General features: G+C 35.4%; 2 protein-coding genes across 8 annotated transcripts; one reads left to right on the forward strand and one right to left on the reverse strand.

Moving 5' to 3' along the window:
• Positions 1-8,592: 8,592 nt before the first annotated feature.
• On the forward strand, positions 8,593-51,848 carry LOC126831673 (sodium bicarbonate cotransporter 3). 4 transcript variants are annotated; one of them, XM_050562295.2, is made up of 21 exons: positions 8,593-8,698; positions 35,538-35,613; positions 36,043-36,120; positions 38,757-38,937; positions 40,753-40,913; positions 41,223-41,405; positions 41,795-41,895; positions 42,127-42,372; positions 42,692-42,838; positions 43,703-43,824; positions 44,098-44,272; positions 44,669-44,802; positions 45,242-45,797; positions 46,067-46,180; positions 46,592-46,756; positions 47,165-47,343; positions 47,617-47,689; positions 47,979-48,047; positions 48,568-48,744; positions 49,057-49,173; positions 49,501-51,848. In XM_050562295.2, the coding sequence occupies exons 2-21, from the start codon at positions 35,565-35,567 to the stop codon at positions 49,675-49,677; spliced, it is 3,204 nt and encodes a 1,067-aa protein (XP_050418252.1). In that variant the 5' UTR covers positions 8,593-8,698; positions 35,538-35,564; the 3' UTR covers positions 49,678-51,848. The 4 variants fall into 4 exon arrangements, with proteins under 4 accessions (XP_050418252.1, XP_050418251.1, XP_050418253.1 ...); XM_050562294.2 differs by lacking the exon at positions 8,593-8,698 and adding an exon at positions 17,354-17,492; XM_050562296.2 differs by lacking the exon at positions 8,593-8,698 and adding an exon at positions 23,115-23,237.
• Positions 51,849-54,204: 2,356 nt separating this feature from the next.
• LOC126832097 (chitinase-3-like protein 2) lies at positions 54,205-69,219 on the reverse strand. Of its 4 annotated transcripts, none has more exons than XM_050562780.2 (8): positions 68,848-69,219; positions 60,616-60,695; positions 59,594-60,036; positions 59,171-59,295; positions 58,627-58,750; positions 57,224-57,409; positions 56,779-56,895; positions 54,205-56,499 (listed from the first exon to the last, which is right to left on the reverse strand). In XM_050562780.2, exons 2-8 carry the CDS (start codon positions 60,674-60,676, stop codon positions 55,945-55,947), a joined length of 1,611 nt encoding a protein of 536 aa, XP_050418737.1. In that variant the 5' UTR covers positions 60,677-60,695; positions 68,848-69,219; the 3' UTR covers positions 54,205-55,944. The 4 variants fall into 4 exon arrangements, with proteins under 4 accessions (XP_050418737.1, XP_050418740.1, XP_050418738.1 ...); XM_050562783.2 differs by lacking the exon at positions 68,848-69,219 and adding an exon at positions 65,683-65,789; XM_050562781.2 differs by lacking the exon at positions 68,848-69,219 and adding an exon at positions 60,963-61,063.
• Positions 69,220-72,089: the final 2,870 nt, after the last annotated feature.

A 72,089-nucleotide genomic window follows, 5' to 3' on the forward strand; every position in this document is an offset into this window, starting at 1 on the left:
TAATTGATATGACTTTTAAAGGCTTTTTATATAGACATTTTCTTATCTTGATGATGTTTTAGAAGAAAAGAAAATATGGATTTCATAAAATAAATAAACTACCGTTTATTCGTGTAAGTCATCAAACCCATTTATACACCCACCCTAATTTCAATATGTTTAAAATACTGATCGATCTATTTGTTGTTCCGTTTGTTTTATAAATGAACTGAAAACTGAACTAGAAAAAAAAGAAACGAAACAGGACCTGTGTTTTAATCCGATTGCTCAAATCTATGTCAGGTATGCAATTCGATAGGTTAGCCACCTATCCACGTGTCTTGTGGTCTCGCTTATATAAAACTTACATTTAGCTTTTGCGGGCCCGTTGATGGGGGTTAGAGTAACCTCCCTGTAATTCAGTAGACAGATTAATTCAATCAAACAGATGATGTCCGTGGCAATGACGTATCTTATAGTCTGACTAATGGGTGGCCAGACTACTGTTAAACACACAATTCACAATTTTAGTTCTCTTTATTATGATTCTTTAAAAGTGCAGTTGTACTTGGGTTGCCCTTGGCCAATATCTGCGTATGACCTAAAAACACCCAATTGTAAGTTAGTTTAACATTGGCATGTCCCATTGACTCCACAATGTAACTTAGTGTTCCGGTCATATAATGTAATGACCAACCGTAAAGTTAACTAAATGCTATTGCTTTGTCTTGTAGTTATGAAGTCCAAGCTGCTGAATAGAAGGAATGGAATTGCGTTAACAAACAAAAACATCCATTATTCTGAGATTGGCATATGGTCATTTTCATTCAGTGGATATATATGAAGAATATTGCCCATATAGTGACGTTACCGCCAACCCCAATTCCAGTTGTCAGGGACTCCGAACGACTAGTACGCATTTCCCGCCAGCACACCGAACACCACACTTAATGAGGTTGCAAAAAGCCCGAAAGTTTTTCTCGGTTCACTCCATTTTTCGAATCAAAGACGTTCTAGATGCGAGACTGGGGATTTTTATCCGAATTTATTTTGTCAAGTATTTAATCCTACTTTCGGCTATGTGAGTCTTATGTTCTCATTACTCTCTAAGGATTTCATACCGTTATCTTTGTCTTCTGATTTCAAACGCCAGCCTGATATTGAACAATAACCGAATATATTATGGACATCGACGTCAAGATGGCATCTAAACTAGTTTGTATTTACTAAATCGTCTTGATTATTAGTTTCTAAAGAAAACATTTCAACCCTCTTTTTTTTGGTCTAATTTAAATAAAGAAAATGACTATTAAATTGTTATGAATGGTTGTGTGTTCAACACTTCACGAAAAAGTTAAATTTAGCTATCTCTGTGGTGGCACCTATGCGGGAAATATTTGTACGTCACTGCTAAACGCATGTGCACATGTACTCAGATAATAGGACCTTGATCGAGACTATCTAACTTTTGTGGGCCAGTTCTGGCCCGGACTAAGCACGGTTCGATTCTACCCCATTTACACTACTAAAAATTTAGCAATACGGATCTAGCATCGCACTAAGTACAGTTCAATTTTTGTAGTGTAAATGGAATATTAGCCTTCGACAAGCTGTGGCTTTAATTGGACACTTTTGTCATGAATCTCCAACATTCTTCAACGATTGTACTTAATAACCCCGTGTTAAAGCTACCCCTATCCTTCCCAATACTAGCGGTTCTAACTTGTGACAGACACAATCTTCACGTTCAACATCTTAATGAACGTACGAGTCACGTTAGAACTTTTGAGCCAATTTCACACATCGCCGTCATACTACGAGTTTATGTTGAGGGAACAACTTTCTAAGAAATTCTAATTTTTATAATTATTGAAGAATGAAACAGGGGGATACAAGTAAATCTACCTGAAAGTGAGAGATAAATGGGAGTTAACGTCCACTCAACACAAACTAGGTCATTTCGGAACTAACACGGGGTACAATTTTATTTCCAACATTAGCTTATAGGTGTAAGGGCTTTTAGCAGTGGGACAAAACCAGGTGACCAGGAGAAAACCTAACCAGACTTAACCACCTCTACCTGAACGCAGAGCTGTATATTATACTCATGACTAAAAGATGCCAGTAAATTGCATGGTGATACACGGTGAAAGTGTCCAATTGGTGTTTTAAAAAAAAATCCTATTATTCACAAATATTATACTTGTCTATGCAAAACAAGAAAGAAATCTAAAATCTTTAATTTCTTAGTATTACATTATACAAAAGAATAATAAGAATTTGAAATATCAATTCAGAGTCCTTTAATCTCCTATGAGTCTTGTCCGCTTGTACAAACCCTACTATGGCCAAGGCTCATATTGTAAAGTCTAATTAAATCTTTTATTCCATTTCGTTTCTTACAGTCCAATGTATATTCCGTAATAGTGCACTATTATAAACATATTGAATATAGAACGAAAAACTTTTGATTTCATCCCCATTGCGTCTTATATTATCTTTTCGCGATTATACTTGTGACACATTGATACCGTGACACGGCAATCCAATCTGCAGGACTGCGGTCTTTGAATTCTAAAGGTTCTTATAATGTATATGTAAAATTCGGAAAGCTTAACAAACTATGGTTATATGTAACTAGATATAAAACGGTACAAAATCTATCATTTAAGTACTTTTAAGTAGCGTTAATCACACCGAATATCTAAGACGTCTTCCCCAGATAAATTGCCCTTACGTGGTCTAAATTATACGAAAATCTACATAAAGTATTTTATACGTAATTAGCTTCTAGGAGGACTATTACCTTATTTGTAACCGTTAATCCTAGGCACCAGGTTACGTCAGTTTTCTTTAACATTGTGGTGATCTGTATTTTAGAGACAGTTTGAATCCTTTCAATCTGATTAAAACACAGATCCTATTTCGTTTCGTTTTTTATAGTTTAAAATTTCGTTTTACTTGTCTTCACACCACTAGGATCTGGAAGAGTTATTATATAAGCCGCTTTTTGGTTAATGTGAGGGATTAGCCAATGAAAGGGTCTGTTACGGCGAGTTCTTGGCGTGCGATGCACGGAACTGTGGGTAAACCACTAGACACGTCAACGCTGGTTGATTAATCAATGTCTTACGTCATAGGGTCAAAAGCCGCTCGTATGACTTCTGACGCGACCCCCCACTACAATCGGTCAGATCTTCATGTAGTGTAGACCATTGGCAGTATAAAAAAAACGAAACGAAATATAGATCTGTATTTTAATCAGATTGGAATCCTTTAACCCGTGACACAGCTGCTTTTATAAAGAAACCCACAGACCAGTTGAAACAACCTGCTGATTTATTCGATCTACAAGTGCCTAATTATAAAGATTGAGTGGACACTGGACAGCCTTGAAATCGTGGAGGTGTTCACAAAATTTGACAAATTCACCGAACTGGTTATTTGCATAGTACCTCATTACACAATGGTTGGAAAAGAAAGATCGCCTCTCTGTAGCTTAAAGTAGCTAAGTCTCTAACTCAATATCATCCAAAATCTTCCACCTTGAAAACACGAATTATTTGTCAATTTAAATCAACATTGATGTTGTGATCTTACCGGGAAAAGATGGGCTTCTAATAATTAAGACATAATAAAAATTTTACCGTTGGTACACATGGTGCATTTCAGCGCCTTTTTTAACAAGGGACTCGTAGAAAGAGGCTAGATATATTCCACAAGTCATGTCAAACGGTGATGTCATATTCTTATCTGGAGAGCATGCGCAATAAATACTATCGGTATAGAGTGGAATAACCAGACGCTAGAGATTGCCATTGGATTGAGACTTCTGGCGTATTTTGCCGAATATAACTGATTAGAAATTGCAGTAAAAACAGAAACGATTGAATGTAAATCAGTTTATATACATTCACATTACATTATTATATACGTTGCGACCCATTTGTATCAATTTCTAGATTTAGCACCTTTAATGTCTAATATTACTACAATATGTGGGGACATATGTTTATTTTGATGACATCTATATATCTGCATAATGTTTACGTCTTATGCAGTTCTTTATAGAAGGGTTACACTTACACATAACGCTTTTTATGCTGTTGGAAAAAACACTATAAATCCATTAATATGGAATCCATACAGGAGGTTTAAAAGGTTTGATAATTCTTAAACAGATATTACTGTTTATTTCTGTATAGTTCCGGAGATATTTCGATCTCCAAATTAGCATCTCACCTTGACCACTACTTGTCTCTTATTTCTAATGTTTATTCATTTATTAAAGATCTATTCATTATTCATCAACATTATTATCAGTATCGTTTGTTTACAATCAGTATAGTTTGTTTACAATCAGTAAATACGTGTCTTTAAATAATATCTGTTTATTGATATCTTGACCACAACAACAAATTATTTACATCTTTGTTCATTCATTCATATATTCCATTTGCGTAGATTTCTTTATGTAAAAAAAAATATTTTATACTATATTTGTTATAGTGTTTTGTTTATTATATTTTCGTGAAATGATGCGTATGAGTATTTATTTGTTTAAAATATGTATGTATATTATTCAATTGACATAATTTGTTTAAATTACATATATCAATTACATTGTTTACATATATCAAGTATATATATTTAACACCTACTCACATACGTACATGTATTTATGTATTTGCGTAGGTTAAGAGTGACCCATAAGCCCAATTCACTGACCATCCTAATGTTCCAAACCATTCACAGAGACTGAACCTCTCATTAAAGATTCTACTTTAGCCTTTTGTTACAGGTTCGTTATTTGTGAAATGGCTTATCGTCAACAGGGGCAGGGTACATTCAGATATAAGCCTCTTATTCAAACCCCCTTCATACTTGTATACTAAAAATATCGGTTTACCAGAGATTAAGTGAGCTGTTACATTCATCACCCATCGGCGCATCTTCATCCCTTTGATTGTTGTTACAAACTTTGCGGTGTCTTAATAACCATTAAGCTTACAGTGCCCTACATTTTTATGACTAAATTTTTCTTCTTTAACCGAAATAATTAATGATAGTATTCTCACAATTAAGTCTTTATATTACTGTATTTATTTGCTCTATAAATAAAACTGCAACTATTTTATATACCTAGTTACTCTTTAATATAAAAACACAAATTTATATGGATAACAATGACTGATTTTATTTCACACTCCGTTTCAACAAGTTCCTCTTGTCATTCTCAGTGATTGTTTTCCATATAAATTTGTGTTTTAATATTATATGTTCAATTACTAAATGCCGTATAAGGATTCTAGTTACTCTTTACCTATATAGTAAATATTAACGGTGGTTTTGTTTAATAATTGATTGTTTTTATTCATGGATTCTAAGATATAGACTAATCCTCTCCATAGAGATAGTTCTATTGTATAAAGAACTGTAGAGATTTTAAATGAAGTGGACAATATTTAACTTTTGAGATATTCCTTTTGTAAAAACAATCAGTTACAAACTTTAAAATAAATTTCACTTTTGAATTCTTCATGCGAGACAAAGTTTGGTTAGCATATTATTAACTTTTGGACGCTTTGGCCCTTTTGGGGGATCTTCGAACACAATCAAAAGGGGGTGCTATATGATTTGTTAACATGATAAGTTAAAATATAAGCTGGTTCTGAAGTCTTGTTTTGATTATTGGTTCGTCAAGTTTATACAATGAAATTTCTGCTTGGCAAGATTATTTCGAAGACGATTTGCTTACTAATTTTATAGAACTTTCAATCGATTATATCGCTACATTCGCTTTACAGTAGGACGTGACATTTTAAACGAAATCAGATTAGTATCAGAAGAATGGTGGAATATGATCCCGTGGGGGCACAAAAACACATCTTTATATCATAGAAATCCAGAGGGCGGGGGCGGGGGCTCCAAGACATTTTGGGCTGTGAGTAACATGCTATAAAGTCAATTTGTAGCATGTCTAAGCCATGGTATATTTTTGACACTGGTTGGGCAATATGAGGTAATGAAGATCAGAATCTGTCAATATCACTGGAAACTGCATTGAATCGCGTCATTTTGCCCATTTCAGAGGGAGGGGGAGGGGGGGGGCAAAACTGGAAGGGGTTAATAACTTTAAACAAAATCAAAGAGGTCTAACCATTAAACATTTAAACAATGCCCTTATAGCACATTGCATGCCGTATGCCCATCTTTATTAGCCCAGTCGATGCAGAAAAGTAGGGGGTTTATGATTTCAATTCCAACGTTGGCTTCGTAACGAATTCTGGTTCATGTTTAAGTTTGAGCCCAAAAAACTAAACGATCAACACACAAAATCCAATGAATTCGACCATTATATTTGAACCAGTTCACAAAGGTAATCGCCCTAGTTCGGTGCGTCCAATTGAAAACAATAACAATTTAATATACGAGGGTATAGGATATAGGACTGTGTATTCAAGGGATTATATGAATAATTCATTGCAGTCGATTTTTTTTTTTTGATGTTTTTTTGCCCGAAATCTTTACCGGTATATACATGTTTATGAATCAACGTACTTCAAATGTACTAAAAGTAAAATAACAAAACTTGATAGGAAACACCCTTAATATTGGTTATAGATTCGAAATCTGTAGCAAAAACCTTAAAAATATCATACGTCTAAAAAACTTAAACTAACAAAAAAGTAATAAAAACGTAATAGGTAAATCCACAATTTAATCTAACTAGGAAACACCCTTAATACTGGTTAAAGACGTCGAACTCTACAAATCTGACTTCTTAACGGTACAATCATGCAATATTTTGCAATGTCATAGGACTAACATTGACAAAGATCTATTAATTTTCACAGTGACGAATGCATAATTTCAAAGAGTTTGTTTTTCTTAATTCAAAATTAAAGGGAATGTTTGGTGTTACAGATCGACATAATCTGTTCCCCAATCCAAATTTGGATATTTACTGAATAAAAATATTGTTAATAGAAAAAGAAATTCCACACGAATCAAACAATGCATAGTGATAAAAACAAATCTGTTATTCGAAATTCAAAATTTATTAATTCAATTTTGAAATTTCAGTTCACACAAATTGGGTTAGTTTAGGAAACCGAATTTACTCCTAACGTCGTAATTATCAAATGTCGCCGTGTTCTTGGTCAAGACCGGTTAATTTCGGATCATCTTGATATTTGAAATATTTAACTGAATATATCTCGTTACGTGAAGGTCAATATTGACTTACTCTACAACGTAAAAAATATCAAACTACAAAACCTTATATTGAACATCATTAACTTTAAATTTGTTTATTTAACAGGGTATGAAATGTATTAAACAACTGATTATTTTTATAATGCGAGTAATGCATTCGAAAATAGGGTTTAGAAACATTGTTTTAGTCTAGTTAAACAATTTTAACTAGATAGCTATCTTGTAATTACAAGACAATCAGAATGTTTTTTTCATTTAATTGACCCTAATCGTCTTCCGTAGAGTGGGGATTTCTGATAGTTTTAGTAAAAAAACGCATTGTGGTTTGTAACTCGGGCTCTTGTTAGACACATGCGCGCATGTGAATTATTGAAATATGCAAGGTATGCTAGTCTCGCAACGATCTAGTTAGTGTTTTAACAGTACTACGAATGTTTATTAGCAATGTTAACTCCATAACTGGGAAGTGGTAACGCATGCCCTATTTCATTCAATACAAAAGGGTAAGGGGGGCTACCTAGATCAACTTTTGAGACAGCAGCATTTAGATAGTACCGACAGTAAACTTATTTAATTTCTTCTTTCAAGCCTGACGTGGATCAGTGAGTAAGACGCTGGCTCTCTACCCTGCAGGTATTGGATTTCCTCCCGGTGTTGGTCGAGAAAGTTCCTCGGGATTTTACAGTGTGGGTTCCCCTTGTCAGTGGTGCAGGAGTCTGGCAAGGAAAGTTGTCTAGTCGTTCAGACGGGACGAAAATCCGAGGTCCCGTGTACACATTGACGTCCACATAAAAGACATTTTGGCCGTTAGAATTCGATATAAGATTAGGTTGTCCGGTAACATTTCCATCATATGCCCCTCTTCAGTAGCCCAGTCGTTGCAGAAGAGTAGGACGTTAAACCCCATTTTATTTCATTTCAAGCCTGGTATCAGCTTCCATTTGTTATGATAATGCTTTTTAGGAGGGAGATTATAGCGCTTACAATATATATTGTGATCCTTTTTATTATTATTTACCTCTCTTCAAACAGCTTAACTTGGTTTTTAACGTTTCTGTGTGTAGAAGTTAATAATCAAATAAATAAATAAACATCAAACATATACAAGTATATGTATAGATTAGCAAACTTCTAGTTAAAAATTAACTGGTTGAGAAGGGGCTCTGACGAGGATTTGTCTGTATATGGCCACGCGATTTGGTGACAACAGCTAATTCTCCTTATTGACATTTCAGATGCCAGAAATCTTGAGCTTCGTGCTCCAACCTTTAAGTCTTCGCCTCTTAAGTTTACTTTTCATTTAGACAACTTGTTCAAAGCCCAAAAAACCCGAGTCCGAATCGTTAAGTCAATGAATTTTTGCGCTTTTTTCTGACTTTTACATTTGCAAAATGCTGTGAATGTTGTTGGTTGTTATAATACAGTGATTTACTTGTGACAAGGACAATATACCCTAAGATGACAAATGGATGCTTATCCTGATATAGACTTTTCTCTTCAGGTAGGTGCATTAGTTCGTAGAAAAGGCACTCTAGAATATTTATAAGTAAGACTAGCCTGCAAAAAGAAACAAATTTCTAGATATTATCTTACACACTAATGTAAATAGTGCCTCGTAAGCCGTTAAAGGCTGACTTGTGTATAATATAATATGACTAGTTTCTTCTTGTTTGTAATATATATCAGGCTGTCCGTTAAATAAATAAACATATATATCAGTACATTATATATAGCTGAAAACATAATAATATAATAATCGTAAATATACCAACGACATCAGTTTTTTTATGTTTCCAAGAAGTTAAGGGTAAAAATTAGAATTGCAACAAATAAATATCTTAGTGGATAATCTTTAGACGATCACGAAGATGACAAGTAAGCCGCCAATTAATTGAACCGCAAAGTGGTTCTACGTTACGCAGGGAGGGAGGTAGATTTTACGTTGCATTTCGTTACGCAAGATAGAAGAGAGAGAGGTAAATGTGCTTTTACGTCCACTCGACAAAAACTAAGTCATATCGGGACTAACATATAGTTACATTGTATTTCTGTAATTCGCTTGCGCGCAGGTGTCTTTAGCAGTGGGGGGAAAATGGACGACCCAGAAAAAAAAATCCGAGGTTGGACCAGACTCTATGATACAGCGCGCACGTGCTACCCCCCCCCCCCCCTCCGCTATGCTAGATGTAATTAATAATTAAATTCAATACAATATGACATTGTATGATCTAAAATTGCTTACAAAGGACAAAACTTCGAATTTACGAAATGTAAATCGCCCCGAGTCATTATTAGGAACCTATTTGGTTATTACCTAAAATTAGAAACAAAATTTAATGACTAAGCCCAAATTTGAGATAAGATAAAGAGATGGTCGTTCTCGCTATAATAGTTAAAAACTAGATAGTGTAAAGGTAATTTGCTGAAAATTTCAGTCAAATTGATCCACTATGAGCCGAGAAAGAAGCGGGTGAAATTTTTGCATAGTCTCGGTCATCATTACTGAAATCATTAATATAAACAGCATAGTCTCGATTATCCACTTTTTCTGATTTAATTATCAGTGGCCGTTAGCGGCATATAGGAATCTAATCCAGCCAACATCGAAGGCTAGCCTTGACATCGAGAGTTTATTATGGTCTGGATAAGTTAATTAATGTCTAATTGATAATTTAGATACCATTTCAGGCCTAAAGAAAGACTTGTAATAAGCAGATTTTGCTCTTGCATAATGCATGTTTAAGCAAAAATACATTCCATAATATGTCAATACGAAACCAAAATTGCCCAGCTTCACAGGGTATTATGATTTCACGTGATTAAAAGATTAGTACTAAAATGAATAAATTCTGTAATAGATCTTATGTTTCGTTCGTTTGTGGGACTTAACACAGACAAAATAGATCTAGCACTATATTTATCTTAAAGAGTCAATTTCATTAACCCGGTTGTTTATCGAAAACTTTAAAGCTCCATTTCATTCCATCTTAAAGACGTGCGACTTACGAGTATGTTGGAGAATGTCGTCGTTCGGTTAAAAAGGAAACTGAATATGATTTTATTCAAAATTATTGACGTTCATATTATTTGTGAAAGTTGTGGTGTCCAATTAATGATCAGACGGTAAAAAAAGTAGACGCCAAATCTGGTCTCTCATCTGTAAATTTTCTATAAGCATGCATTAATTAAAATACATGCACTTATATATTTTAAAGACGATTGTCTTTTCAACAGTAATATAAGTAAAACGTAACCATTTGAAAGTAAACATCACAATGTTTATTATTACTGAATCGAAAAACTTTGCCATTGGGTAGTTCCACTTTACGTTGTGCTTAAAATGGCCGAAGTCATTTATTTTGGGTAAATCATAATAGTTTAAATTTAATTCAATCTTATTTGTTGATTTTGTTTTACAATGTGGGTGTCTCTATCTCCATGTAATATTGAAATCCGCGGATTAAGCCAATGTTAAGATATAACTGGTTTTGGAAACTAGTAAACAAATTGACATCTTTGTAAATTAGTAAATAAAGGAAACCTTACTCGTACAGAGTTTGTTCTAATACTAAAAGAACGAAAACATCAGGTCAACCCACTTCAACACTTTTAGTTCCTTTAACATAAAGTATATTACTTTCAATACTACAAAATCAAAACACGTAAATACAAAGGAACAAACTAAATAGCACACCAACTGTACTAAGGAGTAGGGGTGCCCTAACGTAACTGCTGTTCCGATGGCAAAGTACAAGCGAGTGTTTCGAAAAAAAAGAATACATGCTATGCCTCGTAATTGACACTTATCACTACGATCGTAACACGTAAATTTGATAAATACACACAGTATAGAGGATAGAAAATACAGCCATGTATTTAGTTGTTTAATATACTCAGACGATCCAGTAGTTTATCAAGACGTCAAATCTTCAAATAAATTAAAAGAATCAGTTATCAATACAATTATCAGTTATCAATACAATTATCAGTTATCAACATGATTATCATTTATAAATATCTTCCACTGAAACTATAAAACTTTAGAATGACCAGATCCCTTTGATATGACTCGGAGATTTAACCAATTGATGATCCGAAAGATTGATTTGAAATGGGGTTAAACACCCTACTTTTCTGTACCGGCCGGGCAAACATCAATGGCCTCGACTATACGTTGTCCCTTGCCAGGCCTTCCCTCCTGTAACCATTGACAAGTGGATACCAAGTTGAAAAATTGAGGGAAATTTCCAGGCCAACACCGGGATCATACCCCGGACCTCATGGTCATCGCCTGAGAAACATCTCTTTAATTTCGATATTATTAACCCCTTTTTACGGGAGAAATATGACAAACAAAAAAGAAAATAAATAATGTTTACGAAAACCTCAAATTAGTCATCGTAGACCAAACAGTCAGAAAATAACGGTTATTGTGATATTGTTATATGAGTAAAAAATATATATAATCTATGTCATTATGTCTTTCATTATATCATTTTTAGAGAGAGTTTTCGTGATTTCTACTTTAACGGTGAGATAAATACAGTTTATTTACTATTAACTTATAAGATTAGGTAGGTAAAGCCATGAACGTCGGCCATCTTAATCGAATTTTGTGTATATTGAACGTGAGGTTTAGTAATAATGATATGTTTAGTTTAAGACGCAGTTGTGGTGAGAACTTTCTAGAAATTAGTACAAATATTACCGTCTTATTTCTACTCCCAATATTCGTAAAAAGATGATGAGTTCCAAAACCTTCTACGAAAATAAATGCGTTAAAAAATTAAAGATAGCTCAAGAGGCGAGATACCCTACCACCAGTAGTAACTTCGTGGTCAGCGCTCTAAAACTTCTTCGTAAGTTAATAACTCGTCGAAATGTGGCTACTGATATTGTAAAATCTGCAATGGAATGGGTAGGAATATAGTTATGCCCACTGCAACTTCGCCTACTCTTCTTCAAAACCAAACTGGCAAAGGGCTATGTTACCGGCAAGCAAGGACCATTTACCCAATACTACCCAGTACAACCCAATAATAATTTTATACCACCAAATACCGGAACATAAATATATTCACGGATGGACCTCGTTTCTTTGTGCCACCCAAGAGAATGGACACACTCTTTGTGAGCTTCGAAGGCGTTTTTTCTTAAAAATCTAAATGGTTATTCTTAGCTGCGCCGGGATTTAAACAAACTCGTGATCTTCTCCACTCAACACGAAGGTTAGACATTAGACCTCACTTAGTGGTACGTGGGATCGAACACACGACTTCTTCGTGGCCTATCCTCTATCCAGGAACCCCATCTTCTGAGATCCATTTTCAAACTACTGTCTCTTTTGGCTATAGATCTTGTTGTGCACTGTGCACGAGGTAGGATATGCTTATCCCTTATTTTTGAAGCGCACGTGTCTAACAAATGCATACCATTTTCCATTTGAAGGATAGGCATGAGATGTTTGCACAATGTGCTTTATCTGTTGGAAGACCAGTATTCTCCATAGAGCATACTACTAATATCTATATATTCCCGGCCAATGACCATTCAGTAGGCTCAATGACCAAGCACGCGCCAGCAATTTCGCTTAACAAAAGTTTCGTAAATATGATATCACTTACAGGCCAGTCCATACATATCGGTACATGTCAACGACACTTGGGGTAAGAGGTTCTAATCCAACCCTTTGAAATTACTCATAGGTCAGTCCATACATAACGGTACTTGTCAACGACACTGGGGGTAGGTGGTTATAGGCCAACCCTTTATTTAATCTGACCTTGGGGATAGTAGCTCATTGATCTTAGTGTTGTCGATGTTATATAAACTTTTTATAAATGTATTCTCGGCGGTGACACTTAAAAGTTAAATTCAACCCTTTGGTCAACGATCAATGGTGAACATTAAAACTAAATGTTCGAAGATAAGAAAGAATTATTTTAATAAGTCACATCTGGACAAAGAGAGAGAGAGAGAGAGAGAGAGAGAGTGAGAGATGGGGTTTAACGTCCACTCGACACAAACTAGGTCATTTCGCGACTAACATATGGTTTTAATTTTATTTCACTAATTCACTTGCGCCTAGTGGTCTTTAGCAGTGGGAGGAAACCGGAGGACCCGGAGAAAACCCACGAGGTTGGACAGGCGACCCTACTCCTTGTCACGTACAACCGGGGATTCGAAACCACGCCAGTCGACTCAATGACAGACTTTATGATACAGCGCGCGCACGCTAACCATTCAGCCATCCACCCCCCCTTGGACAAAAATAAGAAAGTAAAATCAACTAATAGATACATTTAAGAATAGTATCCCATTTGGAATTAGTATAACTTATTATTGGTAATTCTATGGAAAAGGTATCCGGTGATTTAAGCTAGCGTGTCATATCACATTTTAGTTCAAATCAAAATTATCCACCACCAGAATATGTCTGCATTCTATAAGTGGGCGACCTGCATGTATCTTTAAGAATTTCAGACTAGTTTACAGAATATCTTAATCTAAATATATATATACCCTTTATGTGGGCGGAAAGTCTCTGATCAGCCAACAGGGTCGGCAAAAACTAGCCAAGAGGTCAGGTCTGTTCGGATGTTGTTCGAGTTTTTCGGGATTTAACAGCCCTTTTTCTCATTGTCAATGATGCCGGAGAACCTGCTGTCTCGCTCGGCTTACCCTGAATGTTTAAATTATTCAATATTGAATTTAGTCAAGATATGGTATGACAAACGCGAGTCTCGTGTGCACTATGGACGTAAAATAACCCTTTAGAGTTGGAATTCATCATAGCACACTGTATGTCGTATGCCGGTTTTTGTTATATTAGCCCAGATGCTCCGTTAAATCCCATTTCATTTCCAACTTGCTGTATGTGTATTTATCAATTTAAATCAACAATGAGACGATCATTATCAGTTATTTCATCTGTGTACAAATAGATTTGTATTTGTTGATTTTATTTATTAGGGTGTATTATTTTATATCACACTCTCTGGGTCGACTGGTAAGCGAATGTACTCTAGAGTAACATGTTCCGGGTTCGAGCACCGATGTAACGCCTAGGCAACTAAAAAGAAAGCAAACGTGTTCAATCGTTTGAATGGGACGTAGAACCATTTTTCTCAACGTAAAGTTAGAATTCAAACAAAAGCAGAAATGAAATGAAATGAAATGGTGTTTAACGTCCTGCTGTTTTGCTCCGAAATGGGCTAATGAAGACGGGCATACGCCCGCCATACAGTGTGCTTTGAGGGACATTTTGCACGGACAACGGCACTACGGCCTACTCTTATATCGAATTCCAACTGTCAAGGGATCTATTAAGAGCACGCCAATGTGTACACAGGACCTTGTTTTTTTCGTATCATCCGAACGACTAGACTGCTGTCCTTGTCAGGCCCTCCGTCCTGTATCACTGCCAAGGGGGGAACCACGACGGAAAATCTGGATGAACTTTCTCGGCCAATGCAGGGATCGAACACCCGACCCCCATGCTAGCGAGCCAGCGTCTTACCACTTAGCCACCGTGACCCCGCAAACAAAAGCAAAATGTTAAAATTTTCCCATCACGCATTTAAACATACTTAATAAAAAAATAACTGCAGGGTTGTCCCAAATGCCTAGGTAAATTGTTGGCAAGTCATTAAACTCGTTTTTCATTCTGTGTCGTAAATATTACTCAGCATTTTGCAGAACTTACGCTGGTTTAAAACTGACAACGATGTGTAGACTTCTGCAAGTTTGAATCTTTAAGACAGGACGCGAATGGGGGTGAGGGAGAGAGTACCCTGAATATATAGCTCTCGTTATCACAATTTTACAAGGACTCTGTAGATAAACATGACATTGCCAGAAGGCCAAAACGTTTAATCTATGACCTCGTGATCTAAATAATGATTACAACTTAATTGCTATTGTCCGACCCCTGCCTTTAAGTTGTCTCTGCTCCATTACACACGAACATTTAGTTTGGAACGCCATTTAACTGTAAAAAAAACTTCTTAGAAGTTGACCTAAGATGGGATCCGTATGTGGGTGTAATTTCCAATAAAACCATAAAAAGCAATTCTGAAATTTCAAACCCCAGTGCCCCTGTTGGTGTATTTTATGTTCAAATTTTTACGTGTGTTGAGATGAACTGACAAGTTCATTAGACATGAACAGAACTTACAAATTCGGTAGACGTAAGAAGAATTTACAAGTTCCGTAGACATGAGAAGAACTTACAAGTTCTGTAGACATGAGAAGAAGTGTATTTCTATAGTCCTTCTAAACACCATAGAAAAACAAACTATTACCTTTATCCCAAATCAAACTAATTCAATGAACAAATTATTGCTTCTGAAACACAGTTTAGTGTCCACTTGACACAAACTAGGTCATTTCAGGACTAACACAGTTCTATATTTTTATTTCAATAATTTGCTTGCGCGTAGGGGTTTTAGTAGTAGGAGGAAACTGGAGGACCAGGAGAAAGTCCACGAGGGTCCGTAAAAGCGGAAGTAAGATCATTCAAATAAGCCCCCCCCCCCCCCTGAATCTAGGTGCAATAATGTAAATATATGTAATAATTGTTCTAATAAAAGTTTTGGGTCGTAAAGCTATGCATAATAACACGGCAAAATGTGTGGAAGCGGGTTTATTACTAAACACACGACATCGGCCAGATTCCAACTTCCAATCTCCAGGCTTGAGAATTAAGACATTGAAAGATACCTAAGAATTAACTAAATCTACAGTTGAGTTTTTCATCCTTTCAAAGAGGTTCCGTCATTTAAATATTCGGTATGTTTTCCACCCAATTAACTCATAATGGCAAACCGTTTAGAATCACACGAGCACAAAATAATGAGTTACTCATGTTGAAAGAATAGAAAGTAAGGTCGTAGACCTTACAATGTCCTCTGTTACCGGTCAAATCTGTTTTACTGACGTAATATGTGAGCTAATGTGATGTATAATTGACCAGTAATTTGCTTTTATAGTAGCAATGAATGGAATGGGATGAGGTTTAACGTCCTACTTCCGTACTTGCCAGGATAATGGAGACGGGTTTTATAGTAGCATGACCTATACAAGTCATACCAATTAAACGTTACACACAGAACATTTACATAGAAATTGTTATATCGATAATCAATCCGGGGTTAGATTTGGGGTTGTAAAATACGGAAATTAAAAATTTCCAATTATATACGCAAACCCATTCCCGAGAAATGTGCGTTTGTTTCAGAAATACGTCAAGTGTTCCTTTGTACAATGGAATTTGGACAGGGGGGTGATTATTGTCCAATAAATGTTCCTAACAATCCATTAAACACGATAAGGTAAAATGGTTGGAGGCAGAGCATACCAGCTACAATTATAGATTATGATAGTTTAAGGTATATTCTAACGATTATGTTTTAATTATTACTGAGTCTTACGGAAAAATTACACTTTTGCTCGAAAAAATCTTTTTAAACACAATTTGGGAAAGGGAAGCAGAGGATTCAGCAGCACCACCACCCCCTCCCCCTCGGCCAGTCGTTTAATACAACTATTAGGCCTTCTGAAGTTCGGATTTTGGTCATTCATCTGGTATAAATATTGAGATGCCATGATCAAAGAAGAACCCATCAGATCATGAAAATAAACGTAGAGAGATTTTACGATCGAAAATAAATTGAAATTAATTAAATCATCATCATCATCATCATCGTCATCATCATCATCTTTTTATCACCTTTTAAACGTCATATATTTTTTATATTTTTATATTTAGTTGACTATCACGGCGTGGTTGTTTCTCAAAATTTGACACTATGTAAGAAGGGAGTGAATATTAGCTATAGGCGTCAGTGATTATAAACTGATAGCTAATTCTAGTCTTAATTCTAAGTGATTTGCATATAGGATAAATGAAGTACAAATGATTGTACGTAAGCAACAAGGGTCGATAGCGAAATAAAACAAACTAGGTATTTAAACACTGGAGGCTGAACTCACCCGAGCGAAGCTGTTTCGTTTATCGAGATAGACTGAGGCGAAACATTACATCTTTAACAAAAGAACAACCCACTATCTACCAAATAGATCAGAGAAGGTCCTTATCAGTTACGAATTATAAATTTTCCGTCAGAGGTTAAAGGGGCATCGATCCTTAACATGGTATATAAAAAGATCACGCTTTAATTTAGTTTATTTAGGGTCTAGCCTCCAATATTAGATGTGGTCTTAGCAATATTGTCAGATAGGAGAGACTTCTACTTTTCCTTTCTTAAGTTTTGTGTGGAATTTAACAACTTAAGGTAAGTTTATGATATTAATTTAAATCGTTGATTTTAAATTTATTTTGTAATTCAATAACTAAATACCATTTTAAAACGTAGTTCACTAAATGTTTTTCATCTTAAAAAACAATCAAGTTTTAGGTGGGGGGGGGGTTTATTTGTAAAATAATAATGTTTTAATATTTGACATTTTATATCTTTGCCTCATGATTTAAATTGTATAGTTTAAGATAATAATTTAATTACAAAAAAGGGAAATCGTTATATTAAAATATTCCAGTTATGGAGTTCGATATTTCATCTGTTTTCAATAATTAGATGACAGTAGCATTTGTTTTTTCTTTCTTTTTGTCCCGTCTTCATTTGTCCAGTCAGAGTAGAACAGTAGGACGTTAAACCCCACATCATTTCATTTCGTTTTTCTTTTTGCGTAATCTTTTAATATAATCCAAACAAATGATAAGGTTGTCTACAAATGAAAGCTACACGATAAACCTTAATTGACTCGATATCTAAATGTCAAATCTTTGTTGTTGTAAAGATGTGATGGATACGACAAGTAAGAAACTTCCAATGATCAAAATTAGTCATTTCTGTAATAAAGCAGTAATTGTAAACATTTACTTAAATCTCACACCCTTACTTAAATAAAGAGAACGAGGTGTTAAACTTTGAAGGAAAAACTTTTGACATATCGGAGTCTATTACTTCCAGGACTTTAACATGGCTTTTAAATATTATTCAATTGTTTGTAGTCACGATTGTCATTCTTATAAATAAAAACATCGTTAAGATGACACACGCTGAACTTTCGATTTCATTCATCCAGTTCATGTGTATTATTGAATTTCTGATCTATAACTCACAGATAACGCCTTGTGGTTAATGCGGGCAAAGGATGAGGATAAGGCACAGTTTATATGATATCGGTTTATTTCACCGGTGATGTAACAGCTTTCTTTAATCCCATTTATTGTTTATGCGTCAGGATGAAGACCACTTATAATTTCGCTACACTGAGGTAGAACGATTTCCCTTTTCAATGACGCGCTTGTACATATGAGTATTTAGCAGGGAAAAAAACGGGGAACTTGGGCGAAACCCCCGGGCCTAGTAGTCTTGCGACCCTACCCCTTGTTACACACGAGCCTAGAATCGTTAGACAACTCGGCCACCTAGGTATATACTTGAATAACGATACACTTTAAAACAAGTGTCGAGCAAACCCCCCCCAAAAAACAACTACTACAAAGCGTAAAAGTCATAATATTGTTTGAGATAAACAATAGGTTACATAATGCAAAGAGGATGCACATCCTTTCCTAATTTCATTAACAAGATGTTCTGTTGAAATCACAAAATAGTTTTTTTTAATAAGTGAAAAATGATGGTAAGGGAATTGTAAAACGCAATAAAAAAAGGGTTTCTGAACTAATGTGTACCTTACTAAGTGATTTACAACTTCCTTCTAAAGTCAATACTAGTCAGAATAACAGTGATAAGGTTTCTCAATAAATATATATCAAGTATATTAAAGGAGACTTTTTTTTATCTCAATAAAGTATAGAATACGGTTGGTGCATGATGATTCTTAAATACGGGTTATTTAGTCCACGATAGTATTAGTGTCTTTCTTTCGTCACGTTCTTAATAAAGTGGGAGCCACTGGTTCACTAACCCACTGCTAGACGGTGGTAAAGAAATGCGTTCATTGGAATTCGATGAATTTCCCTCATCATGGCGTTCAGATGGTACGAAAACCCAAGCCTCGTGTTTTCCCCTACAAGCACATGAAAGATTCCCAAATTGTTGGAAACCGAAATAAGAGTAGATCACAGTGCCACTTATGAATTCTATAATCGTTTGGAAATAAATCATCATACGGAAACGACCCGCGCGTAAAGCTGAATTACGTTTTCCATACAAAGTTGAAAATATTATACACTTTTGATTCATTATGAATGAAATGCCATTAGAGACCTTTAAGTTTACTTTAATGTACTTCTGTTATATTAATAATTTACATTGAGTTGAGGTTAACAGTTCGCTTGTGACGGAAATCCCATAATGGATGGTCTGCAATATTACTTAAAGAATTTTTCGCTTTATTTTCGCCTAAAAAACGGGAACCGTTATCAAGTCAAAAATGAGTGAGCAATCCTTTGCCTGTATATCCTACTTACAACAAAAGCTACACGTGATTTAACTTTTTACCCAGTCGTGTATTATATTATCTCCTTTATGCAATATCGAGTCAGTGAACCTGTTGTAGGTTGTGGTGAAATAGTTTTATAATCTTTGCATAAAGTTAAGATTAAAGTAGCTAAGTTTCTAACTCAATATCATTTAAAGTCTTCGACATTGAAAACACGAATTATTGATGTTGTGATCTTACCGGGAAAAGATGGGTTCCTGATATCCAATATTTAAGACAAAATAAACATTTTACCATTGGTACACAAATCGTGTACCAGAATGCGTTTTAGCGCCATTTGTAACAAGAGACCCGAAGAACGAGGCTAGAAATATTCAAGAAGTCATGTCAAACGGTGACACACATTCTTATCTGGAGAGCATGGCAATATGTTGGATTGTTTGCATGCAGTTCGAGGGGTGTAAGTCTGTAATAGACTTGTAATATAAAAGTACATATTATGCCATCTGGTCAAAACATTGCACACAAAAAAAACCAAGAATAAAACTGACAAGTAAGTTATGTCTGTTTGCGCCTGGCATATTTGATTTCCCACTTTGCTGTAGGTTAGAGTTACTACATGTTTTAGTACCCTTGACTCTCTTTTTTACCCCCTATGTTTGATTTGATACTGATCTGTAGGTTCGAGTTTCTATATGTTCTAAGTACATTTAAACTCCCGATTAACTCTCTTTTTGTATCTTGCCTATTTGATTTTCCACTGTTGTGTAGAGTAGATGTTTTTAGTATAATGATCAGAATAAAGTTGATATTCCCGAGTAACTCTCTATTTTGTACCTTGAATATTTGATTTTCCACTACACGGCTTACTATATTGATTTACATGTAGGTACGTTTAAATTCTCAGTTAACGTTTTATTGTCCTTGGATATGAATTTTCACTGGTTTGTAGGGTAGAGGTACGATATGTGTTTAATATATTGATCTCGGTACATTTATATACGCTATTCGGTGTAGGTTTTGGGGTATAATTCATTAATAACATAGTATCGACACAAACGATTCCTATGCCTGTATATCCTACTTACAACAAAAGCTACACGTGATTTAACTTTTTACCCAGTCGTGTATTATATTATCTCCTTTATGCAATATCGAGTCAGTGAACCTGTTGTAGGTTGTGGTGAAATAGTTTTTTTAATCTTTGCATAAAGTTAAGATTAAAGTAGCTAAGTTTCTAACTCAATATCATTTAAAGTCTTCGACATTGAAAACACGAATTATTGATGTTGTGATCTTACCGGGAAAAGATGGGTTCCTGATATCCAATATTTAAGACAAAATAAACATTTTACCATTGGTACACAAATCGTGTACCAGAATGCGTTTTAGCGCCATTTGTAACAAGAGACCCGAAGAACGAGGCTAGAAATATTCAAGAAGTCATGTCAAACGGTGACACACATTCTTATCTGGAGAGCATGCGCAATAAATACCATCGGTGTAGACTGGAGATTGCCATTCGATTGGGACTTCTGGCGTATTTCACCGAACATAACTGATTGAAATTAGAGAAAAAACCGAATGCAAATCAGTTTATATACATACATATTACATCATTATATGCGTGTGACCCATTTGTGTCAATTTCTAGGTCCCATATATTAGCGATTTAGCTCCTTTAAAATGTGTTAGTCATGCAAATAGCGCATTATAAACATACTATTATAATTATTCCCAACTCAATGTTGTTGAGAACGTGTGGGGTAATTCACAATGAAATAGAAGCCACGTTGTTCAATTATTACTCCATTCTCCCAATACATTTACCGCCTGTGCTTCGAAAACAGATGGCCTCTTCGCCTGTATGAATGAATACGTTAAATAGTACAAAGTGAGTTATTCACGACAGTTCCATAATTTAATTGTTTAATTCAGCGTGACCCGCAACCAATTGTGATGTTAACACACACGCCGCAAAACTAGGGGCTATATTTCAAAATCTTTCCAAGACCTATAAAAAGAAATGGGCAAGATATAATATCCATGTTTCTCACCTTATTGTATTTCTACTTATAGAGACGCCGTTCCAGACAAACTTTGTCCAGAAATATGAATTTGAGAGCAAAACTTAAAAAACCGTGCTATTTCGCAGTCTTATAAAAAGAGATATTAAGCACTGCTTCTTCAGCCCCATGAAAATTATCTTCGAGTATGATGTCAAATAATGTGATATGATGCAGCTAAAATATGTTAGCATATCCTCACAAAACAAGATTTAATGGAGATCAACTCATTCCATATGACCTATAGACAAACCACGTGTTGCGCCTAATGGAGATCAAGTCAACCCCCTTTAAGTTTTGTATTTGATTTGTAGTTTTCATGCGTCCAATGATATTAAATGAAGGAGATCAAGTCATTTCCCTTTAAGTTTCGATATGATCTGTAGTTTGTATACACAAAACACGCAATGTGCCTAATGAAAATCAGATCATCCCTCCTATAAGTTTTTGTATGATTTGAAGTTTTTATGCACAAAACAGGCTGTGTGCATGTTCAGGTCATTAACCGTTTAAGTTTCTAAATGATTTGTTAGATTTTATACACAAAACACGCGGTGTGCTTAATGATTTATTTTAAAAATGGAGATCACGTCAATCCCCTTTAGGTTTCTATATGATCCGTATTTTGGATACACAAAACACTCGGTTCGCCAATGGAGATCAAATCATTCCCCTTTAAGATTCTATATGACATGTAGTTTTTATACACGAAACACGCGGTGAGCTAATGATAGTTAATTATGACTAAAGGCTGTTGTTAGACAACGGTTGTTAGATATTAACAAGCTGGTGTTTGTAGTAGTCAATATTGACTGATAATAATAGCCAATAGTCATCAGCTATATACTGTAATTAATTACTTAAAATGCTTAAGGTAGAACTTTACCGTTACACAATAAAAGTAAGGTATACCGACTCCATGACCTGACAATAAGAGATATTATATTTAACAGGATCTTTATAACAACATTTTAGGGGAATTTTTGTCACTTTATGTGTATGTATTTTGAAACGACACTGAATTATCACCTTTGTTATTTCAATTATATAATTTAGACATAAAATTTTAATACAAATTTCTTCTTTTTTTTTTTAAATTAATGGGTCGCGGATATAGGTCAACTATAGTACAGACTACTACGAGACCTACGGCCTTATTACACACATATATATATATATATATATCGCTCCGTTATTCTTTTATTAAAGAAAATACACTGAACTTAATACAGACTACCATCCAAAGCGTGAGATCAATGGCATTGTTATACAGTTTTCTTAGTTTAATCAATAACGGCATCATTGATTGGCCGAAGCCAGGTGCCAACTACCAATGAAATTCGTTTTGCCAAGTCGCGAATTACGATTTTATACTTTATTCAGCTTACTGACAAAGCAGACAAAAACATTAGATATATAATTTTATCTACATAAACGCGGAACGGATTTTGAATAGAAAGCCTGTTCTCAAAATTTTCTGCTAGATTTAATTCAATAATTTCTTTGGAATATGACGTGACATACGGCTAAATACAGTTTTAGGTAAGGTACACCTTTTTTCAAACATCTACTGTTATTATTTCTTGATATCACGATGAGAGCACACGGGTAACTCATAATATTTAAATAAGGAAGCCGTCTCCTTTATCAATGAATCAACATTCTCCGTCTTACAAGAATGTAAAATTGATACCGTGGGTGATGGTCAACAGATTTTTCATTCATGATCAAGTTTCGGTCCGATGAAAACTGGTTCACATATAAGACTTAGTAAGTAAGAGTCTGCTATAACCCCTAAATTGGCGGTTAACACCACGTGGGTTTTCTATATATACGTAGGGGCTATTCATAATGCTATATAATAAACCAAGGGAATGTTCAGTCACTGAAGCTATACAAGTCTTACAAAAACTTAGATACAATAAAGGGCCAATAACCTTCAAAATATAATGGCAATGTCGACTAGGTGGGAATAAGTGTCTATATATGTATGAGTATAACACGGTTAAATTTTTATAGTAAATTATACTAGGGGATGGTTGTAATAACTGACATAAAGGGCTCCAAACATTCATAACAACAATATGTTACTGTTTGTGATCAGCTAACGGCTCAATTTGTAAAAAATCTTAAAACGTCTGATTATTATCAACTATAGACTCATGATCATTATGTTAAAAAGTAATTTCCTTCACCAATATTATGTTCAGTCAAACTAAAGTGCCAAAGAATCTCACAATTATATGTTATTAACCTCTATAATATTGTGGTAAGGCGGGGTGGCGTTGCAGAGGTAGACATTACCAGTAACTGTAGACAGCAAAGACCATAAGAAAGATGAGCTGTATGTCTACATGTAGCTTGAGGACAGACACGAAGCTGATTGACCGAAATTTTAATTCCTAAATCGACGATTTTAGTCGAAAATGCTAAGTATACTTCCAGAATATTGAGAAGTATTTACACGGCTTCCATTTAATAAAATTGAAAATGTTTATTCAGTCTTTGTGTGTAGGAAAGATGCAAAACGGATTAAAACCACATGACAAAATATAATATCAATTTTTGAATATGGCGGCCATTCAGTGCAGAGATCTATTCTCAAAGCAGATAGGTCTCTGTGTGCAGAATGAGAAAAGACTTGTAATTAGATATGTGGTTTATCAGATCGGGTGTGATCCTTGAAAAAAAAGCGCTTATTTTTGTGAAAAGAATATTCGTTTCATCTCACTTCATCATCAGAGTAGGTGATATGTATAGTTACATGTCTCGAAACATTGATGCTTTTGTTTAATCTGTTATATAGACATAAAACCAACACGGTACATCAGTACGTCATCTTGTTTTGTTCTTAACCAACCCTTAATCGATATCTGACATTATGTTTCTATCATTTATGATATTTCTGATATCCTATATTATCATGGTCTTCATTAAACGATATTTTTGTATGATTATGTATATTAGCGATTTAGACGTAACGATCTAGTAACCAAGCCTATACTCTCGTTCCGTGATTAAAATAATATCAGGATTACACACCCACGGTTCTAATGAGTTCCATATATATAGATATGGCAGTTAAAAATCCCACGTTGATATAGTTTAAAGACGGTTAGTCGAAACTTTGATCAGTAATGTTATATTCCATAATATTGTGGATTGTTGCATGGGTGGTTCAGTAGTCTAACGTGTACGCTTTATAATTTAATAAGATATGTCATTGAGTCGTGTGGTTATGATCCCAAAGATGTACGTGCCAAGAAATAGGGTCTTTGGTTTCCTCCCACTGCCAAGGACACCCACGTTTATACGAATTATTGACATAAAACTGTACAATGTGTTAGTCCCAAAATGACATAGTTCGTCTACGTTAAACCTCATTTGTCTATCTCCCCATTATGCCCCGTGTATTACCAGTTCAATTACTGAAAATGCCATTGAAACAAAGTGTCGTACAGAGAGCAGGGTATGTTTTCCTGTCTAGAAGTCCGGTTTGTCAGAAGCAGCAATCTAGTATAATCGGTGGTCTATATATTATGTATACGACGTATGTTCATTATATTGATGACGTTAATGGTTGTGATTAATCGATAATATGATGATTAAAGATATAACGATTGTTCAATAATAAAGTAGATTTTCTTTCATATAAATAATCGATTATAAAAAAAAATAACTTGCTCATAGGCCATACTTGTATTTATACTCAATTAAGTCAAAATGCAATCTGTATATCTTTTTAAAGGTATTAGGAAAATATGCAAACCTCGGTAAATAATTTTTTTACAAAAATGGAAGTGATTAAGAAACAAACGTGCAGACTAATTACAATTTTAAAACACAGCACTATTTATATGGAAGACAATCACTAGTTCGTACCAACAAAACGATAAGATAACATTTGTCGAAACGTCGTGTAATATGTGCACAAACCAGTGATTGTTTTCCATATAAATTGTGTTATATTGTTTTTTTTTATTATTGTGGTCAATCGCTAAATGCTACTCAAGGATGATTACAATTAGGTTGTATCAAGTTTTATTATCATAATGTTATTTGATTAGATTCCTATTTAATTCATGTCAGAGATGCTAATCCATTTTTATATGCGAGGAGAAAGCGGAGGACCTTGAGAAAAACCACGAGGTTTTGCAAGCGACCCCACGTTCAAGCCTGGTATCGAAACCACAGCTCTTGCAATAAAATATGTTTAAATCACTTGAGTCTATAGCAGACCTTATGTTCTAAAGAGCAGCGTTAGACCACTCGACCACCCAACCCATTCCTTTCTTCGATGTTATGGTACCCATTCTCAATGCATGTTAACACCCCTAGTAATTTGGACCAATCAACGCATATAATCTGAGTGAGCCACAGTCTACGAAGAATTTAACACAATTTATTTATATTTAGACGAATCTTTAATAACTTTAATTCCTTATAATTATGCTTGAGCACGTTAATTATGATATTACACCGGGGAACTTCGTCCTCTGCACACTGATTCAACTTGACGTAAAACTCATTTAAAGCTTTATAGTGTGTCAAGGATTTGAACTATCTTAATTTCAGTAGACTTCATTCAACTATCACTACACACACTTGTGCGTCCTACATGATACATATAATTTAATTTTCAACACAATAAGATCTTTTGAAATGAAATGGGGCTTAATGCTGTACTCTTTTGCACCAATGACAGAAATCTTTTGAAGACATACATATGGTATAGTTATATTTCATTAATTTTCATCGTGTACTATACTCGTTCGAATCGCTGGGGAAATGCAAACCCTGGAGAGTAGTTAGCCACCTCCATTCCTTGTCACGTACAATTGTGGAATCGAACACATGTTTTGCATCGTTGGTAATGTATTTCACTCCCATCATTTTGCGAGTTTTATTGGAAAACTAGCCAGGGATTCAACGATTTGGTAATTCGTAGCCAGACCAATATTTTTTCACTAATCTAGCACGCATGATAAAAAGAAATGTTTGTCATTGTTCATATGCGTTGCATACAAACCCAACAACAAAAACAAAAACGATCATAAGTTGTGCGGAGTTTATCCTTTTCTTGACGTCAAGAGTATAATTCACTGAAATATTTACGATTTCAAAGCATCAAATTTCTATAGTTCCTGTTGCTCTCTCAATGATATAGACATCTACACTTATGACGGTAACCAAATCTTGACACAATTTAGTTTATATCAGGGGGAACGACTATAGTCACGTGTTGGCTAGTGTTCGGTAAAAAAAAGGAAGTATCAAATTAACGATCAACACTTACAAGAAGACTATAATATGCAGAATCACACGGGGGTCTTCATTAGCATAATAATGGAAAATGAAACTGACAGAAACACTTAAAAAGGCGCGAAATATGTTTTATTATTAAAATGTTTATCAATACACCATTTCAAATAGACAAAAGATCTTTCGTACAGTGAAATGAAATGTAGCGAATTCTCTAGCCAGCGAAATGGCGAATATTCGTTATGTTATTCAAGAGTTGTATATTCGGAGACGAATTAGCCCAATGTCTGGTGGGTGCACGTTGGGTGGTGGTGTGTGTGTGTGTCGCGGGGGGGGGGGCATAGTTCCATAGAAAATTTAGTTTAATATGGATACTGTTACTTATATCGTTTATGTGATTTGCAACTAGTTGTATATTTACAGCTGAATGCGACTCCTCTACGTATTCTGGCTGTACCATTGGACCAGCAACAGGCGTTACTCGTCGTGTTCTTGCTTCGAAAAAAGCACAAAGCTCCGCCAATACGATCAACTATAATATCGTGGGTCTCCGCTTGAAACCTCGTATAACCGATTTTTGGCCAAAAACACTTTTTGATACCACTGTAAAGCTCGTAAAAGCGCGCTTCTGAATATCAAAACCTCGTTTAGCTACGACAGTTTTAAATGTCTGAAAATGTCTAAATAAATATCACGTATAAAATGGCATACAATCAAAACCGCGTATAATAATATACGTGGTTTTGAATTGCAAATATTAACAACTGTAATATATGACTAGTTTGTGCCTACGGTTGTATGCCGTCTATGACTTGACATGTTTTTATTTTGCAAAATTCAAATTCTTTTTACATATATTTAGCCAGGTGTGCCGCTATTTTCTCATGTGTTCCAAGGTGTGCCGTTGGCAAAAAAAGGTTGAGAACCACTGCATTAGACAAAGCCTGTAAGTCTACAAATACGAACAATAGCTACGCTGTTTTCTTACGCCGTACCAAAAGATGTCATAATAATAGAAAAATGGCCCAATTAAACGCCTTTGTTCTTGCTTTTACAATGGAGAGAATCGCCATGGACATCCCTGGACCTTTGCCGCTCACCAATATAGGTAATCGATATATTATAGTAATCAGCGACTGCTTTACCGAATCGACAGAAGCTTTAGCTCTACCCATCCCTAAAAGCCCAGCTTAGGCATGGGCCTTAGGTGCCCAGGTTCATGGCAAAAAGAGAAAAAATTCAAATTGCAGATGAAAGTTTCACGGTAATCGATCTAGCGGTGCGAGGGTGGAGACTGAGCTATCCCTCAACTTTCTCTGTGAAGTTCCACTCGGTGATCGGTCTAGGTTTCCCCGCCGTTATATGCCATTTCCGCGAATTGTATGCCATTCGAAGCTGAATAGATTTCGTTTGTGATCAGCTATTATGTAATTATTTTTCTATTACAGACCGTTTAATCGTGTGTTGCGCATGTGTGCCATTAAAAAGGATATGAAATAATCTTTTAGTCGCCCCGCGATTCTTGTCAGGCCCAGTGACACAGGATCTTTCCAAATGAATTCGGAGCTGCATTGAAAGTACCGAACTCAAATGAAGAATTAATGGAGGATGGGAGCAATAGCCTATTATAGAGAAACTGTAAGGACATAGTATACGTGGATGATGGCTGTTTGATTATAAGATGACCTATGCCCGAATAGTTACGTTCTTAGATACACATGATGGCATTATTGATAACGTTTTATAGTTCTCAAAACTTAAGGTTTTCACATTATTATACATTTTAGGCTTTCCAAGATGTCTAACTTGAATTGCGGGATTGGGTCTTGCCTTGGGTCGTTGTAACGAAGAAACAACTAAAGGACCACTTGGCTGCGACTCCCCATAAACGAATGAAGGTTGTGTGTTTATTCTGTCGAGACTTCCGATCCTTCAGTCGTATAACGCCATCACCCCCCCCCCCCAGTCTACAAACGAGTTGCCACGGTACCAAAGTTGGCTTCACCACTATTCCAGCTTACAAGACAGATGATGCTGGACTGGATCCGTAAGTTTTCAGATCCTTTCCGGTCAGAAGGAGAATGGACAGAATAATGGAGAACCTTCAAAGGTGACCGCGAGAGTGTCAGTGATGTGTTGCCTATCTGTGCCGAAGGGGAGATAACGCCAACTCCTTCACTGGAGAAGTATTATCCTCATCAACCATCGTTCAACCTTGCCGATCTGGTCACTCCTACAGATATCACTATTAGAAGGATGGCAGAGTGGCGCTGTTCGCGACTGATGAAGATAACGTGTGGTACAGGGTCACCCTAAAGAAAATCGCCGTACAAGACCCTCGGACCTTGGGTTCTTTAACCCGAAAGTTAACTCTTCTACCAAACTCCAACAACCTGAGACCGCCTGGTGTTGGCATCGGCCTTAAAGGATCCCATTTGGAAATGAGGAAGTTTAACTTGACCGAATTTCTTGGAGTATCTTCTGACTCGCAAGACAGGAGAATGGTATGGAACAAACCTTTTGTCTGCACCCGTAAGCTGAAGACCACAGTATCTCTTCAAGATGTCTCAAGGGTTACCGTAGAGATGGAAGCCGCCAGACAACCTGTATTGCTAGATACACCACCAATTTCTCCCCTAAATAATCCGATCAAGAGAAGCCTCAGTCCGGCACCAGTTTCTGCTCAGAAGCGACCATGTCCAGAAAGAACACAAGCACAGGAAGCAGCAGGCCTTCCTAGTCGTGGACGCATGCCACTATTGCCACCAGCCAGACGCGATTGGAAAAATAGTCGGGTTCCAGTCGCAATTGGACGAAAGACCCTGGTATGGCCGCACATAGACTTGCAGAAGATGGAGCTGGAATATGCAACCATAACTTTGGAAGAAGGATTTCAGTCTAGGACATCAGTAATATCCCGCCACTACCTCCTAGACAACATGCTGACACTACTGGGTACCCCTATACCACCTTCAGGAAAGGGCGTCCAACACAATGCCTGTAAGTCATGAGTATGAGTACCCGAGCCTTAGACACGGATGCGACTCAAAGCTCCTGTGGTATATAATGGTAACTAGCAACATGGGTAGCATGGTATTGGTATGATTTGGTATCTCTATATAGCATGAATCTGGTTGGTATTGGTGTGGCGATGCCACAGTATGATGATGGAAAGAATGGTCCTGCCCTGCCACAGTTGACGTTACAGATCCCGAGTATCTGATGTTTTAGGTGGCGGTGGGGGTCCCATACGAATGACTAGATGTTGTTCCTTGCCAGACCCTCTCCGACCTGCACAGCTGACAGCTGGAAAATCCCGAGGAACTGTCTAGGTCAACACCGGGATCGAATCCGGTACGCAATGGTTTGCGAACCAGTGCATTACTCACTGAGCCAGTGCGGATTCCAGTGCCATACTCATATTAACCCTTTGGCATTGTATCGGGAACTGTACTTTTCAGTTTTCCAAAATTACGACCCATCTGAAAATTCTCGTTATTACAAAATTAAATAATTGTCATATAAAATATATCAGACACATGAAATTATTATATTATTCCATTTTTATAAAATTTCGAAAGCTCAAAACTAATTATTTTAACATTGTTTTATTAAACTTGTATTTAAACTTTCGTTGATCAAAAAACACGTACCCGAAGAATTGGTCATCTTTCTAGAATCAAAAACACGTATATAACATTTTTCGATTATATTTTAGAATAAATAAATATTTTCACTTAAAAATGTTCATGAATCAAAACGTACACATATTTTCACCAAATTGATATGTTATTAAGAAAAATGCGGCAGTATTATGTAAAACAGATTTTTTCTGTTAACTCCTTTACTAATTTTCCGCATTTTTTCGTTATACGAGGTTTCAAGCGGAGACCCACGATATGCTCGATCATTTAGGGATTGGATTCTTAACGAATGTTCTACCGACTCTTTAAACTGTTCCATTGACATCTAGTAATTGAAGTGAGTATACAGTAGGATACAAATATATGGCATCAAATGACTGGGCGATGTTTCGACTAGGGGTTCATTGTTGTAGTTTTTCTGCGTTAACTGTTGGACTCAAAGTCTTAAAGTGCGTTTTTTAGGCTACCTCACACAATTATATATTCATGTGTACTTTAAAAGTTTTCCCGTGTTGTATATATTAAAAAGGGGGCTCAAAAGAAGTTAGAAATAAATTTAGCTAAAAATATCACAGAACATGAATTGATGTCTTCAGAACATATTATGTTTTTAGTATTGACTGTCAGCAGTAATATCGACACACAAATATCCGTCTAGACTGATGGCGCCCGCTTTGTATCATCTCCGACTGGACATGCATTTAAAGAATTTTGAAGGGTCGAAGGGTTAAGGTTACCGTCGTTACATAAGGTTTCCTAATTGAAATAAAATGAGAAGGACAATGGCTATGATCAGAAGTAGCAACACGTGTTGAAAAAACAAATTTTGCATAAAATTATTACAAAGAAGAAAATGTGACGCTAGTCGCGATATTTATTTTATAAAAGACCATTATCAGAATAAAATTTATTAAAACGCATCATCATCATAATGGGATTTGTCCAATCGGGTTACGGTTTTGAAGATTACATGCCATGTCTGCATGTAGCGAAACTCTGACCAATCAGAACTATTATTTAGAAACAACCTCATTTATATCCTGGATAAACTCCTTAAATTAATATGATACTTAGAGAAATGCTCATTTTTAGGAAATTTCCACAATCGTTTGGTTGTCCTTTAAGAAAGCTGGTATTATTTTTAGTCTGTAGTCTATATTCCCCGAATATAGTGCTTCGTAGAGCCTGACAATTATTTTGAAACATATACGTATTTCAATATGTAAGTATCACAACGTCCTTTGTTTTAAAAATATTTGCTATATTTAGAAACAGTAAATCAATTTTTATATAAAATTCAGAAAATATTTAGATCCAATATTGTATTTTTTAAAAAATGTAGGTAACATATTTCTTTGTTTGATTAAAAAGCAAATGTAACATAAATTAATTTGACAGTGTTGTAAATTAAATATTTGTATAAAATTGACTCCTTATCTAGTGTTACAAAGAAGCCCTAACAAATGAAGTCAATCGACTTTATAAAGAAATCGTTAGAAATATGGGGGGACGAGCCCGTGCCTTGATGTTTTTGTAATCTCATCCATTCAAATATAATTTGTACGTTTCATGTTGGTTGAATGTTGTAAATTTTTCTGTGTTATCATTATAAAGACACTCACGTCTGCTTTATCATATTTTTAATCCCACAGAAAGTTTCTTTGATGGAGTTAATATGACGCAGTGCCGTGATTGGTCAAATAAATCATAACACACGTGATTGATATTACAAAAGTCTGATTATAGATAATTGCTGTTTATTGAAGATCTCTGAACTTTGATTTCTGTGCCAAACAGCTATTCAACATTCAGAGTCGACGTGTTAACGGATTATTAAGCATCCTTAAGAGCAAAGGATTGATCCTAAACCTTACGAGAGTTATTGCTAATGAGTGTTAGTACGGTTGTAATTAATTACATCGACCACTGTCGCTTGATGGTGGGCCATTATTATAAGAATGTCAAATTGCCCCAATGTCATTTTTCGAATTGTGTAATTGATGAGCTCTGTTAACTCAGAGCGTCCGTTTTCTATGTAATTATTACCCAAAATGAAAGAAGGCCAAAGATAACGTTTTGCTGGGCAAAAACGGTTATAATTTTTTCCTAAGACCACATTAATAGTTTCTCAAAAAATGAAATGTAAAGTTTTTAAGGTTTTCTTTTTTCTTTTTATAATATATATAATTTAGATAATAAACCGTTACACTTTACTTTTCCTCCTTAGCCGTTCGCATGGGACGACAAACCGAGGTCCCGTGTTTTCATTTGTGCACACGTAAAAGTACCCTCGACAGTTGGATTTCGAAATAACGATTAGGCCGTAGTCCCACTGTGCATCTTTATAAGCCGAGTCTGTGCAGAACAGAAGGACATTAAACCGGATACATTTCATTTCAATCCTGTTCTCCATTAATTTACAAAATATTGATATATGTATCAGCGTATAATCCTTTATGCGGATGTAAGATTAAGCTGAGAATTGGTTTACTTTTGTGATTATATCGTAAAATGTGTGTCCCTCAAGACGTCAAGACCTTTAGTAATCGAAAATACAAGGTCCTAAAAGAAACCGTAGACGCGTGTGTCCTATTTACCTATAGCTCTGTTACCACCGGATTGCAATAATGTTATGGTGTTATACAGTTCATGGTATATAGTTGACATTTGCAAATATCATTACGAGGTATTCATGTATAAAGGACGCGGGGATGTATGATAATATTTAAGAAACGTTTTTTTTAAAAGTCGGTTAGGAATAATATTATTATCCATCGAAACTTCTAGGAACATGTGAAGCTTCAACAAGTCATCAGGTTTCATCTAAGGTAAACACAAGAAGATTTGTTATAGTGAAGTTGGGTATAAAGTATACGTATGATTTTAAGATTGTTTAGATGGGTAGTCATCCTCAGAGGGGTATCAGATTTGTGTGGATTACAGTGAGGTATTAACTAAACTTATGCTCAATAGCTGTGGATGTATTTAAGTTTCCGAGTTATAATGTTTCTAAAAATAGTATGTAATGCCATTCAGTTTCTTTACATTCAACACGAGTTTAACTTTCAGTCGACATAAACCAGGTTATTTCGGGACTAACATGTGGTTCAATTTTGATTTATGCTGCAACAAATGTTATTTACACCTGATTTATCGACTTCAGTTTTTAGATTCAAATAACGTTGACCATCGCTGATGCTTCCACGATAACTAAAACATTTTATAACCATTTGTTTAGAAGATATTTGTACATTAAATTTACATATTTCTACGTATTGGTGTAATCTCGATATTCGTTATTGTCATCTAAATGGATCGATACGCACAGTTACGTCTACTGTAAAATGATTTATATATTGAGTGATTCAGATAAATAAAATGAAAGTTTACTTATCGTAGACAGATTATTCAAACACAACCCAATCATTCTCAACTAATAGTTTAATTATCCAAAGATTAACATGAAACGAAAGTTAATGTAAGCTGGGGTGGTGCCATACTCCTTGCAGTGTTTCGTTTGATTAGACCTAATTCAAAGAATTTTCGTTCCAATAGCGAGTTTCAGCGACGGTCAAGTTTAACGATATGAATATCGATGTTTGCTCCCAATGCACCCAAGGGTAAAACAAATTCTTGAAATCAGCATGAACAAACAATGGGATTTTTTTTTTAATCAGTCACCCCGTTGAGCGACAGTCATGAAAATTCACTTTATTTTACTGTACTTTGATTGGACGATGAGATGGACACACTCCGTCAGAAACTCAAGTTTTCAGTGTAAGAAGAGCAAGGCCTAGAGAGGGATTTCTCAGGCCATTGCTTCAGGAATATGGGGTGATGTGGGCAGATCATCAAGACAATACTAGAGAAATGGCAGAACGCATAGTATAGAAGATCTGCTAACGTCACGACCTGCTTATACTTTGATTTTTGAAGATTTTATGTCGCTAGATATAGCCAATTTTAAGATATACCCGATTTTATGTTCCACTGTCGACATTTTAAGGCAAAATTTAGTAAACAAACCCACTTCCTCTAAGTCGCTTCAAACAAAAATTTAATCGAAAGAGCTCGGTCATTACTAATCATAATAATACGTGCGACTAACCTAATTCAATACAGGTCTGGGTTTGAAGCTATATTTGTATAAATATGCGCTCGTATGAATGTGTTTTTGTGTGAATATAAATAGCCTAAATAGGCACATCATCGTTGTTATTGATATACAAAAGAGCCCAAAAGGAGACCCACCCAATTAAACCATAAAACATAATTTGAAAATTAAATAAATTCAAGATTTAAAGCGATAGTAACGCTGTGCAGAACAGAAACCAAAGCATTTTCATAATATTTGAAGATAAAAAAACGAATTTTTGTTTCATTATATAAATTTATGAAATGTGATACATGTATTTTAAATTTGAAGAATAAAATAAACGTTGAGATAGGGTTATAGCTGGCCTTGACATATTTGAACGCCTGAACCACGTAAATCATTTATTTGGTTCATAACGGAAAGATAGATATTAAAATCATAATAATGCACAACCGCACTTCGTTATTAATGTCCTTTTAACGTATAAAAATACAGGGATATGTTGGACCCCCATGTTTAAAGCTAATGATTTACCTTTAAAAATAATAATATCAGATTTTGCCGTACGAAATGACGACATATCTTCGATTTTAAAAAAATATATATACAGCGTTTTTTCCCTCCCAAGGAAACAGAAAGCAAATGATCTACACGTATTTCTGCCTATATATGCCTATATTTAGTTTTAAATGGTCGATGACGACAATCGTTTAATGGGAGTTTGATGAACTAGCTGTCTGTATATTCATGTATATGTTTCTAATCCTGATTCTGACATTCATACCACGCAATATATAGTTGCTCTATTTGGTTCTATATTTCTACAAATTTATCTTATAGATTGTTTGTTAAGGAGTAAAATCAAGAATGGACAATAACGAAGACAAGCCACCTACCCATCCTCCCAAACCAAGGGGTAAGTTTTTATGAATTCATTTCAAGATCACTGGGTGAGAGAATCTCTGATGACCATCGCCGCCGATGTTACCAGCTACTGAATCCATCGAGTATGCTTAATAACACGGGATGTTTTTTAAAAAGAAATTGTTTTTGATGATTTCTGATCATTTCTAATTTAAAAAAGATGTTATCAGATATCAGGTGTGTTATTGATCATGACCTTATCAGCAGTATTTTTTATCCGGCCCAGTGGCCCATTTTGTTACCCAAATGTCCCAAGCCACTGGGCATTGTCTAAATTTCCTTATGGTCAGTCTGTCATTGTTTACCAATAGTAATCGAATAACACAGCCAGGGTATCTGTAGTGTGAATTAACAGCTTGACGCATCTCATTTCAATGGGAAAACAAACCATATCTCTAATGTTATGGATTATCTTTTTCAGAGCTGAAAAGGGGGACATCCATGTATATGGATATTCGAATGCCAACCAGACCAGAAAGACCCCATGCTATCGAAAATGGTAAGTAGAGTTTAAGATTAAATTCTAGTATCAGATTCATAAACAGACTATTCTTGAAAAAAAAATCAAAAATCTTAATTGTGCACAATCAATTGATGGCGAACTCAATCTTCAATTTGTTTTTATCTCTTCGATAGTTAGAAGTGATTACTATCAAATATGATAGTATGAGTTTTCATGCGGCCCCCTTTTCTTAAATTATCACTTTTTAATACTACTGTTTCCTAGGAAAATGAAGACGGCTAAGACGGTTTTGAATTATATTGGACACCGGATACATATTGAACTTACAGCTAACCAAAGGAATTATAATATATGCTTATTATATAAAGCTTAGTTTTGTTAGATAACGCGTCACGTGGTTATTGTCACCGACTCCATTTGGTTTCATTATAGGCCCCGCCACTTTCCAACGATGTATATGTGTTTTCGGTGAAAACCGTAACAAGCTTATTAAAGCAGTATTTTTACAACACAGCTGAACAATATACATTTTAGATTTACCTAAAATATATGACCGCTTTTTAGATCGCGTAATGTCTTGTGCATTCTCTGTTTTATATAATTGATCTGGATATTTAATACATTTCCTTACTCAGTTCTTATAAAATACATTCAATATACGTGTTTATTTACATGAATGTACAGTAGAAAGTTAGTATTATCGTACTTTACAGATTTTGATTTCCTTTAGTTTCTAAGTACGTCATCATGGGATATAAAACTAATTGCAAACTTATGTTATAATGTAGTGTTAAATTCCAATTCCGTTTAATTTTTTCAAAAAAATAAAGAAGAAAATATACTAATCAACCCACATCAACGCCTTCCTGAATAACATATTACATTTCCAAATAGTACTTTAATACGTCGATTAAAAATGTAGAGCCGTTTTTCATTTTTTTTTATGACATTAAACATTGTAAAGAGTTTTTATACGGCCAAGGACATTTAAGTTAATTGTTTCGTCTAGTCAAAAACAGTTAACGTTTCAGCCCATCTACGTTCTTTGTCTTGTTAACTTTGTGAATTAAATAGAAAATTTTCGTTTGTCCTTTTGGTTTTTGTGTCCACTTTATGGTTTAAAATAAAGGTTTAAGATGTATACAAGTTAAAAGGAACATTTGTCATAGCCCTGTGAAACTGACCGTCACGTCACCTTTTAGTTGTTAAATTCCGAACGTGAGTTCTAAAGGGAGAACCATTTTTCTCACCAATTTTCACGCGTCAAAAATCAACCTGAGCATGAAATTGAACTCTTTCAACAAATAGAGGCCTGTTGTTTTTTTTCTGTTCAGTTTACAAATAATATTAGAATCATTTTTTGTTTTTAGCAGTCCCGTGTTTTTCTGGACATTACTTATAGTAAATAAAGTTTGGTAAGATAATAATTGTGCCCAATTTCTGTTCGAGTCACAATGCAAGTGTAGTTGTTAAGAAATATTCTTAAAGGTCCCTAGTTGGTTTTAACGAGTGATGAAAACCGTCATATTCTTTGGTTATATAAATAGGTAATCAGCATCCATTTTAACACTGACTTAAAAAAATAAATATGAAAAAGAAAACAACGCCTATGCACCCGCATTTGCGGCCTCTATGTACGTGAGTCCAATATTCAGAAAATTGGCTCGCTTTTAATAAATTATTTAATCTATATACAAAAACCCAGAGAATTAGTTAATAGTTGTTTAATATGTTTTATGACAACAGGAAACAAGTAATATAGGTATATAAGTTGTGTGCAATTAGCCACTACCTGTTAATGATACGTCGTACAACAAAACGTTATCTGAATGTACGACACGGAAAATGTCTACTTTCATATTTAGAACCATGACGTAGAAGATAGTCTAACTCTTCATCAAAACTATTTTAACTGGCTGATTAATAACAACGGTACTTTGTTTTATTTGAAACTAAGGATAGATAATTACATTTGTCAATTCTGGTATGTAATTCGGCTAGTAAACATACATTATGCAAGAGCTAAATCTTTAGGTCTGAAATGTTTTCTTAGTTATTAATTAGTCATTAATTAACTTATCGAGACCATAATTAACTATCGATGCCATCGCTAGCCTGTGGTATTTACTGGGTTTGAATACATTTTGTGATGGATGATTTAACGTCAAAGTGGATAATCGAGACTTTGTGTTTTATCGTACCGGACTTTAGTAATGATGATCGAGGTTAGGTCTAAAATTCAATGCTAATATTTCTGTTCAAAGTGGAGCAATTTGACTGAAATCTTCAGCATTCTCTTTATGTTATCTATGTTTTAGCTATAAAAGCGAGAACGCCAGCCTTTAATCCAATCTCCCATAATGCCCTAAAGAAGGGGTGGTTATATATACCATTGAAAATTTGAGATACTGACGATCTTAAAATTGTTTGAGATGGGAAGGATTAGTGGTAGTAAAAATTATATTGTGATCTCTTGTAAACATGAAAAGGATTCTATAAGGATAATCTGAAATTTAACGATTGCACTATTGAAATGTTTAGGTGCCAGAAAATAAACATTGGTTAATTTTAGGCACTGTGGGTTATAGTGTTGTTTGCTTGATTATGAAGCTTAAACGCCTCACTGCACCATCCGAATTTCTAAAACCGTGTTTTATTTCTATTTTTTTCAGGAGCTATAAACGAGGAAGGGGGAGATAAGGAAGCTGACGACAACATGTGTGATCCAACTGACAGAGTTCAGGATCTCCTCAATAAAGTCAATGACCCTAAACACAAAACGAAAAAGGTATTTGTGGAAATGGACATTTTGAAGAAAAGGAATGAGGATTATGAATGGAGAGAGATAGCCAGGTATGTGAAATTATGAATTGCTGTCTTCCATTCCTTTTATTTGACTATAATTGGTGATTTTACAATGTCTAAGTAAAAAAATATTTAATTCTCGTTACGCATTTTATTAGGCATAATGCAAGAGCTTTAGTCGGAAAGTTCCTATGGTTATGAAAATTGACCTGTCGCCGTCTAGACAACTTCCGAAATAAGTATTTTGCACGAACATGTATTTTTAGGGCATTTATATAATAAGTAAACTGTATATGTGATTCACGTTTTTGATGAGATGTCAAATAACCCCCTTCATACTCAAGCTTTTGAAACTCCCATTTACACAATCACGATTTTCTTTTCGAAATATCAATACAAAAAAAGCTTTGTCATTGAGACACACAAATATATCGCGTAATAAGGGTGAGACATTGGGTAAATATAGCGAGAAGTAGAACACCAAATTGACCCGGAATAACCTTCCTCTGGCTATCTGTATTTCCAGCAGTTGATGACATTAATACGTTTATAGCAACCTCATTGAAGATCATATTAGTCCAGGGGGCAAGTGAAAATTGTAGAAACGTTGTCATTAGTGGCTCTGATGCAAGAGTTCGTTCATTAGTTGCTCATAGTAATCTGTGTCTCAGAATAGCCTCTACTCACAGATTCTAGAAGGCTTGTTCTCTCTATTCTTGACATTAGGGTTTCGCTTGCTAATTAGTAGACAGCAGTACAGTATGGCACATAAAGATGGAATTCGATTTATATTGTAGGCGCAAACGGCACTCCCAGGACAAAATCCATCTTCCTGGAATTATACACGAGCCGTTATGCTCATTGATATTCCAGGCTTAGCTAAATATTACACTTTGGTCAAATTTTAGTAAATTGCTGGTTATTCATTTAATTTCGAACATACATTATGCAAGAGCTAAATCTGCCTATTGCAAGCCTTTCTTCGGCCTGAAATGTTATATAAACTATTAATTAGACATTTATTAACATGAAAGACCATAATCAACCCTCGATGTCTTATGCATCTGATTTTCACTGGATTTAAATCCGATCTACTGCTCAACGCGCAATGATGATTTTAATAAATGCAAAACTGGATAATCGAGACTATGTTTTGTTAGCGTACCGACTTTAGTAATAATGGTCGAGGCTAGGCATAATATTCAATCGCTAATTGAAAATAAATAAGAAAATAAATCTTGATTAATCAATCTGTCTCTCCTCCAATTAAATCACCATTCTGTTCGTTCATCACACACGTAATCTATACATGTATTATGATTCATTGATGATACGATCAATCTCCAATTAGCCAATAGCTTTATAGAACAACCTATCATTAGTAATAGAATGGCGGCCAAATAGATCGTTAAACTGCTGCGTGTTGGCCTCATAAAACCACATATAATAAAAGTTATCTGTAAATGAGGATCAAGTTATTAATATAACATGTTGTGATGTAATTCTCTACCGGATTCATGTTAAATGGTTTAGATTTCCTGGGGGTTAGATCGGTAATAAAATAGCTATTTAATCTCTAGAATAAATAATTTCGCTACTTAGACTACAGCCCCGGGAATTCTTTAAGGGGACTGTTAGGGATGACTACTGTAAACTGAGACGTTACATGCATACCCTAAAGTCAATGCGAGCCCCAACCCCGCCAATCTTTTAGCAATTCGTTTCATTAATTTGTAATTGAACTTAAAAATTATAAACAAATTCGTGGGTTCAATGTTTTGTTAAACATTCGCACCGGTAATACCGAAATTGGGTCTTTTAATTGCAGTTCGATAATTATATTAATTCTCATTTGTTCTTCAGATGGGTGAAATACGAAGAAAATGTAGAAGAAGGAGGTAAAAGATGGTCGAAGCCTCACGTGGCATCCTTATCTATGCACAGTATAGTCGAACTCCGTCGTTTTATCAGAGACAGCGCTATGTTACTAGACGAAGAATGTTATACAATTAGCCAAGTTATTGGTAAGTCTTGTATAATTTTTGTAAATATAGATTTTCAAATTACATTTTTGTTCTAATAGATAATTCAGTGCAGCTGTGCAACAGAACACAGACGGAACAGACAATGTATGCATTCGGCGAAGATATATAAAGATAGTGAAAACATCACCCTTTAGGGAACTATTCGTAGCCCACGTGCAACAACATTGTCCTGGTGTTAAGTGTTATCCAATTTATCACATATTTAAATGGTTTGACCATTCCATTACAATTATTTTCAGTATGATAGATTTTAAATATTTGGATCTTTTACCCTTTTTTTGTTTGCAGATAAATTTCTTGATGAATGGATTAGTGCAGGTAATCTGGATCCTATAATACGCCAACATGTTCGTAACGTTTGTTTAAAGAACCATAGACACAGACATGAACGAGGAAGGCCTGGCGATAAGAAGGGTAGACTCAGTAGACAGAACACGGAGACTGAATTAACTCGAGGTTTTTCTTCTTCTAGTAAGTGTTGCTTAGTTTAGGATGGGGAAACTGTTTAGGTTACTTTTAAAATATGAGAACAGCTTGGGTTACTATTCAATGTTTTTATTAATTCACGTAAAAGATCCCTTGACATTTAGAATTCGAAATATGAGTAGTACTTCTTGAACTCTAAAACACAGCCTTTCTTGAAAAATTTAAACTTTTGCACACCATTAAAAACATCATTACTTTTGGCAGTATTTTAAAATATCTTATGAAGTTCTTTAGCTGGTTGCAATCTTGGTAGCACGGTCGTTTGTTTTTTTCACCCCATTTTATTGCAAAATAAAATAGTTCATTAGCTAACAAACCGTATGTTATATATATATATATATATATATATATATATATATATATTGTTTTTACAGATTTCAATGATTTGCCATCCGTTAATAGTTCAGCCAATTTAAATAACGTTCATGGTAGTTCCGTCAGTCTTTCAAGTATGGAGAATGAGTCTAATAAAAAGGTAAGTTTATGCTTTTGAGAACCAACTCTCCAGCTGTTCTTTCTATCCTTTGCAATAGTTTACTTTAAAACAGAAATCTACACCACCTTTACTGTCTAGAACAACCTTTATCCTTCATCGTCTTTTTTTCTTAATAAGAAAACTACTGTTTCTTACAGAAAAATGTACATTTAATGGATATTCATTTTCTTGATAAATTTCTAAATATATTACTCCTTGTTCTCGTTTTAGCATAACGATCGCTTCCTGAAGAAAATCCCTCGTGGTGCTGAAGTCGCCAACGTTTTAATTGGTGAAATTGACGACTTAGAGCAAAGAGTTTGTGGATTCCTCAGATTGAATGATGCCCGAATCCTTGGTGATATTTGTGAAGTACCACTGCCTTCTCGTTTTATTTTCATTCTACTTGGACCAATTGGGCAAGCCGATCATTTACAGGAAATTGGAAGATGCATTGGAACGATGCTTGTTGATGATGTAAGTGGCCTTTCCACTTTTATTTAGAACTTAATACCGAACACAATTTTCAGTAAGGACAGTATTAGACATTACATTCGAAAATCAAAGTTGGATGAAAGAACACTATTATACCATTTCAAAACCATGATATCAATAAGCTTATCTAAGAAACACTTTATTTGGGAGTTTAACCTCCCTATACAATCCCATTTAAAGACCACGATCTATTCACCTTAACTAAGGGGAGGTAATAAAATCAGTCTGTTCAGTGGTTACTTACAGGTTTAAAACAATCCACTATAATCTGATATCTGTAGAATGTTTGTTCTTTCTATAGATTTTCCGAGAAGTGGCCTATAAATGTCGGGATAAAGAAGATTTCTATGCTGGTATTGATGAGTTCATTGAACAAGTTACCGTGCTTCCACCAGGCGAATGGGATCCTAAAATCAGGATTGAACCTCCCAATGCAGTGCCATCTCAGGTAAGGTACCGAACTCTGTTAGTTGCGAGTTGTAGAAGTTACATTTAAGAAGATTTCATTGTAACCTACAGAACTGGACAGATCTCGTGTTATGCATAGCATGGTTAGTCCAGTCTTAAGAGATCACCCCATTGGTGCATTCTGAACAATTGAGATAAATGAAATGAAATGCGGTTAAACGTCCTGCTGTCCTGCTCCTATGGAGACGGGCATATGACATACAGTGTGCTATGAGGAAAATAGTGCCCGGACAGCGGCACTATAGTCTACTAATATATCGAATTCGTGCCAGGGGATCTTTTATGTGCACGCTAATGTATACACGGGACCTCGGTTAAATCGTCCTATCCGAACGACTAGACAGTTGTCCTTGTCAGGCCCACCGTCCTGCACCACTGACACCACGTGGGAAAATCCTGATGAACTTGCTCGGCCAATGCAGGGATCGAACATGAGACCGCCGGGCTAGCGTCTTACCAACTTAGCCACCGTGGCTCTCGAACTATTGAGAGGGGGCTGTTCATATTATTTACTACTTCGTGTACTATATAACTTAAAGAATTTAAAATCGAGCAAAGTTATGTCAATTAAAGTTTGCATTGCTTTATGTTTATTTTATTCCCTCATCTTTATGCCACTGTGGACATTGGAAAAACATTTAATTTGTATCTACTTGGCAGGCTTCTTGCGCCACTGACAAATTAACACCAGCCTGAAAAAAACGAGGAATTTTCTCGGCCCACGCTATGCACACACACTGAAGAACTATAGCTCCCTCTAAATAACTCTTTCTTGTCACTTGGCTTAAATTTGTATATCAGTGAACTATATTTAAAACATACAAATATAATTATATTTTTTTAGGATTTCCGTCGAACTGCCTCCTCTGCAAATTTTGCAGATAAAAATGTTAGCTCTGTTCCTAGACCCCCACCGGAACCAGAAGATGAAGGTCACGCAGATCCCTCCCTTGTCATTTCTGGCAGGTTAGTATTAATTTATTTAAATGATTGGAACCCGAGAAACTGTACTATGTCAAATTATGTAGTACACACATATAGATACTAAATTGACTAGCCACCTACTATAACCCCACTAGTAGCTATTTATTAATGTCTATCCCCAGAAAACTGGCTTATCTCGCAAAATATTCCAAGCAATATTGCGCTACCAGTTTCGAAAACATCGTCTACCCATAATCTTTAAAATAATTACGTTTCACTGAGTAAAACTTAATAATTACACCTTTTTAATTTCAGACCATTTAAAGGTTTAATAGATGACATCAAGAGGAAGGCTCCGTGGTACTTAAGCGATTATAAAGATGCTCTTCACATCCAGTGTCTAGCTTCTTTTGTCTATATCTTCTTAGCTACTTTAACTCCTAATGTTACATTTGGTGGCATCCTGGGTATACAAACTGATCAATATATGGTAAGTAACTGCGCATGATCATATCTTATGTCACTCATTAGTCTGATTGGTGGTCATTGACCCGAGGTAACTAGTAGCTTCGTCTTCTGAAATTTAAGTCCAGTCAAACAATTGCATTATTACTATCAGATGTATTGACGTGAAGAAACACCCGATAACATATCCACATGGGATAGATATTTGCATTTTATATAGAATAACCTAAAACCTCAATAAACGTAGAGTGGGTAAGTCATTGCCGCATTGGTCTGTCATGCCTTAATATAAATTAGTATCGCGCTTTCCTACATAAAAGACTGCTTATGCCGTTATAGCCGAATGAAAATATTTTATTATCCCTAACCACCTGAGAGCTCTCTTTTTAAAGCAGTACTTTCATTTGTTTTATGATAACAGGGTGTAATGGAGTGTATTTTTGCTGCGGCTGTAACTGGTATAGTGTTTGCCGTCTTTTCTGGTCAACCTATGAATATTTTGGGTAGTACGGGCCCTATGCTGGTACTGGAAAAGATTATTTATAATTTCTGTGTGTAAGTATAAAATAGTTATTTAAAATAGCAATATTGGTATTAATATATAACAGCCAACCACATCCAATAGATATTGCGTCATCAATGGTCGGAACTCTTTGGGGGATAAAAGCAGAAAGACAGAACATTACATCCATTATGCACATGCCGCCATATGAAAAAAAAGCTATTTAATGGAAGATGAATAATGATTCTCAAAATTATCGAAGTATACTTATTTTTTGGATTATAAAGTCATTGATTTAGGTATTGAAATATCGGTCAATCAGATTCGTATCTGTTCTCAAGCGGAACAGTGTAAGTTTCATCTGCCTCACACCTGTCCATCAATTCTTACATACTCAATACCGAAACTAACCAGGTTATTATTAACGTTAACGGCTAGAGTAACTACATATTTGACTAGATTGACCAGTAATATTTATATATTGTCTTTCAGGGACAACGACTGGGAATTCATGACTTTCCGTTGCTGGGTTGGCATTTGGACGGCAGGATTCTTGTTGCTGATCGTTATGTTTGATCTGAGTGCTTTGGTCAAATACATCACTCGTTTCACCGAGGAGAGTTTTGCTTGTCTGATTGCCTTAATTTTCATCTACGAAGCTTTCTTGAAACTAATAGAAATCTCACATGATGGCGCACCCCTCCGTCTACACCCAAATGAACCATTAACACCAAGCTGTTTGTGTAATGGAAGCACAAGTGGAACCAATTTGCTGCCTATGATCAACGATACAATGTTAAATGGTACCATATCCATGTTAAATAATACCAATATCACCACTACCATGATGCCACTCACCACCACCACAGTATCCATCTACCCATCTTTGAATGAAACCAGCTGTGAATTGTACAATGGTACTTGGGATTGTGTTGTGCCCCAGTATGTTCCCGATGCCTTTATGTTCTCTGTTCTCTTGTATTTTGGTACCTTCGGTATTGCCATCTTCTTAATCGACTTCAAATCATGGCCTTGCTTCCCATCCTGGGTAAGTAGATACTTTATCCAACACTTTCTACATTTTTTAAATACATTTGAGTTCCTCATTTTTATTTTAGTGGGATGGAAAAACTTTTCAATAAAATATGTTCAAAGTATTTTTTGTATATTAATGACATGCACAATTGATTTAGGTATAAAAAAAACATAAATCAACAATTATATATTTGATTTAAATTGAGAGAGGTCCAACACATTAATAGTATCTTAACCCACCTTACAAAGTTCACCATATTTCTAGTGTTTATTTATTTTTAGACACGACAATTGTTGAGTGATTTTGGTGTATTGATTGCTATTGTTGTCATGGTTGGTATCGATGTTGCCCTTGGTCTTCCAACACCAAAATTACTTGTTCCAGAAGAGTTCAAGGTAAGTCTATAGAAATAGAGTCCATGCATATTTATTCTTAGTCATTTAGATCAGTGCTTTAATTTGGAAATTAAAGCTGCTACTAGATTAAATTTGTGGTAGAAACAGTATGATAGGGGTTAATGTCCCCTCAATCTAGAGTATTATCGCAGATAAAAAAAAAATGTTCCAGTTCGTCGACTGTGTGTTGAGTTATATTTTTGCATTTTAGCCAATTGTGTTGCTAAAATATTCGAAAGTATTGAATGCTTTGATCTATGGAGATGCAAAAGACTGATAGGTCGTTTGGTTATGGTTAAGGTTAAATGGTGTAAACGTTACATGGCATGTTTCTTACATATAGCAGTGTTGCATTAATGGTCCGTCCAAGCTCTAGACATATTGATGACTTTGAATTCATTTCATCTTCAGCCTACTCGTTCAGATAGAGGTTGGTTTATTAACCCAGTCAGTGAAAAGAATCCTTGGTGGACTGCCCTCGCTGCTGGTGTACCTGCCATTCTAGCTACCATCCTTATCTTCATGGATCAACAGATCACAGCCGTTATTGTCAACAGAAAGGAAAATAAACTGAAGGTGAGAAAGCATGGTTATTATATTGCTTAAAGATATTGAACTGCTCGTGAAGGATTTTTTTTAAAGAATAAAATGGGACTACCAACTGCTACACTTTCTTTATATATTTTAATGATTATCTATTATTAAAGGCGACTGTCAACCGCTGCACTTTCTTTTTATATAGTAATGATTATTTATTATTAAAGGAGACTGTCAACCGCTGCACTTTTTTTTATATAGTAATGATTATCTATTATTAAAGGAGACTGTCAGCTACACATTCTTTATTTGTTAATGATTTATGTAGAAAGTAAAAGTAAAAATCGGTAGAATATCAGGATATAAAACGTTCATCATTTACTAATCATAATTACTAATCATTTCTGGCATACTATGATTAAAACTTGATATATTTATTTTTTACAGAAAGGAAAAGGTTATCATTTAGATTTAATGGTCCTGACCCTCTTGATTGTTGCACATTCTCTCCTCGGTCTTCCATGGTATGTAGCCGCTACCGTATCTGCCATTGCTCACGTACAGAGTTTGAAGAAAGAATCTGAGAGCACCGCCCCTGGCGAAAAACCAACTTTCCTCGGTGTTAGGTTAGTACTGTGCGTTTTCTTTTCACAAATAAAGTAGGCCAGGTTGGCTTACAATGAATTGTTGATAAAATCATAAGAATTGACACCAAATCACCGTTACGATATTAAGATACGAAAAAAAGTAACGCCGATCCGTAAGTGTTGTTATAAATAATAATAATACAAAAAGACGAACGAGAAAGTGGTATTAGATGTTTCAGAAGAGTACGCATACTATGAATCGTGCTATTTCCACCCATGATGTTTTAATATGTGCTGTGTTTTATGTTACAGAGAACAACGAGTAACTGCCTTATTAGTTGGTATTTTGTCTGGAGCTGCTGTTTTCATCACAAATATCTTAAAGGTAACGCCGACTTATAGCAACAACTGTCAGTCCGTTTTGAGTCGACTTAACTTAAAATCGAGGGGTGGGGCGGGGGATATGTTTGATGAATATGAAATATCTTAAGTTAAGGTAAATTTTTTAAGTTACAATCGATATTAAGAGCTGGGAGTTTTGAGAATACGAGGCATTCTCAGACAAATGGTTGATGAATTAATTAACGGATGCTGAGATTTGTCGTAAATAATGAAATCCTAGCGTAGTCCTTTAATAAATATATGTTAACATGATTGCTGTTTTGTGTTTTCAGATTATTCCTATGCCTGTATTGTATGGTGTGTTTTTCTATATGGGTTTCTCAGCTTTGAGAGGCATGCAGGTAAGAATATCTATGTAAAGTAATGGTCAAGTTTTAAAACTCCAACAAAACATCTATATTTTCCTTTTTGTTTTTACTTAAGTACGGGCATGAATAATAGGAAAAATAATTATTTGACAGGGTCTTAATTCCTGCGGAGAATTGTCGTCCTAACTTTTGAGATTGGTAAACAGATTAATTCTAACTTCTTCAAATTGTCGAATTTTGATATTTGAAATAAGAAAAATTAAACCAATAGACAGATAATAGCAATTTGAGCTACACTATCGACTCGCGGAACTTTAATTTGTAAGGACACGTACGTGTGTACTATGGACCAGGAACCAAACATGATGTCATCGCCGCCATCTTGTAATCATTAATCACAATTCCATGTCGCTCGTACTTGAATCGACGGAGCCTTGGGCTATTTCGAAGAACGTTCTCACAAAGAATAAGAACAACAAGAACAGCAAGACGAGGAACGCCTGGCTTCCAGTTTTAGGTCCAAAAATGAACATTCTTTATTTTATATTTTCAGTTTATTGACAGACTTATGCTTTTCTTGATGCCAGTCAAATATCAACCCGACCACCGATATCTACGTCATGTTCCATTATGGAGAGTTCATATTTTCACCCTTATTCAGTTGGTTTGCCTCATTGCTCTCTGGGTTGTAAAATCAATCAAATCCATTTCCATTGGTTTCCCTTTGTTGGTAAGTATCCTTTAATATTATTTCAGACTTTCACAGGGCTAACAAAAATTTGCTCAACAATTTACCGTTAGTAGTAACGAGTGTGATGTACGAGGCAGAGTATGTTTACTCTTTCCAAAGTATATGTTAAACTTCATCTTTAGAGCTATGTGGCATTTCGTTCTTAATGAGCAAATCCCACAGTACTCTACTATCAACATATACACGCTGCTGTTTGCACGACACCTCTTACCACCTAAAGACAATTTATCTACTTTTTCAACAGTATTTTACAATGCATATATTAAAGTTATCTCATTTCTTGTGTTTCAGGTTGTGTTTACTGGTGTTGTGAGAAAACTTCTGGAATGTTTCTTCACCCAATATGAGTTAAAATACTTAGATGATATTCTTCCGCAGAAGAAAAAGAATATAAAGAATGATGATAAGGTATGAAATAAATGAGTAAATGAAATTGGGTTTAACGTCCTACAATTTCTCTACCAACCGGGATAATGAAGACGGGCCGTGAACTACGAGAGAAATTTTGCGCCGACAGCAATTGCATTCCAAGTGTTACGGGTTCTTTAACGTGCACGCTAACAATCTCGGTTATCCGTTCCATCCGAATGACTAGCCGCTCCAACCCCAACTGTATCACCGACACGGGACCCCCAGGCTAGCGAGCCAACGCCTTACTCACTAAACTACAGCTACCCCCTTTAATGCCCCACAATGTGCAGCTGACTTAATGAATTTTATCGCTTGTATTTTCAGGAAGCCATCTTGAAAAATGATACCAGTCCAGGATTTAAAAATATCAACAGTAACGGAAAAGGTTCGATAATAGGAACAAGTGAGAAAAAACCCAACTTCTATCTTTCTGACGAAAAGGATGTAATAAACAGAAAATCAAATGGCTTTGATAACAAAGGATTCGATACAAAATTGTGATAAGCTTATTCTACTGCAAATATATTTAATTTTTAAAAAAAAGACAATCAACGTTCATTCGTACCCAGGCATAAATTTGTAAAGTAATTTAATGCGATTGCAAACTGCACAATATATACAACAAATTTGTAAATAGATGATAAATAATTGTATATGGAAGAATTTAAAATGGGGGTTACTTAAGTATGTATATAAAATGATATATTATAACATATAATTTACTAACCATGGTTTTTGTAAGTTGGTGGGTAACTGGGGGTTTGGGTGCTGTTCGTTGCATCGATATTAGTGGGTGATTGTTCGCGGTTAGAGCGACTGTTCTCTGAACTTTTATTGTTACAAAACATCGAATATAAGTTACATATCACTTTTTAGTAACTTTGAATCATTACATGCATATATGTAGTACTACAAATGTCTATTTCATTTTCTTTTCTTTACATAATAACTTACACAATAAATCTATATTTTTTTTATTATTATTATTATTTTCATGTATTGATAAAAAAAAGATGATATTTTTTAGTGTAAATACAAAATATTTTTATCGGAAATTTATGAGAAATTGCCCCAATTCATAAACCTATCGAAAATTACAAGAAAAAAATCTTTTATAGTCACATCATGTCAATGCGTCAAATTGTTTATATACCTCCCTTCTCACCATCTGAAGTCACAGTCCCCTACACTGTAAAAAATATCAATTTTTTATGTGGCCGAATTCCGTAATTTAACACCTTTTTTCTGTTAATCGATGGATTTTTTGGAGAAATGGTGTTAATTGTCTGAATTATTTATTCAAATTACGTGTTTTATGTATTTCTGTGGAATATTCAGTATTAAACAGGAAATTTCCGTGAAATTTAGGGATAAAATGTTTTATTCCCTTCTATAACGGACTTAATTCTGTTATTTTACGGAATAAACGGTGGAATGACAAGGAAGTTCCGTGAAATTTAGGGATAAAATGTTTTATTCCGTTCTGTAATGGACTTAATTCTGTTGTTTTACGGGATAAACGGTGCAACGATAAGTAATCATATACATATATAATCATTCCTAATAATCATCATGTTATAGTATTCATTTCAATTTATTAACCATAATATGAAGAATCATATTTTGTAAAGTTTGGTATATTAATTGACATGTATATCTAATTTCCATTATTTATAAGATCTATAAAGTGTATTGTTATTCATCATACGGTAATCAGATTGTAAGTATTTTCATAAATATGTAAAAGTATGTTTTAATGCTGCGGAAGTTAAAGTTGTAATATCTGGTAATCAAGCACGCTAAAGTCCGGATAGTACAACCGGTTGGCCAGTGTAAGTCGGTTTGTCTCTATGGCAGAGTCTGCATACCTGCGAATTGATAATACCGCAAACTTACATCTGAAAACCTCCAACCACTGACGAGTAGCGGTTTGTGATACCTTGCTCTCGATTCTTATAATAGCGAAAAGAGGTTACGTTTAAAAATTATTTGCGATATCACTTCGGTGGAAGCGGACGTTAAATAAAGCTATTTCACGCAAGCGTATAAAGTCAATGGTTAATTCAATGAAATTTTGATCACCTTCATGGTCAGGAAACAAAATTTACCAGGATTTTTTTTTTCTGTATTTGAAAATGGAATTTATGTTAATTGAAGGAATTTCTGTAAATCACAGGAAAAACAAATACGGATAAAATTTTCCTGGTAATTTTTGTTTCCGGAAATTTTTACGTTTTTTCACGGAAATTTTTGTTACAGTGTAGGTATGACGCCAAAATATATGACGTCAGATTGGGTCATGTGATCGAGGATGCGCAAGTGGTACCAAATCGAGGTGGGTTGATCACCTCGGTAAAACACGCCTAGTCTAATACGCACAGTTATGATACTTCAACAATTTAAATAGTCAAGTGCTGACTGGCAAATGTGATCGCCGTGTAAAAATAGTCATTTACTTGTATTTATCCGTATAATCAAATTAATAATATTAATTGGTGTAAATTTCAATAAGATTGGTTTTCGATGCATAAATGGTACTGGTTTAAAATTGCTGTCAAATGCCATTTCAAAAACCATGTATGTGTCGTCCACATCTTTGACAATTGAAACTGTGTAATATGTATATATATTTGATTATTTTTATGAAGTTTCAATAAAGAATTAAAAATAAATTGAAAAGTCTTTTTGTTTGTTTTCTGAATTAATGGTATATTACACTTCTTGGTGCACATTTGGTTGATTGGTAGAAATGAAAATTTATGTCCACAAAAAGGGGTCATGGTGCCCCCCCCCCCACACACACACACTTACAAGCCTTAAAAGACTACATTCCCCTCAGATTTGATTAAAGTCAAAACTTTTCCATGAATGCGGAATCGATCTACATGGGATATCGTAGGAGATTCCGCGTTTCGTGTCACTGGAAATAAAACTGTACCCTACACACATGCTGATTTGTGCAATACGCATATAATTAATATGACCTCTCTCTACCACTTCTGATTTAAAAACATTGACTGAATGATTTAAAGTGTTTGTCATCCACACCAGGTGGTTAGTGAATAAGGCACAGGCTCATTAACCAGGAGATCCTCCACCGATCTTGGCGTTTACCCTTGTTAGTGGTGCCGGGTGGAAGGGAAGGCCAGGAAGGTATTCTCCGAGTTCTTTCCTCACGTTATAACTGATTAACGAGTTATAAACTCACAGTATAAAACAGAAACATTAATTTCTGACAGAGTCTATTTTAAGGTTTTGTTGGCGAAGGACGGTTTCCAGTGTGTTTTGTGGTTCCGTGAAAATTTACAGAATTTGATTTCCGATAACACGATATCACGGCTTACACTTTTATAACCATATTATAACAGAATTAATATATCTATATTTATAACCGCGTGTCAGTATCATTAACAGTCCAAAGGAACACCAAACGTTGATTCAAAGGAAAACAAACCTTCACTGTCACCTGCACCTGACGATGTTCGTGTTTTAGGTGGTGGTGGGAATACGTCAATAATACATAATGTTTCAAACAGAAGTCGAAAGTGGTCGATGATAGCTAAGTTTTCCCCATACAATATTGCCAGATTCACAAGGCTACATGATTTTTATTCAAAGCACGGATTTCCAGATTTTCAAAGCACGGATTTTTTATCCAGAGGCACGTTCGTTCCTGTAGGCACGTTAAAGTAGATCCCGAATTCTGAGCATAGATAGCGAAATTTAAAATACTGACAAGGAGGAACCAATATGGAAGACCCCAAGAAACTTTTTCGGCCAAAATCGGACTAAAGTGTACAAACGACAAGAGTGTGTATACGTCTTCATAAACTATGAATGTGTACATTATTGAGATCTCAAAATAGGAGTTGTCCCCCTTTATCGGTAAGTAATTCCCGTCCCATTGACTTCAATGTTAATCTTTTCCCAGCACATTATGACTGTGAGTGTTACTACTTTCCGGATTCTATTCGAATTACAATAATTTTTATGAACGTTTATATTCAGGGGTGTTTTCAGCAGACCACCAGGAGTTCCACAACATATATTTAGACATATTTAAATCCTTTATATATCTGCGTGGACAACATTGTCGACTTCAATTAACTTTGATGGGCGTTTTTGTTCTTTGTTGGGATTCTTTTCACCACAGAATTTCCACAAAATATTTTTCGTGAAGGTTTTAGTCTACTCGGAGGTGTTTAATTACCCAACAACAATCTTTACATGAAAGTAGTGCAAATTTTTGAATTTTAAGATCATTCCGCTTGATGTCATTTGTATTTTTCAAACAATAACTAATTTGTTATGGTGTAATCCACACTAAAACAAATTAATTAAGAAAACAATAGAAAACATATCAACGGTGAATCAGTTATAGACTTTGATACTATCAGGTTGAAATCATAGTTTTTGCAAGGGATTCAAAATTTCTCAACTGACGATCCAGTGGGTTTGAAAATTGTAACCCACCCAGTGCCTAAAACAGCTTTATATTCGTACTGAAGTTTGTGTAGAAAAGCCGGTTGGGGCGGAAGTGTGTCTTAGATCACAGAATATAACGTATGTGTCCAAAAAGCATGACGCGGGTGTGTAAAAGAGTTATAATATATGAAGAGTTGTGGTCTAGTAGATCCCACCCAGATAAAGCTTCCCTGCTATAATAACCTATAACCATAAAACAGTAGCGAGTTAGATTTGTGAAGTAATTTTCATAACGGTACTCTTTGTGACAAGATGAGCAATCCCAAGTTTCAGAGAGAAAACCAGTGACGCTGTCCCGTCTTCCGGTAGATAAGAATATCTAAACTTTCTTAATTTGGATAATGTTTTCTAGTCCAGAATTCGCACATACAAGGGAAGATAACTCCGAAATTTCAGACAGAAAACTTGGACGGCATGAAAAATAAGATACAAATTCCGTAAGCACATCTATCCTATAAAATTTTATAAAAATTGTTAACGAATGTCGGATGCAAATGACAACAATATGAGTCTACATTAAATCTGAAATTAAAACAAAAGGGATTTTTCATTTCATTACATGTTATTTATTGTAGAACCAACGGTTTTAGTTACAGACAAATATTTTATGATACAATGACTAGAATGTTCACAAGTAAAGCATGGACATACTTAGATAAAGCATGGACATAAACATACTTAGATAAAGAGAAAAGTTAAAGATATATTAAATGACCTTCACCTTCTATACATTTTTACATATTAGTATTTGTTATGAGACCAGATGGGAAAAACCTAAACCGCTTTAGCAGCGAATCAATATAAATCATCATGTTTTTTTCTTAATTTATTATATTGAAACTGTACAATATATCGGCCTATGTTGGGGCCCATGTATTAAAACATCTGACGAGTAGACCGGGTGATCCCGCGAGATCATTGGAACCATATTAAGGCTATATCGAAAGAAATAGACTATCAATTCAATGAAATTTAAATCACTTATTTTCAGAGAAAATCTAGGCGTTCGAACGTTTACATTGGCCAATTAAACTAGACGGTTCTTTGGTTGCATGCCAACATCAAATATCGTTTAGAATTACCAATGACATAAATGTGGGCTTTAGTAGTCATTGCAAATGGCGATAGAATTGGTAGCCATATTCAGGACCAAGGGGGCATGGCCATATCTTCTGAAATTCTCTATATACTACCTCTCAACTTTGTTAACGTCAAAAGAACATGTCCAAAATAGGTGTTAAATGTTAGTTTAAAAGCTAATATGCGAAAATCTAAACTAACAATTTTAATTCAAATAGATATGGGGTCAATGGAACTTGATATGGTGTCGTAATTTTTGGTTCCCCAATAATGTGACTTGCAACCATTGAGAGTAAACGGGTGTGGTATGAATTATTATTGGATTATACACTCGACAAATGATCATACTGCTGTGTACATATATTACATATGCTGGTAGATGTGACTGGACCTGGTACTTTAAACGGCTCCAATAGAGTGGGTGGCAGAAGGATTTAAAATAATTATTTCTATTGTGTATATTTCGTATCAGCTGTTTCATATATGCATGTATTAATATTTATTTATTGGCATTTTACAGGGCCTTTAAAAAGATTTAAAATATAATTATTACGATTTGAACGTGTATATAAGCCGAGAAGATAAGATGTTGAATTACACGCGTCTAACACGTCTAATACAAGGATAGCTGACTTCAAGGCGAGTGCACACTGGTAATTATTTTGTTGATGACGAGACAATCAGATCAGTCTACTTGATATCGAAAGTGTGAGCAATCCTGCATGTATAAAGATATAATTTCACTGAAAGTTAAAATTTTAATTTACCTCTATAACGCATGGTGTATTTATAATATGTAGATCACTATAATAAATAATAAATCCAATCTGACAAGTTCGCCATTTAATGTTTACATTACACAGTTTGTTACGTATAATATTCAAGACAAATATATTAATTTGCAATGATGTTTTTATATAATATCCCGGATCCTGCAGTTGCCCCATCCTGCGATTATCATGTTCGAACTTGTGAGCAAGCATGTTCGCACTAAGATGTATTTTACTGAACGTTAAAATTGCAAAATTATATCGCTAAAACGTATGGAGTATTCTAGGCTATTAATAAAATATAGATCATTATATTATTAAACAAAAAATCCAGTTTGATAGTCACTGATTGGGCGAAATTCACATTTCCTAAAGATCACGAAAGAAATAACTTACTAGTATGTTTAAAACATGTCTCTGAACACTGAAGTGTCTATTTTGTTAACGTCCATATTCCAAACACAGCTCCAAAACAGAAACTTGATAGAACCAATTCATTTGAACCCGACTTAGCGGCTACGGGTTGACGTTTTATTTTATCGTCAATCATGTTTTCACGTTCATCAAATCTATCGTCAATTTCATCTTCATCGCTAGTTTTATTGTCCTCGTAAGGAGGTTTAGTGTTAATTGGTTCCCAATCAGGTCTGTTGTCAATTTCTCCCATATCCTTTGTAGTTTTAACATTTGGAGTTGTCGATCTTGGCAATACGTCGTTTCCGGTTGGTATCTCGGAAGTCATAGTAGTTGTTGATTCCGTCGTTGTTGTGCTGATCGTTGTAGGCATAGTGGTAGTATCCTCTGTTGTCGTTATTGTTGTCGGTGTCGTTGTGGTTATGATTATCTCTGGGAAGTGTTTGGCAACAGCTTCATGGATTGATTTTAGTAATGGAAATTTCCCATTTTTACAGAACGTTCCTTTAAAATCATCCAGATCCAAGGACCATAGCATTACTCCACCCAAGTTCTGAAGTACCATCCAATTCACCTAAAACAGACGTGTATGAATATCACCAACATTTCTTTTAAAAAATAGAAACAATTAAAGATAATATATTAGTAGTTTAATGTTCATTGTTCAAATGCACGTTTACCTCCTTTGGGTCATCTTATAACAACTTCGCAATTATTGGCGAGGGTAATATTTGTAGATGATCGAAACTAAAAGGAAACTCCTTCTTAATATCGGACCATACTTTCATGTCTTTTACAATTTTTAGATTTACACTACAGTAAGGTCTAACAACAACTTTGAGAAGACACCTACCTTTTCTGCAACACTTCTATTATTGTCAAATCCAACCCATTGGTCTTCTATATAAGCGTAAGGTGATTTCTGCACCGGGTCCCATTTATATGTTGCATTTTCAAACAATTCACATATCTATAAAAATAAAGTAATGTAATCATACATGTAGGCAGGTAAATTATAAATAACCGATTTTGAGCACGCTGATTAAACAAATTAAGTCACTATATACATATGTCACATGATAGTACCTATACGAGGTCTCCTTTTCTATTAGCTATACCCCCATGCCTTGTAGTGACAGATATGTGCCATTATTGACTTATTCAATTTATATGGTCAATACCCGTCTTGTACCACTATGTGAAATTCAGAAAACACAGACAATTGACGTAGTACTGTTATCAAAAGCTTATCGACCCGGGTGACATATCCCCTTGACAGAAATCTATTGAAAGCTCACCTCATAATATGCTAACTGTCCTTCCATATGTCGGTATGGACCTTTTTCTCCAGGACCCACAACCTTGGCACCAACGGCATAGTTAGTATCATTGGTAAGAGTATACCCAACACCATACCCTGCTATTCCAACTGTTAATTTCTGTCTGTCAGCTCCGTTTAATATCCACTGATTTACTGTCCATTCCTGTTAAATAATATATAAACAGAACAACTTTAAATTCCCTGTTATAAGGAACCACGGTGACTGTGACAAAGTGGGTAAGACGCTGGCTCGCTAGCCCAGGGGTCGGGTGTTCGATCCTTGCACTGTCCGAGAATTTCATCGGTATATTACATGGTTTTCCCTTGCCAGTGGTGCAGGACGGGGGGGGGCATGATAAGGACAGCTGTCTAGTTGTTCAAATGGGACGAAAAACCGAGGTCCCGTGTTTACATTAGCATGCCCGTAAAAGATCCCTTGGCAGTGGCAAAATGTCCCTCATAGTACACTGTATGGTGTATGCCCGTCTTCGTTAACCCAGACGGAGCAGGACAGTAGGTTTGGTGTCTCGGCAACATAATAATTCGGTGGACGATGGACTTGAAAATATCACACGTGCAGGGATTCGAAATGGCAAATTCTACTGATGTGTTTATTCAATCAGTATTCCTTAATAGTGATCTGATTTTACTCTGGTAAATTGGATTGAACAGATTGGCGTCAGAGGTTTGTTAGATATTAGTACAACAGAATATACTGTGACTAATGCTGACATTTTTTAAAAACCCCTATAAACCATCCGTACAACAAGTCATTTTAGTCAATGGCATCCGATAAAGATGATATATAATCTCCTTTGTATTTACATGTAATAAAAATACGATATGCATATGAGACCGGTAATTAAATGAAGTTTTTCTAGATACATTAATGCACTCCTTATGAACCTTATAATATAGTATTTTAAGACTTGGACTTCAGTTTCTGTAGCAGGATAATGGCTCGGTGAGTAGGCCTTGTGGTCTAGCCCTATAGGTATGTATAGCGTACAGTACCCTATAATAATGTGTCTTATTCTGTACATATCTATGTTTTCTAGGTGGTAAACCTATTATACCTGAAGTGTACTCTGTTTTCCTGCGAATATTCCACATCTCAATGTTAATAGCACTACTATGTAACAAAGCATATACATAATATATACGATTACATATTCGCTTTGATATAATTATTTCCATAATTTAGCTTCAATTGTGATATAAACTGCCTACTTCTGAAAATATATGATCCTTGAATAAGTAGCAATATGTAAAATACATAAGCCATTGTATTTAAGGTGACATTTTTCTAATCTTTTCAAAATGATTGGCAAGAATTGTTATTGGTGTTTTTGCGGAATATGTATTAAATATTGTACATACCACATTCATCATTGGTGAAAATCTTGGATCAGAATTACGTCCAAACAGTGGACTATTAAAACCAGCTATCTTGTTCCAACCACCAAAGAAATCATAAGCCATTAAATTTATAAAATCAACTTCTCTGTGAAGAAATAAGTAATAACAAATGATGAAAACACGACCTGGTATCCGTTTTACAGACTGTAAGTTTTGAAACCATTTATAATCCATTTAAATTCTATTCGTTGCTATTGATTTCATACTGTCATCTTTATGGGTCTGGGGTTAAAAGGTAATGAAATTATGTTAACTTCTTACTACAAGCCAGCTCTTTCCTTAGTTATTTTGGGTACTAAGTTTTGAAACCATTTATAATCCATTTAAATTCTATTCGTTGCTATTGATTTCATACTGTCATCTTTATGGGTCTGGGGTTAAAAGGTAATGAAATTATGTTAACTTCTTACTACAAGCCAGCTCTTTCCTTAGTTATTTTGGGTACTATTTTAAAACTGCTCCATACCCCCCATACTCTTTAATACAGATGAAAAAGTAAAACTACCTTGCAACATTTTCTACCTGGAAACCCTTCTCCCGTTTTTCTGGACTAACGGGGGCAGCTATTGATAAGAGAAGTCTCTCCCTACCAGACTTTCTGGCCTCGTCGGCGAATTGTAGCCGGAGATCCTGAAATAAATAGCAATTTTACCCAAAAGCTGTAAACAATAGTTCTTATTAGTTTACGATCCGGAGGGTGGGTGGGGTGGGTTTTACTCTATAGACACAAACACACACACACACAAAACCTGTAGATAACAGTACAGTATTTCACTATAAATCATAAATAACAGGCAAAATACAGTCTAATGAGTTAAATTGAAAAGGGCGGTCAACAGGCAATAAAGTATCATAAAAGATAACTGGTGTTAATAAATTTTTTACAAGAATTCAACCCAAGTACTTGTTTAGTTATTTAGTAACTTACATGTAGAAGCAATGTATAATTTCGCTTGGTTGCCGGAGGATCGCCGGGATATTCCCAATCAAGGTCAAGGCCATCGAAGTTCCACTTCCGTAAATATTCAACTGCACGCTGTGAAAAATCTGTTCTGGAACGGGCACTTTCAACTACTTTTGAAAAGCCGAGACTCTGCTGTAGAGATCCACCAACAGATAAAAGAGTTTTTAGTTCAGGATATTGTAACTTAAAGTCGTTGAATTTCTGGTAGCGCGGTATTCCACCTTTTAAACCAATATCATCAGGACGTGTGGGTGATAGTTCTAAAGTTGTAGTGTTTATATTTGCGAAAGCGTAAATTAAATGCGAACAATAAGCGGGGTCTATATCACTTATACAAAAATGAGCCGCCGGTTCCAAGAGATCACAAGACCAGTTGGTAAAATAACAGACCCTGCGAAATGCTTGAGCTGCAAGAAAAATAAACAGCGTTTAATGAAATGAACGGTTAGAAAATGTTCACATATATTTCAATAATGATTGTTTAATGACATTGAAATCATAATCCTTTAGAGACATTTTGTACCTGAGTAAGGTATTAAACATACTTATGGAAGTTTAATTACTCATTCTGTTGGGCGACGTTTCGGTGGGTATTTTCTTTGAGTTTTCAAGCAAGTACATAGAAGTGGAAATTATTTGCAATGGGGAGTGTGCACGGACCACAGACACTACGTTAACTGCCTGCAGATCAAGTATAATGGCCAAATGTTAGTATATTCCTTTAGAAGAATAAAGTTTACTATGCAAAACATTGCTCGTGTTAGCTTTACTCTGTCTTATCAATCCCTGCACTACCATTACATCAAATATCTTTGTATTCAATTACACAGAAATGGCATATGCTGCATTTTAATTACCCTGTGTGTTTACACTATTAAGCCCTTCAAAATTAAAACCAGATTTGAATGCCAGTAGATACGCCGAGTTTTTGAATGAGAGGGATGTTAACTATAGCAGGAGTATTTTGAACGACATAAAACTCTTACCAGTGCATAGCAGGACTACAATAAAACAATTGTAGAGATTAAAACAGCCTGGGGTCAACATTTAGATGGTCTATTTCTACCTGTAAATAAAAAAAACGAAAATCATTTGAAAAATAGCAACTAGTATATTCCAATGGCGATACACAGCATAATACTTACCGGTTATAGTAATTAGTTTTCAGTAAAACGTCGTAGAGACACTTGAGCGGAACCTTGTTGAACACCATTCTCTACGCAAGAGATACAAGAAAGGACCTTGATGGTTTTGCAGTATTATTTGGATCTAACAAGATGTTATTTTACTAATATTATATTTTTTTCTATTAAAATTTATCAACAGCAATTACCCTATTAGTCCAACTTAAGATTATTATCTTTTACAGCTGGGTATTACGACATTGCCCTGTTCATTATCACATATCTGGCAAACATTGGTAGTTAAAACTGCCTATACTCGTGACAACTCTTTACGATATGTCAAAGTGATATTACTGTACGTGATAATTATTAAAAAATAAATAACAATATTTTGATTTTTAAACATCCCTTTGATTCATTCATATTGCGTATTTTTGTAATAAAAATACAGAATACAATTCTTTTTTTTTCTTTTTTTTTTAAATTGTTTTTTAAAATATAATCTTGATTTTCATAAATGGAACATCGTTTGATTTAAATATAGGAGAATTTAGCTGCTGGTAAAGGGCATGTGTCAGGATTGCCTCTATTAATCTTAGAACTCCTGGTATCCCTTGCAATGTTCGTCAATGTCTTTAAATTATTTTTTTAAAAGAAAAACTTATTAATAATCCTCACGTTGTCGTGACATCTGCGTTGGTTATATCAGGAGATTTGTATTGCCCAATACCATGTCATTATCTGCTCCCTTTACCGTTACATTTATTTTCGTGTGCACAAAGATCAACAAAGTGCGGGATATTTAGCAACTCCACCTATTATCACCCTCCGAGATACACAATGATCAGTAACCTAATTATACCTGATGAGAGGATTAACTCAGTCATTTTGTCAGGCAATAAAGGTGCGATTCGTCACATTATTACCATAACTACTTGCCTCTAGCTGTGAAATCGTGTCTGTTGTAAATATGTTACTCTAAGTTACACCTACCAACAATTAGCCATTTTTGCTTGATTCAGGCGATCAAGGCTTTCTGACGAAACAAATATCATCTACGAAAAGAATTGTGTTTAACATCTCGATAAAATAATACATTAGTCATTTTGAGGCTTACATACGTTTATTTTTTGTATGTAGGGAGACTTTACCTGGACAGAGGAGTCTCGTCGAATTCCAACTGCCAAGGGTTCTTTACCGTGCACGACATAACGTACATTGGTGGATCTCGGGTTTACTTCCCATTAGATGGAAATGAACTGTCCCACAGGCGTTTAATAACAAGAAAGATGACAGCCTGAATTTAAAAGCAAGTACAGTAGTTTGAAATTAGGTTTGATTAAAATTAATAATTTTTGGACCACTTTTTGTGCACGCTATATTTTTCAATTTTGTGCCTTTAAGTCTCTAACAAAATATATTTAGCAAGATTGGTAGTAAACCAGAACTACACTGTGTTGTGATTTAACACCTATCGATTTATAAAAGTAGTTTTGCTAACGTTAAAAAGCTTTAATATTCCAACTCAGTTTTAAATGTAGGTTTTATATATATATTAACTGATGGCTAGTTGGCATTCATAGAAGTTCGATGGAAGAGAATATAACATTTTACGCTTCCCAATAAGTCACACTTCAGCAGCAGTAACTAACGGGATTGCAATAGAATGGAACTTGCGGAGAAATTACATAATGATTCACCCGGCAACTTGGTAAACATAACAATCCGCTCAAAATCAAACTAAAAGTAGACCCATCTCTTTACTCTACTGGAGACAACAGGGGACATCGTAGACCACAGAAATATGGGTCACTAAAGTGAAAACTATTGTATAGAATTGTATTTTTAAAAACAATATTGCGTAGTAATGTATTTAAACAATAACACTATGCATGATATCGTTTGACCGGAAGAGTATCGTTCTATTTACATCTAAAGCCTTCAAATAGTCTTATGGATTTCCAAACCATATTTATTTTCGTGCCTTTAAAATACTAATAGCTGTTCAGCTATTGATAGTTACAAGGAAGTTCTGTATAATTGGAAGAGTTGTATATTATTTTACCGTTTGTTAAAATGGACTGAATGTCAGTAATGTCATTAGATAGATTCGAGTTGAACATGATGTTATGTGTGTGTTTGCTCTGCAATGTTTACTATCGCAAAAGCCAACACACTAACACTCAGATGAAACTGTGTCACTTTTGTTAAAATACCCCTTCTAAAGCAATGCAGTTATCAGGACTAGAATCGGGTTTCAAAATAGATGAGCTCATGGTTTAACTTTTTAGAAAAGAGTTTATGAAGCCCTTTCTTCTTTTGTCTATGAGATTATGTTCGTTAATCTTTAAGGAGATTAGCCAGTTGTCACAAAGTTCGTTGGTTACATTCAGTTGTGGAATGGCTTTTACCTGGGTCATTTTTGGAGTTCCCTAATAGTGATAATTCCTTCTTTAGTACGACGCGGGTGTGAAGACGTTAGGTCGTATAATAGCGCTCGCGTAAACTCTTCTACGAGTTCCGTGCGGGGTTGTGTTGCGGCAGTGAGCCCACGAGGCCTTCCCGGGGTCAAACACGTAACCAGACATTACTGCAACTCTGATTAACCATAATTCGCATCACTTAAATACACAATATAATATTTTATTTGCAGTTATTTTGCATTATCTGAAAGCTACAACAAAGGATACTATAGCCAAGTACGATCAGTCGTATTTGCAGTCTGTGCCATCCATCCGGGGTGTTTCCTACCCAACAGATTTAACGATTACCAACCGAATCCTAAGCTAACAAGCCGCTTGTTGCCCAATTATTTGCTCTTGTTTCACGAAATGGCGCAACTGACCTACACCATGAACCGCCCAGCTTGGCTTAACTAACAGAATAGGTTTAAATCCCCATAAGAGATGTACCCACGAATTTCCCACCAAACAGAATTAACGATTACCCACTGAATCTTAAGCTAACAGATTGCTTGTTGCCCAATTATTTACCCGTGTTTCACGAAATGGCACAACTGACCTATTCGTAGAAACGTCCATTTTGGCATTAGTAACAGAAAGGGTTTAAATCCGTTTAAGTATATGTTCCGATGTACCTATGTGTTAAACATCTCGAAGATTTGCGATCATCCGGCGTAGGTCAATAGCAGGATTTTCCTTGCCATTTCATTACGAGTATTTGCCAAGCACAGTCTTTTTTCTAACCAAAGCCAGTGCGTTGAAAATCCTGTCTATGGTATTAACATGTGGTGGGGGTGGGGATGCGCTTTAGATCATAAGATCTGTCAATGAGTCATGTGGCGTGGTTTCGATCCTATTTAACCTCATGGGTTGTCTCTGGGTCTTAGAACACCTATTTGCAAGCCAATTATTGAAACAAAAGTGTACCATCTCTTAGTTCCAAAATTACTAAGTTTGGCTGAGAGGGCGTTAAATTACGTGTAGGCATTTTAATCTAATCAATTCATTTTGGATATGGAAATGAAAAACTGGGATCCAAGATCTAATAGTGTCATGCATACGCCATGCAGTGTGCTATGAGGGAAATTTTGCTCGGACAGCAATTAAATTAGACCGTACACGCCAACGTGTACAATGTACCTCGGTGTTTCGTCCCACGCAAGCACCTAGACATTGTTCTTTGCCACCCCTGCACCACTGACAAGGGAAATCACGTCGGAAAATCCCGGGGAGCTTTCTGGGTCAACACCCGGATCGAACCCCAGACATTTATGTTAGTGGGCCGGCGACTTACTCGCAGAGCCCCCAGGGTCATAGAATATTAATTAAAATTATTTTACTAACAATTTGGCAATTCTTTATAAGGTGTATTACCATGATTGGTCAATATTGGTCCAAATGGTGGACTACAGAGGATGGTGTGTATTCGGAGTTGCTGATCGACTCGAAAAATGTCTTCCGTGAATCATTAGTAAGCAATGTCCCCAGCATATTTGGGAAAAATTGGCAACGACCATTGTCAGATCAATAACTATACGTATTATGATCCCCTTGTCAGTGGTGCAGAACGGGGGGCCTGACAAGGACAGCTGTCTAGTCTTTCGGATGAGACGAATAACCGAGGTCCCGTGTATACATTAGAATGCACGTAAAAGATCCCTTGGCAGTTCGAATTCGATATAAGAGTAGGCGATAGTGCTGCTGCCCGGGCAAAATTTCCCTCATAGCACACTGTATGGCGTATGCCCGTCTTCATTAGCCCAGTATAGGAGAAGAACAGTAGGACGTTAAACCCCATTTCATTTCATTTTCATTTACGTATTATGATAGATTGTTTTTTATGATTAGATAGTTCGTTACGACGTCAAATTAGAGATAGGTCAATCACGAACACAGACTTTCTCTTGGAGTCGTAGCCACGCCCCCTGCACATATTTTTACGACTTGGAACAGTCGCATCGACATTCTAACTCTCAATTTCTCTTCTCATGTCGATAGACCTGAAATGAACTATACGTATCCGAAAACTGTGTTTTATGGTGTTATACGTTTTGATTCGTCGGTAAGAGAACCTTATGTAGTAATCGAAATAGAAAGAGGGAAATGTGGTGTAATGCCTACTCACCTCAAACTATGTCATCTCGGAAATACCCTATGGTTCAATTTTATTTCAATAATTCGCTTTCGCGTAGGGTTCTTTAGGAGTAGGAGGAAACCGGAGGACCCGGGAGAACCCACGAGGTCGGGCAGACGATCATACTCCTTGTCGCATACAAGCTTTGAAAACCACGACAATTGACTCAATGACAGATCTTAAGATCTAAAGCGCACAAGTTAGACCACTCGACCACCCAAACCTTCCATAATGGCTATAAAGTGCGGCAATGATTAGTTAGGAGATGATACTCGTTACCACTGCTCTGGACATAATATGTGTTCCTAGAAGAAAACTATATGCCATACTTACTGTTCCCTGAATACTCCTCCTTTATTTATGATGTTACTAATTGACACTTAAATAAAAGTTGAGCAAAATTTGAACATGGCATTATTCATGTTAAATGGTGCTTTTTCTGAGGTCTAAAATGTGTAGCTGTTTGTCATTTTATACCGAAATAAATACCATTACAGGGAATTGGTTGATGGGTATGCATGTCATCAATCGACGTCATTACTAAGACATGTATCGAACGTGGTTCATGTTCAAGCCTATGTTTTGTTTATAAAAGGGCAGATTGTGTAAAAGTATCAAAACTAGATTAAGTTTATTTGCCAAGTTCGTCTTGATGAGAGCCAAGTTGAACTATTCATACTCTTGTAAAACATCTCTCAGGCTGAATAAAGTCGGTAAATGTTAGAAGCAAGGCCGTGTAAGTATCGAAGGTAAAGACCGCCATTTGACTCAATCATGTGACTGTTTATATATATATATATATTATTGTTCATGACATTATAAAAGGCAAGATAAAATCATAAGATACATACACGTATATAATTCAGGCATAAATTCGTGTAAAAATGTTAGTTATGTTATCTTTTGTGCATGAGGGTCGCACCATGCATAGACAATTAAACAAGACAAACCCATGGACAAGACATTTCAAACAATAAACAACTAACATAATATATTATATCAAATCAAGTGAATGGATCTGGGGGTAAAATGTAATAAAATATATTTGATTACCATTCAGAGAGAGAGAGAGAGAAATGGGGTTTAACGTCCACTCGACACAAACTAGGTCATTTCGGGACTAACACATGGTTCAATTTTATTTTAATAATTCGCTTCCGCGTAGGGTCTTTAGCAGTGTGAGGAAACCGGAGGACCCGGAGAAAACCCACGAGGTTGGACAGGCGACCCTACTCCTTGTCACGTACAACCGGGGAATCGAAACCCCGCCAGTTGACTCAATGACAGACCGTATGATATCACCATTTAGTCAACTATCTAATTATGTTGGTTTCATGGTTTGGGTTTCCCCAACTAATGAGAAGAGAAACTATTTCAATTGCATTTAGTAATTGAACTGAATATATGCCGTTTTTTTTATAAACAGGAAATGGATTCCATTGACTTGTGTCTTATTAATAAACTAATTTTATTGTATTACATACACTTGTGTCTTATTAATAAACTGTAACAATATTCCAAAGAATTGTTTAGTCTTTATAAACAGTAATTATTTCACATAATTTTGTAGTGTTTGTAAACAGTAATTGTATTTCATTGTGTAGTGTTTGTAAACAGTAATTGTATTTCATAGAATTGCGTACTGTTTATAAACATGATTTGTATTTTATAAGAGTTGTGACATCTTTGGTCGAGAAAGCCTGGCTAATTAGTAACGATTTCTGCTAAAATTCAAAGAAATTCGAAAGAAGTTGATGAATTGCAGACAAGAGAGAGAGAGAGAGAGAGAGAGAGAGAAATGGGGTTTAACGTCCACCCGACACAAACTAGGTCATTTCGGGACTAACATATGGTTTATTTTTATTTCAATAATTCGCTTGCGCGTAGGGGTCTTTAGCAGTGAGAGGAAACCGGAGGACCCGGAGAAAACCCACGAGGTTGGACAGGCGACCCTACTCCTTGTCACGTACAACCGGGGATTCGAAACCACGCCAGTTGACTCAATGACAGGCTTTATGATACAGCGCGCGTGCTAACCATTCGGCCATCCAAACCCCCGAATTGCACACAAGGAAACTGACATGATGTAAACTAAACGGTTCTTTATGTGAACTGATATTTTGAATTTAAAAATGCTAGTGACTTTAGGTGTTGGAATTCAGGATGTAAGTATGCAATGACCTTATCAGTGGTTACTCGTTTTGAATCAAACCTTTTGATATTATGGAAACCGACAGGCTTCACTGGCCCACTTTGATGTTCAAAAGACGAAATGTATTCTCAAAATATTAATATCTTATTAATCGCTTTAAAAGTTGTTTCTCTAATTGACAATGTCACTTTGACTTTAGATTTATACCTATTTTATAATACAGCTTATATCAAAATCTGCTAAGTTGTATTTTTACTCACTTTATTTGTACAATATTGTCCTTTGAAAAAAAAAGTTACGTAAACTTTTCTTTAAAACCTTGTCTTCTTGATGTTCTAAAAAGAAACTTAGAAGGATCTATATAAGGAAATGGTATGTATGAGGTTCTTTTAAAACGATAATTGCAAGTAAATTAATATCTAATTACTTAATCGTTTGGATAGTCATAATTTTTCAATGTTACACGTTTCTAGAAAGGCGAAAAAAGCTAATACATTGTTGATTTTAAAACGGTAAATTTAATGTAATCCTCTTGTCACGTTATTAACTTGGGGTGGGGAATAAAAAACATAAACATTAATTTTAAATAAACAAAGTTGGCAAATAGAATTTATATTTTTAATTCACTAATTTAACCAGAAGTCGTCTTACTTGATGAAGGAGTTTACTCATAAGATAAATAAATATCTTTATGAAAATTCAGCATTCTCGCATATTATATGAAATATTCTTTAAAATAAAATTGAAATTTAATAACGTTTTGGTCGTTATAGCAATATCTAGAAATGTCTACTGATGACCTGGTGTTTTAAACTGATCAGATACATTCTAGACATTTCCTCGTTGATTTTTTGTATTTGAAACTTTCCCAATAATAGGACATTTTCAATGACCATCCCAGTTAGTTTTAAAGATATTCAAGAACAAACACCTACAGCCAGAACTCTATAATAATGTTCTTTGCTTTTGGTTTTTGTTATGGATGTTTTTCTTGTGGGAATCGATATTCTTTTTCGTGTATTAAACGAACTACTCAGATCTATAGTCGCATTTCAAAACCAAAAATAAAAACAACGACTGACAAACAAGTTTTCAATATTCATTAAATGCCCCAATGAGTCTTTTCAATTTGTTTCGAACATTAACTCCAAGTTTGGATAGCCTAAAGTCAAACATAACATATGTTCTTTAAGCAGCTGAATGTGACATATTTCCACGTAAAAAACAAAAGCGTCCCAAAATTTAAATGTGCCACTTCGGCGAATTAGACGTGTTCATGGAGTTTATAAATATCTTCAAATTTATCAAATACTAAATTATTTCATTAATATGTTCTACTCTCTTACCTTCAAATTAAATCCAATTTATATTTTAAATGAAATTCCCATTCTTCATGTAGGTACACTAGAGTAGAAGACGTCGATTGTACTGCCTTTTGTATTGTTTGACGCTTTCACGAAAGAACAATCAGTCATTATTTGCTCGCATCTACCAACACAACAAAATCTATTCGGACTCGTTCCAACACAGTTAAAGCTTCGGCGAATCCTCTGTATCACGAAGCGACTGGTCTACTATAAGTTTGTTTTAACCTTGATTTTCACTGGATATTTCCGTATTTGTTTAGACGTAATTATCCAGTCTGACTACGAAATCTGACCATACAGCACCTATCGTTTGCCAATGTTCAAAGTTAACAGACAGAATATTGTTACCTCTTCCGATTTTCTCACTACATATTTTGTCAATGGCCCATGTTAGCCAAGTTGACAAATACCATTTTCCGTATACACGTCATATTTCGAATACATATGTTTCTTCTGGTTACCGACATGATGTTTGTTGTAGGCAATCGGTCTAAGCTAAAAGTGAATAAACAGCGAGTATTCTAGAACTTTGTTAAACCCCAGAATAGTGAAATTGTCTATATTGAGTTGCAAATGATTCCGGCACAAGTTTAAATTAAAATAACGTATAAATTCGTTGAATAATGTTATCTGATGAGCCAGCAGTCTTAGAGTCCCGATGCGCCATTTCCACTTTCCGCTAAAATATAAAATTTCTCACGGCTTGGTCCATGCTTATAATAATATGTACTCAGATTGATTTTTTAACATTAAATTACGAAATCAAAACCAAAATGCCGAGGCCTATCAATAAATTTTTTCGGGGACAAGAAATTGTTGGAATAGCGATCAGAATTGATCGATAAAATTTCAATTACACATATCTTTGTAAATACTGGACAGAATTGAAGTATTTTCGGAATTGATATTTTTGTTAGAGATTCATCTTTTACAATATTGTAGTTTGAAAGTGATTCTATGGAGCTAAACTGGCGCATCGGATCCTGGCTTTAAATGAGCGTATTGTGGGGAGCAGCGGGGATAATTGTGTATTGACGTTGATCTTGTTTTAAAGATTGTAATAATTCCTTGGAGATCTGATATTTTTAAAATCTAAAATAGGATCTATACTTCGTCTAAGTAATAGAATTGTAGCGGGGTACCAGTTTTAAAATATTTTAAAATGACCTAATTATAAAATTACATGACGAATTACACAAGGTGATGGTGACACGCTTTACGCCCCTGTTGTTAACATCGATGATGCCAAGCTTATCCCAATATAATTCTAATTTGTAACGTAAATGTTAATCCGGCTTTGACCTTGTTCAAATAACACAAATTTGACGTCTTCATGTAATTTCAGAATGTAAAGTTTCGGTTTAATGTAGAGTTCACAACGTTTAACCGTTAGCTTCATTTTTTCCCTCCTTTTTCAATTTTAAAGCCTACAGTTGCTTAAAAAGAATTTTTAATTTAACTTGACTGAGTAAATAAAAGAGCAGGTTCGCAGATCTGAGGTGAATACATATCGCGTATATTTACAGTTTTCTTAGTAACGTAAACTTTGATAGATTTAGACTAGACATGCTATAATTACTGTAGCTTACATCTAAATATTATATGGTTTATAATTTATGTTACGTTTTTAGCCCCTCGCCCTCCTGTCCTTCTGCTACACTCTAGTCAATGAAATGAAATGGGGTTCAACGTCCTACTTTTCTATATCAACCGGCTAATAAAGACGGGTGCTAAGGCATATACTCTTATCTCCAATTCCAACTGCCAAGACTTCTTTTACGTGCATGCCAACGCGGACACGGGACCTCGGTTTTTTTCTCCTACATCACTGACAAGTGGAAACCACGCTGGCAAATCACGAGGAATTATCTCAGTCAACACCGATATCGAGCCAAACATCAACGCCATCCTGGCACATTTAACTCGCCTACTTCAGATTTAATAGGCGTTTCTTTGAAACTCAGTAACTTTAATTCTAGTTGATTGATTTTGATTAAACGTAAAATAAACTTTCATTATCACCGCCACACGGCGTCTTAGTTCCAAACGCCAACGTCACCGTCGCGTGTGTATAGTCTTATGCAATACCGGCGTGGTTTCCAGTGGTGCAGGATAGAGGGTCTGGCAAAAGGTAACGTATAGCCGTTCGGATGGGACGAAAAATCAAGGTATCGTATACAGATTGTCGTGCACGTAAAAGAACCTTTGGTAGTTCGAATTCCATAAAAGAATAGGTCCGGGCAATTTTTTTCTTATAGCACACTATATGGTGTATTCCCGTCTTCGTTAGCCCAATCGGAACAGTACAGTATGACGTTAAACCCCATTATTTTCCGTAAGGCCTTCAGTTTTCACATGTATTCACTTAGCATAGGACCAGTTGTATGTAAGACACGCTACTTAAGGTAAGGTTTTCGTTGTTCACCCGAGTCCCTCGAGTCGACACCAGACCGTTCGCGTTTTGAATCGAGTTGGTCACATGACTAACTCGAGTCGCATCACGTGACTAACCCACTTACTCCCCATTGAGCGGGGAGTAAAAGGGTTTGTCACGTGACAAAATGGCGTCCTATACGCAAAAAAGCCTGTCTCTCGATCACATACTGACGTCGTAACTGTTTTGATGTCATGTGACTACTCGGACCGTTCGGGATGTTTCACCCGGGTAAACTCGGCAATGGAGTCGACTCGAGTGACGCGAGTAAACGACGAAAAATTCAACTAAAAAAGTCACATGTTGACCCTTGAACCCTTTCCCAGTTCGTGCGCACTGGTATGCCCAAATATGATCATTATAATTAATTCAGCGTTCGTAAGAGACAGTCGACAGGTTTGTCCCCCACCTCTCTTTTGGTTTCGTAGCTGGCTGTTTTAGCCGCGCTGTTTTATTTTTACTAGATAAACATTTACTGTTTTCTTCTTTCGTTTTGTACATTACCGTGTTTGTTTTGGACCATTGGTTCAAGCTGTTCTGTTGTTTATATTATGGCTTCGGAAAAGGACGACGTCCTTTCTTTGGGTGACCATTCCGGGACGGAGTTTCTCGGTTTTGATTTTTCTGAAGTTGAGAGGGGACATACTGATGTACTTAATCCGACTTTGAATGCTAATAAAGGTTCGTTACATAATAAAACTAAATGCAATGCTTCTAAACGGGAGAGTATATATAATAAAAGGACCCTCCGTAAGAGAGCTTCCGATAAGGGAGGTAATCGTTCACA

Source organism: Patella vulgata, chromosome 9 (genome assembly GCF_932274485.2).
Source record: "Patella vulgata chromosome 9, xgPatVulg1.2, whole genome shotgun sequence".
NCBI lineage: Eukaryota > Metazoa > Mollusca > Gastropoda > Patellidae > Patella > Patella vulgata.

Excerpts from the sequence above, each read along its gene's own strand:
- LOC126832097 (XM_050562780.2), bottom strand. The coding sequence starts at position 60,676 with ATGTTGACCCCAGGCTGTTTTAATCTCTACAATTGTTTTATTGTAGTC. Across the intron at positions 56,896-57,223 it reads GACAGTTAGCATATTATGAG|ATATGTGAATTGTTTGAAAA; the intron begins GTGAGCTTTCAA and ends TTATTTTTATAG. Across the intron at positions 56,500-56,778 it reads ATAGAAGTGTTGCAGAAAAG|GTGAATTGGATGGTACTTCA; the intron begins GTAGGTGTCTTC and ends CGTCTGTTTTAG.
- LOC126831673 (XM_050562295.2), top strand. The coding sequence starts at position 35,565 with ATGGACAATAACGAAGACAAGCCACCTACCCATCCTCCCAAACCAAGG. Across the intron at positions 38,938-40,752 it reads GAATGGAGAGAGATAGCCAG|ATGGGTGAAATACGAAGAAA; the intron begins GTATGTGAAATT and ends TTTGTTCTTCAG. Across the intron at positions 48,745-49,056 it reads CCATTGGTTTCCCTTTGTTG|GTTGTGTTTACTGGTGTTGT; the intron begins GTAAGTATCCTT and ends CTTGTGTTTCAG.